Raw genomic sequence first — 72,089 nt, forward strand, 5'->3', positions numbered from 1 at the left:
TTACCGCTCTCCCATTTCTAAGAGTTCTTCATGAAAGTGTTGAACACCTTTAATCCAAGGGAAGTGCGAGCCAGAGCAAAAAAAATGTATGTGACTCAATAGCAATCATACCTAAAATGGAAATTCAGAAAGCAAGATAAAATTCCATGCTGCTGTAGTTGGAGTTGTTTTAATGAGACCATGTAGACTTGCTTTGATCTACAGAAGATAGAGTCTCACTTGACCTGATAATTTTGCTGAGTCTGACCCTCAGGTGCAAGAAGCTGATGTTGTAGCAATGAAATGGAAATTGTTCCCACTTGCAGTACTATCCACATTTACTAGGTTGAGCTCAAAAAGTCGTAAATGCATTGCAGATGGAATAACCTGCAACTTTTTGAACTCGCTCCACCATTTCTTATTTCCTTTCCTCTGTTTCTCTTTTAAAATCAAAAACCCCCATTGGGATAGGATTCTCTTGGCAATAGTTCTTTCCAATAGTTTTTTTCCCTGACGTCTTATGGGGAACATTGAACAGGTAGGGGTTATGCCCTTGGAGGTGTATAGAACGAATACTAGAAGTTTAAAAGGCTCATAATGAAATATGCTGTGTAATATTCTGAAGTGGTTTGACAGGGTAGGTCGGGAAAGGAGTTTTTGGTCTACTTGGAATTTAAGGGCTATGGTAAATAGGCAGGCATATGGGGTCAAGGTCAAGTTCAATCAGCCATGATTTTATTGAGTGGTGGAGGTGGCTGGAAAGTAACTCTGTTACTGTCTGCTCTTATTTCTCATGCTCTTAAATGCAGGTTGCTTATGAATGTGAACATGACAGTACAACATACTCCTTAAACCTCCATATAAAATTTATATCTACATGGTTAGCATTAACTTCAAACACCAACAATGTTCTTTCTTTTTGTATAGATGAGTGTCTAACATATGCAGAAACCAAAGTGTTAGGAATTTCTCCCAGGTAGTGAATCAGCTTGCCAATGTAGAGCCCATCCTTTCCCTCAAGAGACAAAGCTAGCTTACAGAAACCTTAACCACAGAAACAAGGGATGTTGCAGGAATTAAACAAACTAAAGTCATGCAGCTTATCAGAACAGAGAATGGGAAAGACTCCTAAATTTTGTCCAATCCAAAATTTTATTTCTAACATATGATGGTCTGGCCATACCTAATGATAAATAAGATTTTGGTCCATCAAACGTCAGCAAACATAGATATATATAACCAGACACTTTGTTCTGATTGAACAGATACTCATTCATCCCTGGATTGAAAGTGGTTAGGATAACATTCTTTAAGACACTTACTTAAATTGATAATGACATGGTAGAATTTAACATAAAGCTTGAAAATAATTAATTTCAATCCAAACCCTGAGTCCTAAGTCCAAACAAAATACGTCATACAGATACGAGACATAAGTGGGTGATAAGGGAAAATGTCAAGTTGCTTGTGAATGGTAAAAGTGTGGCTGTTGATGGGGAATATTTAAACCTTCAAAAGTTAATACATTGTTCACAACAATATATATCTGTTTAAGGCACAAAAAAACAACTTGGGAAACATTCCCACTGAAGTTAATTTCGGTGTATTAAAGCAAAGGAAAAGGCTAATAATATAGCAACAGGACAGGGGACTGGGATACTTTCAGATTTCAACAAAGAAGAACTAAGACCAAATGATTTATATCGGTCATTATGGAAAACACAGTACTCCTCCCAGAAGTTGAGCAAATGGTCAATAAAATCTGACATATTTGTTATTTATTTTCAGGGTGTAACGAACAGAACAGTTCAGAAGCATCCTGGATATGGTATACTTTGATTTTCAGAAAGCATTCAATAAGTTACCACATATAAACAAAATTAGCAGGTATGGGATTATGATAATATAATGGTGAAATGACAGAGGACAAAGGAGAAATAAGCAGATCATTTTCAGGCTAAATGACATCAAATTGGGCAACATCACGGAGGTCAGTTTTGGGCCCCCCGCCCTGTTTTTCATATTCTAAATCAAAGATAAGTGGACAAATTGCAATGTTCCTGTTTTCCTGTGATGCAACAAAGTGATTTGTGAGGAAAAGTGCTGAATTTCAGGAAGATTGAGCAAGCTGTGAATTGGCAAGGACATAGAAGATGGAATATGATGGACAAAATAAGTGTTGATTCTCTTTGGCACATAAAATAGGAAAATACAGCATTTTTAAATATTGAGAGATTGGGTGTACAAAATTTTGAAGTAAATTTATTATCAAAATACATACGCATCACCATGTACAACCTTGAGATTCTTTTTCTTGTGTGTAACTGTAAGAAACAATAGAATTAATGAAAGGTTGCACCCTACAGGATGGACAAACAACTGATGTGCAAAAGACAACCAACTGTACAAACAAACAAACAAACAAACAAACAAACAAACAAATAAATAAATAAATAAATACACAATAAATATCAAGAACATCAAGAGTGCTTGAAAGTGAGTCCATAGGTTGCGGATACAGTTCAGTGACAGTGTGAGTTAAGTTATCCCCTCTGATTCAAGAGCCTGATGGTTGAGGCATAATAACTGTTCCTGAACCTGATGATGTGGGTCCTATACATTCTTCCTGATGCAGCAGTGAGAAGAGTGCATGGGGCCTGGATGGTGCTAGTGGGGGCGGGTGGGGGATGTCCTTGATGATGGATGCTACTTGCCTGCAACAGCGCTCTGTATAGATGTGTTCAATGCTGGGGAGGGCTTTACCCTTGCAGCTCGAACCACATCATCAAGTTTGCCGATGACACGACTGTGGTGGGTCTCATCAGTAAGAACGATGAGTCAGCATACAGAGAGGAGGTGCAGCGGCTAAAGGACGGGTGCAGAGCCAACAACCCGTCTCTGAATGTGAACAAAACAAAAGAGATTGTTGTTGACTTCAGGAGGACATGGAGCGATCACTCTCTGCTGAACATCGGTGACTCCTCCGTAGAGATTGTTAAGAGCACCAAATTTCTTTGTGTTCACCTGGTGGAGAATCTCACCAGTTTTGTGTCCCTCAACACCAGCTCCATAGTAAAGAAAACCCAGCAGCATCTCTACTTTCTGCGAAGGCTGAAAAAAGTCCATCTCCCACCCGCCATCTCACCACATTCTACAGAGGTTGTATTGAGAGCATCCTGATCAGCTGCATCACTGCCTGGTTTGGAAATTGCACCATCTCGGATTGCAAGACCCTGCAGTGGATGGTGAGGTCAGCTGAGAACATCATCGGGGTTTCTCTTCACAACATTAGGGATATTTACACCACACGCTGCATTTGTAAAGCAAACAGCATCATGAAGGACCCCATGCAGCCCTCATACAAACCCTTCTCCCTCCTGCCATCTGGCAAAAGGCACCGAAGTATTCGGACTCTCACGACCAGACTATGTAACAGTTTCTTCCCCAAAGTCATCAGACTCCTCAATACCCAGAGCCTGGATACCTGACACCAACCTACTGCCCTCTACTGTGCATATTCTCTTGTTTATTATTTATTGTAATGCCTGCACTGTTTTGTGCACTTTATGCAGTTGGTCTAGTGTAGTTTTGTGTTGTTTTTCACATAGTTCAGTGTAGTTTTTGTATTGTTCATGTAGCACCATGTTCCTGAAAAATGTTATTTCGTTTTTACTGTGTACTGTACCAGCAGTTATGGTCAAAATGACAATAAAAAGTGACTTGACTTGACTGGGCTGTATCCATTACTTTATGTAGGTTTCTCCATTCAAAACATTGGTGTTTCCATACTAGGCCATTATGCAACCACTTATTTATCGTGTTTGTCAAAATTTTAGATGACATGCTGAAACTTGGCAAACATTGAAGAAAGTAAAGGTACTTGCTGTGCTTTCTTCATAATGGCACCTACATGCTGGATGCAAGACTAGCCTCTCCACCTCTGATCCTCCAAAGAGGACTGGCTCCTGGATCTCTGGTTTCTTCCTAATGAACTCAATAATCAGCTCCTAGGTGTTACTGACGTTGAGGGATATGTTGTTGTCGTGGTACCACTTAGCCAAATTTTCATTCTCCCTAGTATATGCTGATTTGTCCCCACCTTTGATTCAGCCAAAAACAGTGGTGTCATCAGCAAACTTAAATATGACATTGGAGCTGGTCAGTGGGCCTTGCATTTCCTTGTACAGAAATCAGCAAATATTATTATTGAAGTTAAATAGGGCCCTGGTGAAATCAACAACTGATAATTTTGTACATGTTTGGTCTACCTACCTAGGGAAGGATGAAATTGAAAAGAAGAAGTAGATTGAATGTTCAGCCGGCTGAATCCTAGATCAAGATGGGGGCGGTGGTGCTTAAATAGACTGGGCCTACCTTTTTGAGTTTAAGAGAATGAGAGATGATCTTTAGAAATATACAAAATTCTTACACGGCTTAACAGGATAGATGCCAAGATGTTGATCCTGTGACTGGGGTTTGGATTACTCGTGCTTTCAGTTTGTTCTTATGCTTTGACTGACACAGAGGATTAATTCACTTAGCTCTTGGAGAATTATATATTAAAGATATGGATGTTCGATGCTTCTAGACAAAATGGGAACTCGTTAGCCGTGACAATGACAATCATCATAGCTCATAGTTTTCCAGCTGACACCTAAAATATTGGGAGAGACAGTCCAAGGCGTAATAAATAGGCAGAATGCTCTGATTTTCTGCTCTGCTTCTGACTACAATTTATACTGAAATTTGCATTTCACACAATAAAACAGAAAATTTTTGCTCTATTTTCAGTACTTTTAGTGCTTCTAATACACACTTGATCTTCAATAATGCATCTATCATTTAGGATTCCTGATGTGTTTTTATTGCTTTTACTTTTATGAAAATGATGAAAAAAGACAACATAAATTATTTAATATAAAGTCAAAGTACAAAGTAAATTTATTATCAAGGTACATACAGTAGATCTTACTATATACTATCTTCAGATTAGCGTTTACAGAAATACAATAGTACTTATGAAAACAATACATGAATAGACAAAGACTGACGAACAACCAATGTTCAAAAGACAATCCGTACAAATAAAATAATACGAAGAACGTGGGTTGTAAAGACTCCTTGAAAGTGAGTCTGAGGTGTTAGAATTAGTTCAGAGTAGTGGTTATTGAAGTTATCCATGTTGTTCAGGAGCCTGATGGCTTGTGTGGTGATAACAACTCGCGAATGCATTGGCGTGGGAGCTATGATCTCTGTAGTTCCTGCCTGATGGTGGTAGTGAGATGCTGGATGTCTTTGATGATGGATGCTGCTTTCTTGTAGCAGCACTTGCTGTAAATGCACTCAGAGGTGGGGAGGGCTTTGCTTGCGATGGACTGTGCTGTATCCAACACTTTCTGCAGCCTTTTCCATTCCTGGACATTGATGCTTCCATACCAGGCGCATAATGAAATGACTCAGGATATTCACCACTGTGCACCTATGGAAATTTGTCAGTGCCTTTGGTGACATGCTGAATCTATACAAACATCTAAGAAAGTAGGGCAATGTCATGTCTTATTTATAATGCTATTTATGTGCTGGTCCCAGGACAGATCCTCTCACATGTTAATGCCAAGGAATTTAAAGCTACTGACCCTGTGCTTTTCTGATCTCCAGATGTGGCTTGGTTCATGGACTTCCAGCTTCTTTCTCATAAGGTTGGTTTGCAGGGCGGTTATGTTGCAACTGTACAGGGTACTGGTGAGGCCGTACCTGGAATATTGTATGCAGTTCTATCTCCTGACTTGAGGAAGGATATACTGGCTTTGGAGACGGAGCAGAGGAGGTTCACCAAGTCGGTTCCAGAGATGAGGGGGGGTAGACTATGAGGAGAGATTGAGTCACCTGGGAATGTACTCGCTAGAATTCAGAAGAATGCGAGGAGATCTTATAGAAATATATAAAATTATGAAAGGGGTAGATAAGATAGAGGTAGGAACATTGTTTCCACTTGTAGGTGAGACTAGAACCAGATGACTTAGCGTCAAGATTCAGCCAGCAACAGCAGTGTTGTCAACAAACTTAAATCCGGCATTGGTGCTGTACTTAGCCACACAATACATAGTCATGGGTATCGTTATCGTCGTGGCTATCCCTCGAGGTCGATGATGATGGACTTCATTCTGAAGAAGTGGCCCACAGAGTGAAGACGCCTGTGCGTGTATTTGTTTAACGTGTACTTGATGTTGCACTCCAAGAAGCACACGATACTTCACAAATCAACCAACTGATTCCAATGGCATGGAAACCACGATGATTGGAGCTGATGGATTTGTTGCAGCCTTCATCCGCCTTCACAGCCGTTGAGTTCGAAGTAACTTTGTCCGCCTGTTCCACTGTTGAGGTCTTGGTTGGGTTGTTCTTCGTCAGGGACCTCACCCTCGACCTTACCGCCATGGGTGACCTTACCAGGAGCATAACTCCAGACGGCATCGCTCTCAGGATCTCAGGACCACACAAGCTTCTCCACCACGACAAGGTGACAATCCACGGAGAATTCATGGGTGTCATAGGTATCATGTATGCACCTTCATTGTCCAGAGCTGAGTGAAGAGCATCTGTTGTTGACTTGTTGTGATGGTAGGCAAATCTGAGTGGATCCTGGTTTCTCCTCAGGCAGGAGTAGATATGCTTTATAACCAACCTCTCAAAGTGCTTCATCTCAATGGATGTAAGTGCTACTAGATGATAGTTATTGAAGGAAGTTACCACATTCTTCTCAGGCATTGGAAGGATTAATGCCTGCTTAAAGCAGATGTGTATCTCAGACTGTTGAAGTGAGAAATCGGGTATATGTTGTTGACTTGTTGTGATGGTAGGCAAATCTGAGTGGATCCTGGTTTCTCCTCAGGCAGGAGTAGATATGCTTTATAACCAACCTCTCAAAGTGCTTCATCTCAATGGATGTAAGTGCTACTAGAAGATAGTTATTGAAGGAAGTTACCACATTCTTCTCAGGCATTGGAAGGATTAATGCCTGCTTAAAGCAGATGTGTATCTCAGACTGTTGAAGTGAGAAATCGGGTATAAATGCAAGCTCAGTAGATAATGTAAAGAGATATGGACAAGCAAAAAGATGAAAGCTGGCAGTTGTTGCGTAATGTGCTAAAATGTAAGCTTATTCATTCCAGAAGAAGAATAATGAAACAGATTTCTTCAAAATGATAGAAACTATTGAATGTTGCGGTATGGAAAGATCTTGGTTGACTGGTTAATGAGATAGAAGATTTTAATGTACATGTACATCAGCACTTCTCCTTAGGAAGTACCTCAGGATTGAGATCAGATTGCTTCCACTCTAATTTTGTTATGAGTTCTGAGATAGCTAATGAAGCTAATATGGAAACCACAGTGTCCGATACAAATGGAGGAAAGTAGTACAACACCCTAAATTGGAAAGGAGTTAATGTTGTCCTGTTCTTGCTATGTGCAGACATAGACTGTTTTATTTGCTCAGGAAGCATGATTGGTGTTAAATATTGTGAAATCCTTAAGGAACATCGCCGTTCCTGACTAATCCTGACCAATTTAAAAATGGAAGATGAATTTGCCCGTGGCTGCCTTGATAAAAGTGATGGACCACACAGTCCTCATAGAGATAAAGTTGCATCTTTATACTGCGGCCACCACTCATTGTGTTGTATGGCATTACTCAGGGAATTACTCAGAATAGATCCAGCAGCAAAGCTAGGTCTGCATGAGGAGGCACGGACTATCATCATCAGCAGAAGAAAAGTTCACAACCACAATCTGTAACCTCAGAGCTTGCCCTATCCTTCAGTCATTTTTAATTAACATTCAAGGCAGGGGTCACCCTGGTTCAGTGAAGAGTGCCGAAGGGCATTCTGGAAGTGTGGCTAAGAATGTGACACAATACTGCACTATATGAATGCTAAACAACTAAAACATGTAATAGATCTTACAGCTGATGGATCGAATTGAAGCTCTGTAGTGATGAGGTGAGTGAAATGATTTCTCTTGACATCAAGACCCCCACCAAGTGTCATCATTAACAGAAGCTCATCTAGGCTATCGCATAAATACTGTAGCTACTGGAATAGGTCAGAAGATGGGTATGTTGTGGCAAATGATTCACTACCTGACAACTCTCAGCACAAGCCAAGTATGTGATGGACCGAATACTCTCCACTTGATCAAGTAAACGGGTCTACAACAACAGTCAATACCATTCAAGATAAAGAAGCCTACTTGATTCAGATAGTATACATTGATAATAAATATACTTTGAACATTGAACTTTGAAGCAATATGTAAGAACATTATCACTAATTCACAATGGCTTCAGAATCTACTGTATAGTTTCATTGTTCTGGGAGCTTTTTGGCCAGCAGTATTGTGAAGCCTTCATCCCAACAAGCACAGTGGTTCAATGAGGAGTTTAGCATTACCTTAACAGGAGCAAGCTGGAATGGACAACAAAAGTTGACTTTGTAACCATTGTCCAAATCCTGAAATATGAATAGAGAGAAAAGTATGGATAAAGAATGGAAATTAAAGGAGATGACTTCAATGTTACATCAAGCATATTTCTGAAAATGAGGGGGAAGACTGAGACAAAAAGTTCAAAATAAAGTTTAAGGTTTTAAAAGAAGTGGCATTCCATACAAGTATTTTAGCTTTCAGTGCTGAAGAGGTTAAATAATAGCCATTAACATTTCCCACATTCTGAAAAGTGAGCCAGTGCCTGTGATGATGAGGTTTTTCACTGAGTTGAGTTAATTGGGTAATTTACTGTATAGGAACATTCAACAAATTCATAAACATAGGAATGGGAGCCAAAATGGTGCTGTTATGAAATTGGCAATACAGACGAAGAATTCTGAAGACTCATATTTAACTCCTCATCTATTTCCCTCCTGTGCCAATAACCCATAAATAAGTGTGTGTCATTAGCTTTGCTGTCGTTTTGACTGCACGTTCTGAGCAGAAAGTCATTGACAGCAAATCAAACAAAATACAGCAAGTCAACAAGTCAAGAAGTCAATTTGATAGTACTGCCACTATCTCCCAATATATTTCTAATTTAGCTATTAAAATGTTTTGCAATATGTAATTGGAAACAAGTTATGATATGTTTCTTAAACAGCTATCAGAAAGAAGGGCCACTCAATCAGCACTGCACTTTTGTGTATATAGTTTACATAATTAGTATTTTTTTAAAAGGACACCCCAAGCTGAATATCCAAGATGGTTGAAGTTTGCAATCCAGTCTGTGTTCAATCTGCTCTTAGTTCAGCAATATATGGAGACAATCTACTTCTTAGATACTATATATAATCCATGTTTTTTTTGTGTTGAAAGATCAATGGTTAACATTTCTCTGCCAGGCGGTTTTAATGTCGATATTCTGTCATATGTTACACATCACAGCAATTTAAAATGAGAGCTATCATCAACCACAAAGGTGAATGAGATTTCCTACAATTATACTGGAAGATACAATCAATCTCAACCAGGCTGCCTAATTTACTGTGGGGTGGGAGACTTTTCATTTCCCAAAAAAATTAATAGCTCATCATTTCTCATTTCTTGGAGGTGCTTGATAGTTTTACTGTTATGGGGAAATCTCTGGGTTAACATTACGTTTTGATAAGATGTATGCTAAGTAAGTTCTTAACCTCTAACAAGTCTATTCCAGCATATACAGGCTTTCTCACGTGAAACAAAAGGACTTTAAACAAGCCACATGTAGTTTGTTTTGAGGTCTTGACAATATTTATTGAGAACTTTCCATATTCACTTTTGTAAACCTGACAGCAATTAATCAAGTTGTCTTTTGCACATTGGTTGTTTCTCAGTCTTTGTGTATATTTTTTTTCATCAATTCTACTGTATTTCTTTATTTTCCTGTAAATGCGTGTAAGAAAATAAATCTCATGGTAGTATATGGTAACGAATATATATTTTGATAATAAGTTTTACCTTGACTTTACTTTGACTTTATAGACAATAGATAATAGACAATAGGTGCAGGAGTAGGCCATTCGGCCCTTCAAGCTAGCACCATTATTCACTGTGATCATGACTGATCATCCACAATCAGTACCCTGTTCCTGCCTTCTCACCATATCCCTTGACTCCACTATCTTTAAGAGCTCTATCTAACTCTTTCTTGAAAGCATCCAGAGAATTGGCCTTCACTGCTTTCTGAGGCAGAGCATTCCACAGATCCACAACTCTCTGGGTGAAAAAGTTTTTCCTCAACTCCGTTCTAAATGGCCTACCCCTTATTCTTAAACTATGGCCTCTGGCTCTGGACTCCCCCAACATCGGGAACATGTTTCCTGCCTCTAACGTGTCCAATCCCTTAATAATCTTATATGTTTCAATCAGATCCCCTCTCATCCTTCTAAATTCCAGTGTATACAAGCCCAGTTACCCCAATCTTTCAACATATGACAGTCCCACCATCCCGGGAATTAACCTCGTGAACCTATGCTGCACTCCCTCAATAGCAAGAATGTCCTTCCTCAAATTTGGAGAACAAAACTGCACAAGATACTCCAGGTGTGGTCTCACCAGGGCCCTGTATAACTGCAGAAGGACCTCTTTGCTCCTACACTCAACTCCCCTTGTTATGAAGCCCAACATGCCATTAGCTTTCTTCACTGCCTGCTGTACCTGCATGCTTACTTTAATTGCCTGATGAACAAGGACACCAATATCCCGTTGTACTTCCCCTTTTCCTAACTTGACACCATTCAGATGGTAATCTGCCTTCCTGTTCTTGCCACCAAAGTGGACAACCTCACATTTATCCGCATTAAACTGTATCTGCCATGCATCTGCCCACTCACCCAACCTGTCCAAGTCACCCTGCATTCTCATAACATCCTCCTTACATTTCACACTGTCAACCAGCTTTGTGACATCTGCAAATTTGCTAATGTTACTTTTAATCCCTTCATCTAAATCATTAATGTATATTGTAAATAGCTGCGGCCCCAACGCCAAGCATTGCGGTACCCTACTAGTCACTGCCTGCCATTCTGACTTTGACATGACACAATCCTGAAAGGGATGACAGCTTCAAATTACAATGATTGTTCATAGCAAATATCACTTATACCATACTTCTTATTCAACATTGATTTTTATTATAAAAAACAACATTTTCTGTATGATGCATGCTGTGTTGAAAGTAGCCTTTGCAAGAGTATGTCAGCAATGCATTTTTAATCCTTTCCATTGAAGTTAGGGGAATAGAATATCAGATACGGTGGAAAATTAACAGCTAATTCATGAATTTTGTAACGTGGGAAAAATACACACTCAGGACAACCAATACACTTTTGGGTCTTTAATTCCTTTATCTGTTTCAGATGTTTTAATTCAGAAAGAGGGTATCAAAATGAAAACAACAAAATGAATTTCAAAAAAACAGTTTTTGCTGTTACAATCTCAGCTTAATTTTAGTCCACACACTTGTGTATCAACTAGTTACATATGCAGTATGAAAATAAATAAAATAAAATATATAAAACCAATACTGTAGTGGCAATTCTAAAAATATAAAATACAAATGATATTAGAATCCCACCAACTCCGTACCATATACACAACATCAAAAATATGATTAAATACATCTCATCTTAACTAAGAGGTATACTCACTTACACACACACATGCTTAACTTCCAAACACGTATAGGCTAGACCCTATAACGAATTCTCCTCGCTCACACTACGTGAATAGAGATAAACATATTCACATTACTCTGTTACATTCACATTCCATCATAAAACAATAAAGAAAAAACAAAAATAAACTTTTACGAAAAATTTTCAATATATTGCCTTGTAGTTAAATTACTAGAAAGACTAACCTACTAGGCCAATAAGGAACTTTGCACAGCCACACTATCCAGCGCCAATACCTTACTCGTGAAAATCTAAAGCACCCACATGTAAAACATGTCAAATTACCAATATTCTAGATTTACAAACAAATATAAATGAATTTATTCACAAACAAGAGAAAATCTGCAGATGCTAGAAATCCAAGCCACACACGCAAAATTTTAGAAGAACTCAACAGGCCAGGCAGCATCTATGGAAAAGAGTACAGTCGCCATTTTGGGCTGAGACCCTTCAGCAGAACTCACCAAATATCATTCAGCTTTCCTCACCATATGACCAGTAGTCAACGTTCATTCTAGAACATTGTAACTCTTCTTTCTATTCCAGTTGTGCATAATGAAGACACAGGCAGCTATTTTAGCATTGCCAGGGTGAACACACAAGTCCACTTTAACAATAATATAATATTTAACAGTCACTTGGTGACCTTAATGTTAAAAGAAATGGTTAACTGTTCCTTATTCTATCCTTATTCCCGGTCACAAACATATGATCTTGCATATCTTCATGCTTTCCACAGGTTAGGTATAGCTTCCGTCCATTCTAGTTCTGTATGCTCTGATGTTGTCAATGAGTGGTGTGCATCATTTGCACACCCTATCACAGGTGAGGCAGGTGAGAGGCCTCGACTTGGCCCCCACATGTTCACATTGTAGACAGTTGAGGTCTATTAAGGATTCAGGGCTGTGTGTTCTGTCTCCATCCTGAGCAACCACTAGCAAAATATTTGCATTGGGTGGTGGGGATATTACATATTTTATTTAGAAAGCCATTGAGAACATCCTTGAAGTGTTCCTCTCTTATTCTGGAAATCTCTTTAAGTAACAAAATGAAAGTAGTGCTTTTGTTTTGGGTGTCTGCTATCAGGAAAAAGGATAATATAGATTACCCAATGAAATCGGTTAAAAACTTTCAACTAATATGATAAGGTAGACTGTTACTTAAGTGATAATTTTCAGCCACTGGGAATATTTCTCAAGAATAGGGAAACCTGGTGAAGTTTATTCTTTATTCTCTTTCAGTTGATTGCATAGCTAATCCTCTATTTTCCTACCACTAAGTTGAAGAACTTTAGTTTTCTTGTCCATAATAGAACATTAAGTACTTAGAATATAGAGTCATAGAGTTATAGAAAAGTACAGTGCAGAAACAGACTCTTTTGCCCATCTAGTCTGTGCTGAACCAGTTAATCTGCTACTCCTGCACTAGGACAATAACCTTCCATACATCTACTATCTATGCACCTGCCTAAACTTCTCTTAAGTTTTGAAATCCGGCTGGTATGCACTACTTGCACTGGCAGCTCATTCCACATTCTTATGACCCTCTGAGTGAAGATGTTCCCCCTCATGTTCCCCTTAAATATGTCACCTTTAACTTTTAACCCATGACCTAGAGTTGTCATTTCACTCAACCTTAACGGAAAAAGCCTGCTTGCATTTATCCTATCTATACCTCTCATAACTTCATACACCCCTATCAAATCTTTCCTCAGTCTTCGATGTTCCAAGGAATAACAACCTAACCAATTCAATCTTCCCTCATAACTCAAGTCTTCAAGTCCCGGCAATATCCTTTTAAATTTTCTCTGTGCTTTTTCAGCATTATATTTTTCCTGTAGGTGGGAAACCAAAACTGGACACAATCCTCCAAATTGGGCCTCACCAATGTCATATATAACTTCAACATAACATCCCATCTCCTGTACTCAATACTTTGATTTATGAAGGCCAATGTGCCAAAAACATTCTTTATGACCCTATTATCTGTGATGTCACTTTCAAATAATAATAAACCTGTATTCCCAGATCCCTTTGTTCTATCACACTCCTCAGTGCCCTACCATTCACTGCATAAGACATACCTAAGTTGGTCCAACTGAAGTGTACCACCTTGCACTTGTCTGCATTAAATTCCATCTGCCATTTTTCAGCCCATTTTACTAGCTGGTTCCAGATTTTGTTGTAAGACATGATAGTGTTCCTCACTGTTCACTGTCCACTACACCCTTAATCTTGGTGTCATCCACAAATGTGCAAATCTAGTTTATCACATTAACCACATTGATATAGATGACAAACAAAGATGGACACAGCACCGATCCCTGTGGCTGTCCACTAGTTACAGTTCTCCAGTCAGAGAGGCAACCTTCTCCTACCAACTCCCTAGCTTCTCCCTCAAATCTATTCCAATTTACTACCTCATCATGAATGTTGAGTGATTGAACTTTCTTGACTAACCTTCCATGCAGGACAATATTAGCTATCTTCTAATCCTCTGGCACCTCATCTGTCACTAACGATGATTTAAATATTTCTGCTAGGTCCCTGTAATTTCTGCACTAGCCTCCCACAGGGGCTAAGGGAACTTTTTGTCAGGCCCTTGGGTTTATCCATCTTAACTTGCCTTAAAACAGCAAACACCTCCTCCTCTGTAGTCTGCACAGGGTTTATGAAGTCAATGCTGCTTTGCTGCACTTCTATAGACTCTGTGCTCACCTTCTGAGTAAATACAAATGCAAAAAATCCTTTTAAGATCTCCCCCATCTCTCTCGTATCCACACATGGATTAGCATTCTGATTTTTCAGAGTACCAATTTTGTACCTTGCACTCCTTTTGTTCTTAACTTATCTGTAGAATCCCTTAGGATTCTCCTTCATCTTGTCTTCTGGGGCAACCTCATGCCTTCCTTTAGCCCTCCTGATTTCTTTCTTAAGTTTTCTCTTGCATTGTTTATACCCCATAAGCACCTCATTTGTAACTCACTGCCTACACCTGCTATGCATCTCCTTTTTTGTTCTTAAGCAGGGCCTCAATATCTCTCGAAACCTCATTACACCTGTTATCTTTACCTTTTATTCTGACAGACACATACAAGCTTTGTACTCTCAAAACTTCAGGTTTGAAGGTCTCCCACTTAACAAACATACCTTTGCCAGAAAACAGCCTGTTCCAATCCATACTTGCTAGGTCCTTTTCGAAACCATCATAATTGGCCTTTCTCCAATTTAGAATTTCATCCATGGACCAGACCTATCTTTTTCACAGTTACTTGGAAACTAGTGGCATCATGATCACTGGATGCAAAGTGTTCCCCTACAAAATATTTTGTCACCTGCCCTGTCTCATTCCCTGATAGCAGATCAGGTATTCAGCACTCTTTCATTGGGACTTCTATGTACTGATTAAGGAAACTTTCCCGCTGCTCAAAATATCAAAACATCAAACTGCTGTGAGTCGGTGCCTTAGGTACTCAATTGGCAAACCTGTGTGAGCAACATCTTCTCACACTTCATTCATATTGAAAACAACATTTAGTGAATAAACTCAGTTTTTGGATCCCTCTCTCAGATATTTAGATCTCTCTCCATTCTCCTGCAGGTTGTTAGTTTTTCCACCAAGCTACGTCCCTGGTTGGTAAGTTGATGGAGAAGATCCTGAGAGGCAGGATTTATGAACATTTGGAGAGGCATAATATGATTAGGAATAGTCAGCATGCCTTACGAGCCTGATTGAATTTTTTGAGGATGTGACTAAACACATTGATGAAGGTAGAGCAGTAGATGTAGTGTATATAGATTTCAGTAAGGCATTTGACAAGGTACTCCGTGCAAGGCTTATTGAGAAAGTAAGGAGGCATGGGATCCAAGGGGACATTGCTTTGTGGATCCAGAACTGGCTTGCCCACAGAAGGCAAAGAGTGGTTGTAGGTGGGTCATATTCTGCATGGAGGTCGGTGACCAGTGGTGTGCCTCAGGAATCTGTTCTGGGACCCCTACTCTTCTTGATTTTTATAAATCACCTGGATGAGGAAGTGGCGGGATGGGTTAATAAATTTGCTGATGACACAAAGGCTGGGAGTGTTGTGGATACTGTAGAGGGCTGTCAGAGGTTACAGCAGGACATTGATAGAATGCAAAAATGGGCTGAGAAGTGGCAGATGGAGCTCAACCCAGATAAGTGTGTGAGGTGGTTCATTTTGGTCGGTCAAATATGATGGCAGAATATAGCATTAATGATAAGACTCTTGGCAGTGTGGAGGATCAGAGGGATCTTGGGGTCTGAGTCCATAGGACATTCAAAGCTGCTGCGCAGGTTGACTCTGTGGTTAAGAAAGCATACGGTGCATTGGCCTTCATCAGTCGTGGGATTGAGTTTAGGAGCCGAGAGGTAATGTTGCAGCTACATAGGACCCTGGTCAGACTCCACTTGGAGGACTGTGCACAGTCCTGGTCGCCTCACTACAAGAAGGATGTAGAAACCATAGAAAGTGTGCAGAAGTCATTTACAAAGATCTTGCCTGGATTGGGGAGCATGTCTTATGAGAATAGATTGAGTGAACTTGGCTTTTTTTCCTTGGACTTACAGAGGATGAGAGGTGACCAGATAAAGGTATATAAGATGATGAGAGGCATTGATCATGTGGATAGTCAGAGGCTTTTTCCCAGGGCTGAAATGGCTAGCACGAGAGGGCACAGTTTTAAGGTGCTTGGAAGTAGGTACAGAGGAGGTGTCAGTTTTTTACGCAGAGAGTGGTGAGTGCATGGAATAGGCTGCCTGCGATGGTGATGGAGGTGGATATGATAGGGTCTTTTAAGAGACTGCTGGACAGGTATAGGAGCTCAGAATAATAGAGGGATATTGGTAACCCTAGGTAATTCTAAGGTAAGGACAGTTTCGACATAGTTTTGTGTGCTGAAGGCCTGTATTGTGCTGTAGGTTTTCTGTTTCTGTGTTTCTATGTTTCATCTTTCATTACCCTCTCTCCTGCCACCACATGCACCATATTCACCCACGTGGTTCTGACAATCTCACTTCCTTAAGTAAATAGTCCTAACAGTAGTCATAAGGAATGAATGCATCATCCCTTTCCAGCAAAAAATAAATAGTTTACTTGACGTTAGAATCAGTATCACTTTGTACAAGGAAAGAACTAACATGGAACTCCCTCTGGAACAAGCTTTCTCTTTTATACAAGCTGACCTCAGAATGGGTTATTAGCATGAACTGGAACAAAGGCACTACCCTCCAAACTTTCCATTGGGATTGGGGATGAGCTTCCACAACCTATTAAGTCGTCCCAATGGAGTGCACCTCAAATAGCCTCTGACAACCAAGTCTGGATCCTGGTCTTCATGTGTGGCTTATTTACTAAGCTCGGTGGAACCATTTCTACCGACATGACAGGGGACAAAGGCAGGTTACAGGCACCTTAAAACCAACTGCCTCGGGTGGATGAGGCTCATCAGCAGTGAGTGGTAGCTCATCTAGGAGAAGGAAAAGTCTGATCCTAAAGTTCCATTGCCTCGTGGCTATATTTACTCATGGGGAAGGCTTTGGGAGTAAGCCCTGAGGAAAATTTTGGAGCTTGACTCCCTTATGCAGTCCCATGTTGAGTTCAACACTGACAGGCAACTCCAGTGATGCCACTGGTGCCAAACTGTATCAGTCTCTGCCTTTGCTTTGAATTCATCAGCTGTATAGGGCGGGGGAGTCCATGGGCATCTGCTTGCTCTCCACATCATACTATCCTGGCTTGTGTATTACGTAGACAACATCCATGGTCAACCTCAACCAACAGAGGGTCTCTCTGCCTGTGGCACTCATCACACTGTAGTTCCTGTGAGGAAGTACAGTTAAAGCTGTCAAATAATTCTCTGATACGAGCCCTCCTCAAATATTCCGACAGTCTGATCTCCTGTTGGATCTTTCAATTGCAGATGTTTGAAAAACAGATGAAGACCTCATAGATATTTCCACAATGGAATACACTTGGATTATTGTCTCTGTCCTCACACCGTCTTCTCGTTGGGAGGTCAGTCATTTGCCTTTATTACACTGGAGAGAAATAGGGGAGAGTTTATTCCCAACAAATCACTGCACCCTCTCTGAATGGTCACTCTTGTTATTAATCAATAAAATAATCCTATATTGAAGGCTAAAAATAAAGTTGGTGTTTTGCTCTTCTCCTGAATTACATTTTTAAACTAGCAAGTGCATAAATAATTAACAAGGTTCTGGCAACTGTTAAATGACACAAAGCACTGTGCAAGCATAGAGATAACTTTCTACAGTATAATTTTAATTCACAGTGAAAACTAATACCATAAATTGCACCAGACTATGTGTAATTAGAGTGTCACGATGGCAAGCAGGTTTTATATAAAAAATGGATCATCAGTATAGAAAATTTAGTATACTGTAATGAAAGGAAATGTAGATAGTAATTTCATCCTGCAGGTCAGTAAAGAAGCAAACTGTTTTAAACACAGCTTGCAATTTAAAAATGCTGTAATGATCCTCTGTATGCCATTCTTAGTCTGAGTAATATGCCATTATTTTTCTCTGCAACTTGCTGGTATAATTAGTTTCTCACTTTATTTTCCATTTATCATCTCCAGTTTATTAACTCCATTCGTGGTTCTTCTCGGAATTTGGAATTATGCAGAGTATCATGTTTATGCTGGCACGTTCAGAAATTCCAATTAGTCCTTCTCCCCTGTTCTGTTCTGGTAACCCTGCAAACCTCTGCTTCTGAGGCACATTTCCAATCACACATTGTATCTCTATCCACTATCTTTTCAGACAGTGCATTTCAAAACAGAAGAAAAAATTACTGATGAAGATTATTTTCATTTCCTCCGTGATGTGTTTGTTCTAATTATTGACCCTCCTGTAAGTGAAAGGCTTTCCCTTATTTACTCAACAACACTTTCCATGATTTTGAGGGTCCATGTCAAATTATCCCTTATCTTTTTCACTGTGAGGAGAAGAACTCCAGCTGCTTTAATCTCCTCCTGCTACCTTTAAATTCTGTTAGCAACCATCTCTGAGACTTTGACATTCATTCTTAATTGTCTATTTTGAGCAGGACTGTATGTTGTAGCTTATTATAATATTGTTGTACTTTATGCTTTTACAATGTCAAGAATCTCGTAAGTTTTTGACAGTTCTATCAACAAGCTCAGCAAGCTTCGAAAACTGGTGTCTGATTCTGCAGACTGAAGCATCCTTAGCCTGTGACCAGCTATCCTGGATTATTTCTCTGTCACTTTTTGCTTCTTGATTTCCATTTTCATCATCTACGTAGGAAGCATGCTTTGTGGTCGGTGACCCAACCTAGTTGGGTTTTAGTGATCCCTTTTACATTAGGTTCACTTCAATCATATTCTCCTAAATGCTGTACATTCACATGGACAAACTAATTAACATGTACTTAAGGTGCATATGATTTGCAGCCTACCCAGTGGAGACTTGACAGATTGCCCCTTACCCCAGCAGCTATATTTGATCAGCTATGCACCAGAGATTCAGGAATAGACTAGCAACAGTACAATATATAGTTGCTATGAGGGCCAAGGCTTTGCACACAAAGGGGTCACAGTTACAGCTACCAATTACAGCATTGCTCTGAGTACCTATTTTAATGCATACATAATTAATTAATTTATTTTATTTAGAGGTACAGCACGGTAACAGGCGCTTGTGGACCAATGACACCCATGTTACCAATTAACCTACGTTTTGGAATATGAGCGGCAATCAGAACACCTGTAACAAACCCATACAGTCACAGAACGAACATGCAAACTCCTTACAGAGAGCGATACAATTGAACCAGGTTGATGGCACTGTGATATCCTTGTGGGCAGGTTTGCTAAAGCTGTTGGGAAGGGTTTAAACTAATTTGGCAGAGGGATGGAAACCAGAGTGGTAGGGCTGAGGATGGGACATTTTGTATACAACTAGATGCAGTGTGTCGAGAGACTGTGAAGAAATACAGCAGATGATAGGGCAAAATTGCAGTCAGTGGGATGAGTTGCCGTGCAACATGGGGACAAAATCTAAAAGGGTGATGAATACAGGACTGAAGGTGTTATATTTGAATGTACGCCATATACGGAATTTGGTAGATGATCTTGTAGCGCAGTTAGAGATTGGTAGAGATGATGTTTTGGGCTTCACTGAGCCGTGGCTGAAGGAAGATCATAGTTGGGAGCTTAACATCCAAGGATTTACATTGTATTGATAAGACAGGCTGGTATGCAGAGGAGGTAGGGCGGATCTGTTGGTTTATGTCCTTAGAAAGAGATGACATAAGATCAAAATGTGTAGAATCCTTGTGGGTAGAGTTAAGAAACTTCAAGGGTAAAAAGATCCTGATGGGAGTTATATACAGGCCTCCAAACAGTAGCCAGGATGTGGTCCACAAGTTACAACAGGAGGTAGAAAATGCATGTGAAAGGGCAATGTTGTGCGACTCATGGGAGATTTCAATATGCAGGTAGATTGGGAAAATTAGTTTGCTGCTAGATTCCATAAGAGAGAATTTGTAGAGTGCCTATGAGATGTCTTTTTGGAGCAGTTTGTGCTTGAACTCACTAGAGGAATGGTAATTCTAGATTGGGATTTATGTAATGACCCAGGTTTGATTAGGGAGGTTAATATAAAAGAACCCTCAGGAAGCAATGATCACAATATGATTGAATTCACACCACAGCTTGAGAAGAAGAGGGTAAAATCAGATGGAGCAGTATTACAGTGGAGAAATGGGAATTGCAGAGGCCTGAGAGAGGAACTGGCCAACATTAATTTGAAGGGGACACTAGCAAGGATGACAACTGAACAGCAATAGCTGGATTTCATCAAAATGTCACTGGCAACCTATATGATCAAAGGTGACTTGCAGTCAATTCACAAAATTACTTCTTCTTTTAAATATGCTTCTGGTATTAAACTGTGTTTGATTGGAGCCTGTCATTTACATCTTGATGATATGTTTTTTTGGGCAGACTTAGTGATCTGGTGCTTTTTCTGTCTCCAGGGGACCATGGTATGGTTGAGAGTGAGATTAAAACAAAGTGTGTGACCTAATGGCAGAGTGCAAATCCATGATCAGCTCCATGACTCGCCGTTCTCACAGATGAAAGTATTGAGGAAGATGAGAGCGGAAGGTGATCGGGTGTTCAGTGCCATCTGCCTGTGTTTAACCAGTCTCGCTCTCCCTCTCGTTTTCTGGCTGCTGGAGGAAAATGCAGAGTCCTGAGTCTTGGGAAGGTTTGGACTCCTTGATTCCATGTGTTTTTAGAGGACTCTGCAGTTCCTGTTACAATATGTGTTTTTGGTTTCTGTTTACACATGCTTTATTTCTATTTTGAGCAATTTTGATTGGAGTGCTTCAATGAGGACTGGCTCTACAGCCTGCAGCCAATGAATGGCACAGCAGTAACCTGAACTGAACTGAACTAAGCTAAACATTCCTACACTGATTCAAATACTCTGCTGTTTGATATTTAACATTCTCTGTGTTATTTGCTTCTTTTTGCTGTTTGTGCAATTTGTTCTTTTTTTCACACATTCGCATGTTTGATGTTCTCTTTGAATTGGCTCCATGGTGTTTCTTTGTTTTGTGGTTGCCTGCAGGAAGACAAATCTTTGGGTTGTATACTGCATACCTACTTTGATAATAAATATACTTTGAATCTTTTAATCTTTGAGTTTCTGGGAGCAATTTGGAAGGCAAAGTAAAGACACATCCTAAAGATCAAGAAGTATCCTAAGGAGAGGAAGAGGCAATCTAAGTCAAAGACAGCAGAAAAGCAAGGGAGAGGGCATATAATATAGCCAAAATTAATGGGAAGATAGAGGTTTGGGAAGCTTTTAAAAACCAACAGAAGGCAACTTAAAAAGTCATAAAGAAAGAAAAGATGAAATATGAAGCTAAACTAGCCAATAATATTAATGAGGATACAAGAAGTTTTCTCAGATATATAAAGGGTAAAGGAGATTAAAGAGAATATCAGGACACTAGAGAGGTAATAATGGGGGACAAAGAAATGGCAGTTAGACTTAATATGTATTTTGCATCAGTCTTCACTGTAGAAGACACTAGCAGAATGCCAGAAATGTGAGTGAGTCAGGAGCAGAAATGAGTGTCATTGATATTACCAAGGAGAAGGTGCTTGGGAAGCTGAAAAGTCTGAAAGTAGATAAGTCATCTGGACCAGATGGACTACACCCCAGGGTTCTGAAACAGATAGCTAAGAGATTATGGAAGGATTAGTAATGATCTTTCAACAAGTTTTACATTCTGGAATGGTTCCAGAGGACTGGAAAATTGCAAATGTCATTCCGCTCTTTAAGAAGGGAAGGAGTCAGAATAAAAGAAATTTTCTATGATTAAGGATGAGGCTTTGGTGTACTTGGAGGCACATGATAAAATAGTCAGCACGATTTCCTTAAGGGGAAACATATGTTGGGATTCTTTGAGGAAATAACAGGCAGAAGAACAAAGGAGAGTCACTGGATGTAATAGGCTAGTCCACTTTAAGTATTCCCAAGGCTGATAAGGGGCACCGTGGTGGCATAGTTGTCAGCACAACACTATTACAACTCAGGGCTTTTTGGAGTTCAGAGTTCAATTCTGGCACCGTTCCGTAGGGAGTCTCTGTATGCCCTCCCTGTGGAATGCATGGGTTTTTCTCCAGGCTCTCCGGTTTCCTCCCACAGTCTAAGGACGGACCAGGTAGGTTAATCGGTCATTGTAAATTGTACTGTGACTAGGTTAGGGTTAATCCGGTCCGTTGGGTTTGCTGGTGCTGGGTGTCTCAAAGGACCACAGGGCCTCCTCCGCATTATATAGCTAATGAAATAAAAGTAAATAAATAAATATGACCAAGTCCTGTTTCTGTATAAAAGCCAGTGGAATTTGCAGGCCCTGCATGCCCAAATATGGGTCATCAACACATGTATGGGACACGACTTATGACTATTACAAACTTCCCCAAATAAATAATTCATAAGGATTAAACAGACAGTTAATATCCAGCTGCAGTTAGGTTGGTCATTAAATTCTTTCATATCGTATTGAGGCAAAATAATATCTAGGCTTAAGTAACCTTATAATCATGTAACAACTACAGCACGGAAACAGGCCATCTCGGTCCTTCTAGTCCGTGCCGAGTAGTACTGAAGTACTGAAATATTCTTGAGATTATCGAACAGTGAACAGTGAATGGCTCCAAATCTTCCTGTCCATGGATAATCATGTGTATTCTAGCTGAGTTGGTCCACTTATCCAAATGCAATTGTGAAAAAATATTTCCACTTGGAAAATTCTTAGACATGAACTCCAGCTTTTGGATCAGATTTGACTGAACACTGAACTTCCCTTAGCAAGACTGTCTATTTATAGAATGTAATATCACACAGTTTAATTATGCCTCTGTTGGAAACTGGTCATCACGATTCATTCCTGGTCTCTTTTATCCTTCTGCAGGAAACCACTGGCATTCATAATCCTCCAGGACCTCACTGCAATCTCAGTTTCTAGTCTAGTCTATATAGCTGTCTGAGGCCTAAACTCTGAAATTCTGGCCTTCAATCTCTTCACTTCTCTGTATTCTTGCTTCACTAAAATTCTACCTCTTTTTTAACCAGGCTATTCACCAAGCTATTACTCAACTGAAACAAGCTCTTTGTGTGCAGCCAAACAATAAAATATACTTGGTAATATTTCTATGAAGTGTCCTGGAAGAGTTCACCATCTTAAAATGTATGACATGGAATGATGCATTCACAACTGATCATCCATTGTTGCTATTTCTACAGATAAAATGATCATGCTTAGAAGAAGAAACATTCAGTCAATTGTCAGAACAGAAACATGTAACAGAACATAAAACAGTAAAGCACATTAACAGAGTCTTTGCCCACAAATCATCCATGTGCCTTTTCTCGCTGCCTAATTATGTGCCTGACTATATATGCTCTTAAGTGTTGCCATTATATCCACTTCCACCATTTCACTTGCATATCATTGTGTGTGAAGAAAACTTGTAGGCCTTTGAACATTTCCCCTCTCCGCTTAAAGCTATGCCTTCTAGAATATGGCATTCCATCTTGGGGAAAATAAAGTATGCTAGCTAATATTGCATACTCTGTAATACTTTAATATTAAAGTAGTAAAACACATTTTATGTTAAGGCATACACTGCACATATATTCACATTTTGCACCAGAGCTACCTCTGTCAAAATTCTGTCGTAATGACTTGAATTAAAATAAAAATAGAATAGGCACAAGATCCTCAGTTGTTCAGGCAGCATCCATGGAAATGTAACATTTTATCATTGGAGACTTTTCAACAGAGCTGAGTAAAATGAGAAAACCAGCATTGATAGATGCTCCAGGGTTTAGATATTTCAAAAGGGATAGGGAGGGAAGTATAAGAGGTGAGAGAGTGGCATTGTTAATAAGGGATACCATCATAACTGAAAAAGGGATGACATTGTGGAGGGATAGTCTACTGCTCAGTCAGTGTGGGTAGAAAACAGCAACAGGAAGAGATCAGTCACTCAATTTGGAGTATTTTATAGACCACCTAACAGCAACGGAGACACTGAGAAGCAGTTCAGGAAGCAGAGTTTAGAAATGCGCAAAAATAACAGGAGTGTTGTCATGGGTAACTTCAGTTTCTCTGATATTTATTGGCACATCCTTAGTGCAAAAGGTTGTTAGGTGTGTCCAGGAAGGATTCTGGACAGAATATGTGGACAGACGAACTACAGGAGAGGCCATGCTGTATCTAGTACTAGATAATGAACCTGGTCAGGTGACAGATCTCTCAGTGGGTGAGCATTTCAGAGACAGTGACTACAACTCCTTGACCTTATTCATAGCCTTGGACAGTTGGACAGAGTGAGAAGCAGATGGTATGGAAAATAACTTAATTGAGGAAGGGTGAATTATGATGCTGTGAGTCAGGAGCTTGGGAGTGTAAATTGGGAACATAAATACTCAGGGAAATGCACGACAGAAATGTGGAAGTTATTTAGGGAGCACTTGCATGGGGCTCTGGATACGTTTGTCCCACTGAGGCAGGGAAAGGATGGTAGGGTGAAGAAAATATGTTTGACAAGAGATGTGCAACATCTAACCAAGAGGAAGGAAGAAGCATACTTAAGATTTAGGAAGCAAGGATCAGACAAGGCTCTGAAAAGTATAAGGTAGCCAGGAAGAAGCTTAATAAGAGACTTAGGGGTGCTAGAAGGGAGTATAAGAAAGCCTTGGGTAGTAGATTTAAGGACAACCCCAAGGCATACTACACAAATGTAAAGAACATGAGGAAGACTAAAGTGAAGGTACGACTGATCAGGGATAAAAGAGGAAGCATAATTGGAACTGGAGGAGGTAGGGAATGTCCTGAGTGAATATTTTGCTTCAGTATTCACCAATGAGAACGACCTCAAGAATTGTGAGGACAGCGTAAAACAAGCAGATATGTTGGAACATGTTGACGTAAAGAATGAGGGTGTGTTGGAACTTTTGAGAAACTTTATGATGGTAAGCCTCCATGGCTGATTGGGATATATTATGGGAAGCAAGAGAAAATATTGCTGCACCTCTGGCAATGACCTTTGCTTTCTCACTGGGCACAGGAGTAGTACCTGAAAATTGGAGGGTGCCAGGAAGGCTAATAGGAATAATCCCAGGAATTATATACCAGTGATGGGCAAACTTTTGAAGAGCATTCTTGGAGACTGGATTTATGAACACTTGGGGAGCATAGTCTGATTAGGGATAGCCAACATGGCTTTGGAAGGGGCAGGTTATGCCTCACGAGGCTAATCGATTTCTTCAAGGAAGTGACAAAACAAATTGATTAAGGTAGAGGATGTGGTTTAGATGGATTTTAACAAGGCATTTGAAAAGGTTCACTAAGGTAGGATCATTCAGAAACTCAGGGGGCATGGGATCCAAGGAAACTTGGCTGCATGGATATAGAGGAAGGCAGAGGGTGGTCGCAGATCGTGAGTATTCTGCCTGGAGGTCTGTGATCAGTGTTCTTTATGATTTTTATAAATGACTTCTACGAGAAAGTGGAAGTGAAGGTTGCATGGGGTAGGATGAAAGATGACTTCATAAAATGATAAGAGGCATAGATAGAGTGGACAGCAGTGACTTTTTCCTGGGGCAAAGATTACTAATGCAAAAGGGCATAATTTTAAGGTGATTGGAGAAAAGTACAGTATAAAGGGAATGTCTGAGGTTTGTTTTTTAAAAAGAGTGGTGGGTGGATGGAATGCACTGCCAATGGTGGTGATAGAGACAGATATATTAGCGACATTTAAGAAAGTCTTAGATAGACACATTTATGAAAGAAAAATGGAAGGTTTTGTGGGAGGGAAGCATGAGATTGTTCTCAGAGTACATTAAAAAGTCGACACAACTTTGTGGGGTGAAGGGCCTGTTCTGTGTTCTAAGCATATTTTGCTGAGAAGAGGAGGGCTGGAGTGAATAAACAGAATGCTTTGTGATAAGGGAAAGAACAATACCCTGCCAGTGCCATTTTATTGAGGGTGCTCAATGCTTAATTGATCTGTCTGGATGGGTGTAAATAGATGAGGATAAATGTAGACAAAAGAGCATCTAAATAAATCAAACAAACAACACTGGAACTGTGCAGTACAAAGCACAGCTGGTAGCCTGAGATAACAGCAGGCTGGAAATACTCAGCAGGTCAGGTTAACATTTGTGGAGAAAGAAATTCTGTGTTAATGTTAATGATGACAAACCAGAAATGGCTAGTTCTAGTAGAATCAGGAACATTTGTTTAGCTGAAATTATTCAATATTGTGTCTCAAAGTTTGAGAAAGAAGTTGAGGGCTTGTTCCTTGAGCTTATGTTAGGTTTTGCTGGCATGGTGTGGATCTCAAAGCCTGAGATCTAAGTGAATAGGTGGATGAAAAATTAAGGAGGCAAATGACTAGGAGCGCAGGGCTCCCCCTGTGAATGAAGTGGAACAGCAAAGTGGTTATCCAGGCTGGAGGAGACCACATCATGAGAATTAAATACTGTACAATTAAGTAGGAAATGTGGAAGAGAATCATTGCTTCATCTGGAGGACTACTTGGCCCCTGTATTGGAAGAGCTGGAAAGGCAAGTGTTGCACTTTAGCAATATTTCTCTTACTTTTCCAGTTCTAAGGAAAGGTCATCATCCTGAAATGTTAATTCTTTTTCTGTCCATACTTACTGTCTTACAACTGAGTATCTCCAACAATTTTTATTCACTTTTTCCAGCATCTGCAGTTTTCCTGTCATTGAATTAAGTTGTTCTATTAATTACAGCCATATGTGAGCAACAAATACATCATAATCTATTCCTGTGACATTTGATAAAGTTTGATGTGTAGGAAGAAAAGAATTACCCAAGATATTCCATCATATGTCACAAGGATAAGCTATTATGTCTTTTTTCACATAGAGACATGAATAATAGATAACTTAATTCAAATGATTATGGACAAACATCCAATGCATTAATTTGTAGACAGCTGGGACAGAAATTTGGTGTGGCTTTTCAGGTGCATAATTTATGCCATATTTCCAGTGTGTACCTGAATTGGGAAGCCCAAAATTTAACTTAAGTTGTCTCTTGCACTGTCTGAGGTGTGCTGGTCGACCTGCCAGAGACTCTTACCACTTTGCTGTGGTCCAGGTTACCCTGTAGAACACTACTACTCCTCTGGATCCATACCTGGCTCAGTATGAAGGTATTACCGGTTTCTTTAATGGCTTGCAGCCGTCCCATTAACGTTCAGCTGTTATTTTGCTATATATACAAACAAAAAAGTTAGAAATTAGATTTTTTAAAGAAATTTATGAGAAGGATCATGGAAGTCACATGGGATTTTCTGATCAATATTAGGAAAAGGTTCTTGTTAGTACTAGCTAGCTAAATGAATGTCTAACACTAAAGATGTGACTACTGGAGTGACAAGTTTAGTAGTGACTTGTATATTTTCACAGATCGGGCTTGAATGCATGCTTGCTAAATATATTGTCATTATATATTTTTTTTAACTTAACAACACCACATGGAAAAGTCTCTTCTGGTCCAACGAGCTGCACTGCCCAGAAACCACCTATTCAACACTAGCCCAATCACAGGACACTTTACAATTTACCATGTGCAATTAACCTACTAACTGGTATGTCTCTGGACAGTGGGAGGAAACTGGAGCACCAGGAGAAATCCATGTGCTTCACAAACAGAACGTACAACAACTCCTTACAGATGGTACTGGAATTGAACTCAGAACTCCTGAATAGACAATAGACAATAGGTGCAGGAGTAGGCCATTTGTCCCTTTGAGCCAGCACTGCCATTCACTGTGATCATGGCTGATCATCCACTATCAGTATCCAGTTCCTGCCTTATCCCCATAACCTTTGATTCCACTATCTTTAAGAGCTCTATCCATCTCTTTCTTGAAAGCATCCAGAGACTTGGCCTCCACAGCCTTCTGGGGCAGAGCATTCCATATATCCACCACTCTCTGGGTGAAAAAGTTTTTCCTCAACTCCATTCTAAATGGCGTACCCCTAATTCTTAAACTGTGGCCTCTGGTTCTGGACTCACCCATCAGCGGGGACATGCTTCCCACCTGCAGCGTGTCCAATCCCTTAATAATCTTATATGTTTCAATAAGATCCCCTCTTAGCCTTCTGACTTCCAGAGTATACAAGCCCAGTTGCTCCAATCTTTCGACATATGACAGTCCCGCCATCCCAGGAATAAACCTTGTAAGCTGTAATAGTATTGTGCCAACAGCTACACTACCATGGTGTCCATGTTAATTTTACAATGGCAAATTAGGCCTTTAATATGGCAGCTCCCATTTAGATTACCTATACAGTGGAGATCAAGTAAACACTGAAATTTTAAAAAATCCCGATTATAATCACACTAATCCTTTCCTTTTTTTAAACCTGACATGCCTATAAAATATTATTCAGGAATGAAACAGACTATTAATTATTAATGAAACTGCAGCTAACATTCCAGATATAGGGTGTCAACTCTTCGACAGTCCATTTCTCCCCATATTTTCTCCACCAATTTTTCCTTTTGCTCCAGATTCCAGCATCTGCAATGTTTTGTGTCACTAATTTTGTCATGGTCCAGTCCATGAAGTCCGTGTTCCAGATCACGGTCCGGTCCATGATTCACTGTTCTGGGGTTTCTGGTTTTCCCCGGTTTCTGGTTTTCCCCAGTTTCTGTTGTGGGCACATGATTCTCGTTTTGGGGCTGAGACATAAATACCTCTGCAAACCAGGGATTCCCTGTTGGACTGTCCTGTTCCCCTCCTTGTCTTTCTCCTCTTGCCTGACTCTCTGCCTGCTCACCTAGCCTGGACACCCCACCTGTATCGCTGAAGTTTTACCACCGGAGCAAGACCGGAGCCTTGTAAGGAACTGTCTTTTGTTGTGTGGAATTGTCTTTCTGTGTCCACGCCTTCGCTAGGTAGGTCTGGCAGTCTGCCGCTACCTAGTGTTGAGATCTGTCTCTCCATGTTCAGCGTTCTGTGTATGAGTCCAGGCCCTACGTCCTGTTCCCAAGGAGAGATCCTGGCTCTGTGTTATGTGTATGAGTCCTGGCCCTATGTCCTGTTCCCAAGGAAGGGTCCCGGCTCTGTGTTCCATGCTCCCATCTCTTCTAGTCCAAGGTTCCATGCTCCTGAAGGCCTTCGTCCAGTCCGTGTACTTAGTCCAGTCCTATTGAAGTCTTGTCTATGTGCCTTTAACTGTCCTTCTGTCTCGCAATACCCAGAAGTTCCTCACTCAAGCCATGTTAAGTCCTGTAGCCTCGTCTTGTCCTCGCCTAGTTCTGGAGTCCGAGCCCGAGTCAAGTCCCAGGTTCTGGGTCCTTGACCAATCCATACCCAAGCCTCAAGACCCCAAGCCTGTCTCCAAGCCTCAAGCCTCAAGAACCCAAGCCTGTCTCCAAGCCTCAAGCCTCAAGACCCCAAGCTTGTACTCCTGTTGCTTGTACTTCAGTGTCTGTGTCTTGCATTTGGGTCCATTCCCAACGTCCCCATTGTGACAAATTTCCCTTTAGCAGTGTAACATTTCCACTTACACAAGTACTTGACAGAAAATTGCTTTGATCATAACGCAAGGATTTGATTTGGGCAAGCAGTGCATTAATACATACATCGAGCTTGGGTTAATAAATTAGAATCATGCACAGATGTGACGGTTGGTAGTTTAAAACTAGAGCCTGCAGATTAATGAATCAAAAATGTTTTCTCACTGAGTCACTATTTTTGTGACAGCATTACAAATTTCCATCTTATATAAGGACGATGTTAAAATAGAATCAGAACCTGAATTACTCTGCTTTGGTTCCGGTAAAGATCACAAGAAAATATAATGGATCTAAAATTAACCAGATCCATCGAGCACAAAACACTATTGGGGAAATGAACAGCTTTAAAAAAGCTTGGAGTTTAAAGAAGCGGAAGCTGGAAGGACTGGTAAAACTGAAGTACATGTGGATGAGACTATAAAGAACAGAGGAGGGAGGGAAGGAGACATTTGGGTTGGTAGAAAAGGTCAGGGTATTCATAGGTGTCTATAGAGTCATGAGGAGGTACAATATGGAAAGAGACAAGAATTATAGTTCACTGATCCCACACTAATCATCAACCATATATTTATGTAAATTATACGTTAATCCCATTTTAAACCCCACCCCCATGCACTGCTGCTCAGTGACATACTAGGGACAATTTACAATGGTGAATTAACCTACCATCCCATACCACTTTGAGATGTAGAAGGAAGCTGGAGCTCTTGGAGGAAACCCTCATGGTCTCGGGAAGAATGAGTAAACTCCACGCGGACAGAAATCAAACTCAGAATTGGATCCAGCTGTCTAGTGCTGCAAGATGGCAGCATTAGTAACTGCACCACCCTTAAATCCAATTGTGAGAGATCGATGAAACAAGAAATTTGGTAAGAAAAAACATGGCATGGCTTCAGCAAATGTTTAACCATTAGGTTTCAGAAGGCCCAAAAATTCAACTGGTCAGAGCTGAAGTAAAGCTATAGGCACATATGAGGCATAGAGCCTCATTGCAACATTCCAATTATAAATCCCCTGCAGTCTCATTTCACAGTGCCACCCCCACACCAACTCAATTCACCCAGTATAAACACACACAGACATATGCACCTGTGATCAAAGTGAGCAGGTTATTTAATATTAATAAGGCCATTAAAGTTTCTTTTATAAAATCTAATATCGCACTACCCAAATCTGTCTTACTTTATTTAGAACATAGAACATAGAATAGTACAGCACAGTACAGGCCCTTCGGCCCACAATGTTGTGCCGACCCTCAAACCCTGCCTCCCATATAAGCCCCCACCTTAAATTCCTCCATTTGCCTGTCTAGTAGTCTCTTAAACTTCACTAGTGTATCTGCCTCCACCACTGACTCAGGCAGTGCATTCCAAGCACCAACCACTCTCTGAGTAAAAAACCTTCCTCTAATATCCCCCTTGAACTTCCCACCCCTTACCTTAAAGCCATGTCCTCTTGTATTGAGCAGTGGTGCCCTGGGGAAGAGGCGCTGGCTATCCACTCTATTTATTCCTCTTATTATCTTGTATACCTCTATCATGTCTCCTCTCATCTTCCTTCTCTCCAAAGAGTAAAGCCCTAGCTCCCTTAATCTCTGATCATAATGCATACTTTCTAAACCAGGCAGCATCCTGGTAAATCTCCTTTGTACCCTTTCCAATGCTTCCACATCCTCCCTATAGTGAGGTGACCAGAACTGGACACAGTACTCCAAGTTGGCCTAACCAGAGTTTTATAGAGCTGCATCATTACCTCACCACTCTTAAACTCTATCCCTTGACTTATGAAATCTAACACCCCATAAGCTTTCTTAACTATCCTATCCACCTGTAAGGCAACTTTCAGGGATCTGTGGACATGTACCCCGAGATCCCTCTGCTCCTCCACACTACCAAGTTTCCTGCCATTTACTTTGTACTCTGCCTTGGAGTTTGTCCTTCCAAAGTGTACCACCTCACACTTCTCTGGGTTGAACTCCATCTGCCACTTCTCAGCCCACTTCTGCATCCTATCAATGTCTCTCTGCAATCTTTGACAATCTTCTACACTATCTACAACACCACCAACCTTTGTGTCATCTGCAAACTTGCCAACCCACCCTTCTACCCCCACATTCAGGTCATTAATAAAAATCACGAAAAATAGAGGTCCCAGAACAGATCTTTGTGGGACACCACTAGTCACATCCTCCAATCTGAATGTACTCCCTCCACCACCACCCTCTGCCTTCTGCAGGCAAGTCAATTCTGAATCCATCTGGCCAAACTTCCCTGGATCCCATGCCTTCTAACTTTCTGAATAAGCCTACCGTGTGGAACCTTGTCAAATGCCTTACTAAAATCCATATAGATCACATCCACTGCACTACCCTCATCTATATGCCTGGTCACCTCCTGAAAGATTTAATTTAAATATCTCCTAATATTTAAGAAGATTTCTAAGATTAATAAAAAGTAAAATATCAGTGGATCGTCAAAATATATTCCTGATGCATTTATGTGTATCTTTTACTACGAGGGGTGATTGATAAGTTTGTGGCCTAATGTAGAAGGAGTCAATTATAGAAAACCCAGCACATTCATTTTTCCTACATTTACACACTTAGTCCAGCGGTCATAGAGCATACGGATCCCTTCTTTGTAGAAGTTGGCGTCTTGGACCTCCAGATGTGGTCCACAGCAGGGGTAATTGATAAGTTCATGGCCTAAAGCACAGGTAGAAGGAGTAGACGAGAAACTTCAAACTTTCTGCATTTTCACTCAAAGAGTTGAACTGCACATGCATGTAACGAGAGCTACATAACTCATCGCCTTCTACCTTAAGCCACAAACTTATCAATCGCCCTGCTGTGGACTACCTGGAGGTCCAAGACGCTCTCATCACATGGATGTGCAGTTCAACTCTTTGAGTGATAATGCAGAAAGTTTGAAGTTAATAACTCATCTTCTTCTACCTTAGGCCACAAACTTATCAATCACTCTTGCTGTGGACCTCTTCTACGAAGAAGGGATCTGTATGCTCCATGACCACTAGACTAAGTGTGTACATGTAGGAGGGGCGATGTTGAAAAATAAATGTGCTAAGTTTTCTAAAATTGACTCCTTCTACTTTAGGCCGCAAACTTATCAATCACCCCTCGTATATACAGAATTATGAGAATGTGCTATGTATTTCACATCAAATGAATATCTAGGTTTAATGAGACTCCAGATGTTGGAAAAATAATGACAATCAGAAGAACTTTTAAAAACTTGTTGAAGTGTCACAAAAATTAATTTTCAGTCTTATCATCTCCTGGATGATTGGTTAAAATAAAGTTACTTTTAAATAAAGTCATAATCATCTTGTTCTTCAGCCACCTTTTTCAGTAAATCTTCAATACCATATTGTTTTTTCACATTGTGAAGTAAGTAATGTTTCTGGTGAAAAAGACAAATAAATTCTATTGAGAATAACAACTTTTGTTGATGATAATATGGAAACCTCATCTTCAAAAATCACTGAAAATACATACTCCATATAATAAAATGGTTGTGTTTATCTCTTCACTTCCAGACTAAAGGAATCAAACAACTTTTTTACATCAATGCAGTTTATCTCCCTATGTAAAGACACGTTAATGGAACACATATGCAGAGACTCGTGTTTGCTGTCTAAAGCAATGAAGCAATCGAGTTGTTACTCATTTAATAAGGTGCCAAGGATGACTCCTTTCATTAATCTTGCATCAACCTGGACTGCGGTAATTAGCATACAATTTTGTCTTGGTTAACAACCTCCTCGTAATTTTATCTTTGATTGGTCTATGTTGGTTATCACTTCCTTTTGCAACCAAAGCACACAACTTAGATATACATATGGAATCAAACTGAAGAAACATTCAATTTACATGATGCGTGATATGTAAACAGAAGCAGAAAATTTTCAATTATAAATGCACAAGATCAACAGGAAGGAAAATATCAGCTAACTTACAAACATGCTCCGCAAAACCATAACACTTGGAACATCATAATTCATCGTCTATGTTGATCACTACATACATCTGCTGTGCCAGATGGGAACCCCACAGTAATCTATTCTCTTTGTCCACTAAACCTGGTTCAGGAGGTCACGCAGACAGTTGAAAAGCCCCCGTGTATACATGATTTGACTTTGAAATTGAACCTCACAGGAGCAGGCTCTTTAGTCAACAACATCCATGCTGAACAGAATGTCAAATTAAACAAAATCTCTTCTGCCTGTACTCAATCCTCTATTCCCAGCATAATCACATGTCTAACAGCCTTTTAACTGCCACCATCGTATCTGCCTCTACCTCGACTTCTAGCACGCCATTCCAGACATTCCTGCTGTCTGTGGAAAAAAAGAGTCAGTCAGGTCTATTAATGCATCAAATACATTTTGCCGGAAATTTGGCCTTGGTTATTGTCTCCAAATGCACAATATCAAAAATTCTGGAAATACTTTTATGGAAACATTTTCTATGTTTCTATGTTTCTAAAAAGGAATCCTCCAGTTTGCCTGTTTACTGATGCTGTTTAACCTGCTAAGTGTTTCCAGTATTTTCTATTTTTATTTCATTATATTTCATTTCACACGTACATTACACTTCACACATGAATTTGTGTACAGTGTTTCCATTGTTCTCTCCATGGGGAGTCAATTTGGTGTAAACAAACTGCACAACATGTGTTCAGAGGCCCAAAAAGAAGGATGAAATCCAATTATCAGCAGTTCTACCAGACTGGGAGATTAACAACATGGAGACACAAGACACTGCAGATGCTGAAATCTGGAATAACAAAAACATCTGCTGGAGGAACTCATTGGATAAGGCAGCATCTATGGGAGGAAAGGAATCTGAGACATTTCAGGGCAAAACCACTGCATCAGAATCCTTTCTGTCCGCAAATGTTGTACGATCCGTGGATTTCCTCCAGCAGCTTAGCAACGTGGGGAGACTTCCAATCAGAAAGTTTCACCTAGATTCATAAAAATGGAAGCATCATCTCAGTGAATAGCATATACAAACTCTAATAGCAAAAATGGTAAAGTTGCTTCAAGATGTCCTCGTCACGATGTTCTGCCGCGGAGTCTGGACACACACAGGTGAGCTGCTGAATGGGATCAGCAATCATGCTCATGTTCCAACCAATCAGTTATTATATTTAACTCCCTTCCTCTCATTTCAGTCTTTTGAGTCTTCACCTAGGCATAGAGACAGCAATGCTCCTTACTTACTCAGTCCACATTCCGGCAAAGAAGATTAGAATTTAGATTGATGTTGCAAAGGAGTGGTGTTACTTTAGTATTAAGTTAATGCTACCAAGCAGCAGTAACGGCATTCGATGTTAGCTTGAGAGTTTCAGTTAGCGTCCCTGTCAGCCAAGCATTTATTGTTTTTCCTTTTGTACTGTGCGGTTCTTATTAAAACTCAGTGAACTGCTCATCCTGCTGCCGTGTCTCTCCTTCGGCACCTGGGCCATCACCGAACACTGTGTCAGTTCTCTCAAATCAAACTCAGTGTAAAAACACAAATCAATATTTAGAGCTGACATATCGAAAAAATAAGGAGCTGGAGATTCTATGTTGCCATATCCCAATGCAGTTAATTTTCAAATTAAGAACAATTGTTAAATCATGGACTGAAAAGTTTCATTTAATTTTATTTACACTGCATGCTGATCACACTAATGTAGATAAATGCTTGGAAATGCACCAAGCATCTAGCAGCATGTAGTGTAGTTCTGGTTATGACTTTTGTACTTTTGATTTACATGTCTGGCCTGACAGAAGGTAAGGCCTAGTCTTGCAGGACACATGAGCTGTGCATTGATGTGACGGGAAGGAGAGCTTCATGGAATGGATCCTGAGATGATCAGCTTCAGAAAGAATTATTTGAAGTTCAAATGAAACATAGTCCTTCAGTGACAGTCTCTTGTTCCCTATATTCCAACATTCTGTTGGTCGCAGCATCAAACTCCATCAACTGTTTGAGCAAACTTATTTTTTATTCTTTCTTACTTCTCTTCTAATATGTGTATATTTGTACATCTGTGCACTTGTAATGCTACTGTGACACTCTTAATTTCCTTTGGGATCAATAAAATATCTATCTATCTAACTAACTAACTCAGATCCACAATTGCAATCCTGACATCTCCAGTATTTGATCACATTCCTAAGCAACCTGACTTTCCCTCCAGCAGGCTCCAACCAATGTTCTGATCTATCACTAAGACCCCTCACATGTCAGGGTACTAGAATGAAAGAGATTCTCTGTCATCTCTCTCACTCCAGGACTCTGACACATGTCCTAGTTACATTCGTGGCAACATTTTTGTACTGTCAGGCTGCGGAGTATAATGCCACACAGAAACAGTGGGAGTCACTAAAAAGTCAAATTTCTTGCAGCTTTTAACATTTAGCCATGCAGTTGTTTTTCTTAAACAACAGGAATTCTGCAGACGCTGGAAATTCAAGCAACACACATCAAAGTTGCTGGTGAACGCAGCAGGCCAGGCAGCATCTGTAGGAGGAGGTGCAGTCGACGTTTCAGGCTGAGACCCTTCGTCAGGAATAGGCGTTAGACCCTTCGTCAGGACGAAGGGTCTCGGCCTGAAACGTCGACTGCACCTCTTCCTACAGATGCTGCCTGGTCTGCTGCGTTCACCAGCAACTTTGATGTGTGTTGCAGTTGTTTTTCTTCTTTTCTTTGAAAACAAAAATGCACAACATCCATACTTCTCCAGCTGGTGGAAAATTGTGTCTATTTTCCAATGGCTGCACCAATGTTCTTGAGAGCATGCTCCCAGATTACTGACAAGAACTCAAATGGCAGATGACACTGGCAGGAAGTTGCTAGGGAGATCTCTGGAAGGACACAAGTTCTGGATAGGAGAGACTGCACTTTTCCAAAACATACCTATGTTCAATCTGCCTGTTACAGTAGGCTGGTGGAGATAAAGATGAGGTTTGGTCTTGTGGAATGAGGACTGACAATTACTTCCCTAATGTGGATATGACCACAAAACTGGTACAAGGCATCAGTTCTTATGCTATTGAGATTTGGAAACCTGAGAACAAAGATGACTTTGCCTTCCACTGTGAGGGATGTGCAGATTAATGCTTGTGGTTTTATGAGGTGTAAGTATGAAATCATAATCAACATAGACATTGGTTTTTGAGATGTGTAGCTATCATAGAACATATAGAATAGTACAGCTCAGTACAGGCCCTTTGGCCCACAATGTTTTGCTGACCCTTAAACCCTCCCTCCCATATAACCCCCCCACCTTAAATTCCTCCATATACCTGTCTAGTAGTCTCTTAAATTTCACAAGTGTATCTGCCTCCACCACTGACTCAGGCAGTGCATTCCAAGCACCAACCACTCTCTGAGTTAAAAACCTTCCTCTAATATCCCCCTTGAACTTCCCACCCCTTACCTTAAAGCCATGTCCTCTTGTATTGAGCAGTGGTGCCCTGGGGAAGAGACGCTGGCTATCCATTCTATCTATTCCTCTTAATATCTTGTACACCTCTATCATGTCTCCTCTCATCCTCATTCTCGCCAAAGAGTAAAGCCCTAGCTCCCTTAATCTCTGATCATAATGTATACTGTCTAAACCAGGCAGCATCCTGGTAAATCTCCTCTGTACCCTTTCCAATGCTTCCATATCCTTCCTATAGTGAGGCAAGCAGAACTGGACACAGTACTCCAAGTGTGGCCTAACCAGAGTTTTATAGAGCTGCATCATTACATTGCGACTCTTAAACTCTATCCCTCGACTTCTGAAAGCTAACACCCCATAAGCTTTCTTAACTACCCTATCTACGTGTGAGGCAACTTGCAGAGATCTGTGGACATGTACCCCCAGATCCCTCTGCTCCTCCACACTACCAAATATCCTACCATTTACTTTGTACTCTGCCTTGGAGTTTATCCTTCCAAAGTGTACCACCTCACACTTCTCCGGGTTGAACTCCATCTGCCACTTCTCAGCCCACTTCTTCATCCTATCAATGTCTCTGTGCAATCTTCGACAATCCTCTACACTATCTACAACACCACCAACCTTTGCGTCATCTGCAATCTTGCCAAACCACCCTTCTACCCCAACATCCAGGTCGTTAATAAAAATCACAAAAAGTAGAGGTCCCAGAACAGATCCTTCTAGGACACCACTAGCTTCCCATAAAGGCTGGGTGGATAAGTCCTGACTCCAGACACCTACAATGATGTGGTCTCTATTGTACCTGAGGTTCCTGCAAAGTGCCTTGTGAACAGTTACCTTTCTCTGGATCTAGACCAAAGGTAATTTCTGGTTGGGACCTGAAGGTACAAGGAATCTGTCTTCAGAGTGAATCACGTGTAAAGTAGATTCGTAGCAGTGTTGGCAAAGGGAGAGATCTTGAGATCCAAGTCAACAAATCTAAGTCACTGTGCGAATTGATAGGGTTTTAGGAGCGTGTATGGTGTGCTGTCTGAGTTGGGAGATTGAGTTCAAGAGCCGCAAAGTTATGTTTCAGCTCTGGTCACCTCAGGAAGGATGTGGAAGCTTTAGAAAGGGTGAAAAGAAGATTTACCAAGGTGTTGCCTGGCTTAGAGAACATATCTTATGTGAAAAGTGGAGCGAACTAGAGCTTTTGTCATTGGAGAGATGGAGGATCAAAAGTGACTTGATAGAGGTTTATAAAAATATGAGAGTGGATTACTGGTGACTTTTTTTTCCCAAGTTGGTAATGGCCAATTTCTGAAGACATCTGTTTAATGTGAATGGATGAAAGTTCAGGAGAGACATCAGAGAGATTATACAGAGTGGTGTGTGCTTGGAATGCACTGCTAGTGGTGGTGAAAGAGACTGATACAATGACTGATTGGTTGCCCATCATATCTGTCAATGACAGATTTGTGCACTTCTACTGTTGTGCACTTTTAGTGATATAAACTACATGAAGAAACCTGTGTGGGAGAGTTTTTAAAGTGGAAGAGATGTTCCATTCTGTCGACCTCAGAAGTCTTTGCAAGCTGGGAAAGGCAAGTCCTTACCAAATGGCCCCACGGCTACCCTCAACTGATTTAGCCCATCTGTTGAAGTGCTATAGTATGGCCATTGTCACATGCAAACACCTAGTTGGAGCCCAGGTGAGAGCTGAGTATCTGGTGGGGAGCCATAGTAGCATAGCGGTTAGTGCGCCACTATTATAGCTTGCGGCATTGGAGTTCAGAGTTCAATTCCGGCACTGTTATAAGAAGTTTTGTGTGTTTTCCCCATGACTGCACATGTTTTCTCCAGGTGCTCTAGTTTCCTCCACAGTACAATGATGTATCGTTCGTAGGTAAATTGATCATTGTAAATTGTCCTGTGATAAGGCTAGTATTGAATAAGTGGACCTGTTCTGTACTATATTTCTAAATAAATAACTAACTAAATAAAACAAAGGTGAGTGACACACACAAAATTTCCCACTTCAATTTTTCTCAGGGCTGAAATAGCTAACACGAGAGGGCACAGTTTTAAGGTGCTTGGAAGCTGGTACAGAGCAGATGTCAGGGCTAAGGTTTCTATGCAGAGAGCGGTGAGTACATGGAATGGGCTGCCGGCAGTGGTGGTGGAGGCAGATACGATAGGGTCTTTTAAGAGACTCTTGGATAGGTACATGGAGCATAGAAAAATAGAGGGCTCTGAGTAAGCCTTTGTAATTTCTAAAGTAAGTGCATGTTTGGCACTGCTTTGTGGGCCGAAGTGCCTGTATTGCGCTGTAGGTTTTCTATGTTTCAATTCTACCAAAGATCCCACCCCTCCATGGACACCCATACACCTCAACAGGAATATTTAAAAGACGTTCAGGCACATGGATAAATGAATAATGGAGTGTTATCATCTGTATAGGAGGGAAAGGTTAAAAGGTACCAAACTTTTTCTTATGACCTGGAGTGCTACCATTAACCAAGGGGTCTGTGGACCCCAATTTGGGAACCCCTGAGTTAGACAGGTTGTGAAATAGATTTACATAGATCAGCACAACATCGTGATCCAAAGGGCCCATACTGTGCTGTACTGTTCTAAGTGAGCAGCAAGTGTGTGAATTAGGTCTGGTGTAACTAGTGCAGTTTCTGAACCTTCATAGTCAGTGAAACCTGGTTCCTTTGCAAATGAAGTGTGATTTTTGTTTTTAGATCCTTGAGGTTGAAAATATTACTGGTGACGAATTTGGAATGTTACACTACTGTTGAGTCATGGTGACTGGTGCTGAAACACCAAGAAACAAGAGCAAGGTTATTTCACTCTGTTTTGGTGCAGTTTTCACATTTTTAACATTTTGCTTTTGGCACTGTGTAGATAAAATGTTAGGTTAGACTTTTCCAAGATTGAGCAAATGAAAAACTAAATCTACTGAACTTGTGCTATCAAGGACCCCCTTCGCAGATATTAAAGGGAGACTTGCACAAGTTTGAGAATTTCTTGCCAAAGGTAAGTGATAACACTGAATTAATGTAAATAAAACAATTGGGTGGAAGGATTATAGGATTTAATCCATCCTGCTGCGCCCCCAATCACAGACCTTCCAATATGGATCTTCCTCCTTTCCCTCCTCCTTACTCTATGATTTCGCCAACTCTCCATTACCTTTTGTTACCTGTTCTACCATTGATCAATTATCTGATCTTAACATAATTCAGCCTTAGATCCAAGCTGCTGGAGCTACTATTTATACGCAGCACCTTCAACAACATAGGATCAAATCCAGAGAGCGCTAAGGCTGCACCCAAATTTGCATGCGTGCTCCATGCTGTACCCCATGTTATAATTACTAGTCTGATATTTAGTTATTTACCAAAAAGATAGGAACAACATACTGGGAATACCCCATCTTGTTTCCTAGTTTTTTTTTGGTTGCTCAAATGACTGATAGATGATTTACCAAAAAGAAGATATAGATCTTCTCCTCTAGTAGGGAAAAAATCCATCCAGTTTCTTTAAATGCACAAGGAATAAATTCAGCAGGCACTGGATGGATTTTTTCTCTACTAGAGGAGAAGATCGATATGACAGCAGACAATTTGGAGATTTGAGTTTCCACAAATAACTTTGCAAGTTATGTAAAGTCCTGTGAGATCAACAATCTGGGATGTTAAGCCCTTTCTCTCTCTAGAGATGTTGCCTGACCTGCTAAGTATTTCCAGCATTTCTGAATTTCAGTAGCTGTGGAATGTTACTTTTTGTACTTGCACTCATTCCTCTCCAAGTGAGATTCAGATCTCTCCTGTCTTCCATCTCTCATTTCTTTCCTTTTCCACCCACTACTGAGGAACGTTCTTAGTCCTATGCCACATTTACCGAACATCATCCTTAACCTACCTAAAATCATATGGTTCCTCCCATTCCCTCCCCTTGACTTCTATTGCCTTTGCTTCCTGCCCATTTCTTTTCACCTTATTTCTCTCTCACAGACTGCCCCTCTTACTTTTTTACTCCTTATCTTCTTTCACCATCATTTCCTCCACTGACCCTCCAATCTTCTTATATTGTATTTTTTCCTCAACTTCTTGTTTGTGTCCCTTCTTCCGTCTTTCTACTCTGCTCTATTTTTCCTTCTACTCTCCTCTCCATTTTTCCAGTCTCTTTCCTGTTTTTATTCTCATTTCATTTCACTCTTCAGTTATTTCTCACATTCTAAATTCAACTCTACCTCCTAAATCCACTTTGTCCTTGTGTCTTTTTTCCCTCTTTCGCTTTTCTATTCTTGTATATGCTTAATGAACCCTCCACTGTCTAAACCTGTCTATCTATGAATGACTATCTTCATCTTGATCCCTGGTGTAGAAAGACTCTGCATTTGATGACATCACCCAAGCATTTGAGACTATTTTTATCAACACAATAATAATGGGAAAAAAGCTCATCCAGAAATTTTAGATAAAAGGTATTAAGAGAATATTTGGACCATGCATTACATTTAACAAAATTATATTACCTGCTGATCTCTATTTTCATACTGTTTTTTTTCTGAAAGAGCAGGATTTTTAATGTTATTTTTATAATCCATTTCTCCTGCTCATATGCTTTTTTTTGTAATAGCTGTTCATTTTTTCCAGTATGAAGCCACCATATTCCTGGCATTTAACAGCTCCAAACATTACCATGTATTTCTCACACAGCAGCATCTGTGACCTGACAAGTCTGGTGGAAAGAAAAACATTTTTTTTAATAGAGAGAGGCATTAGCTTCAACATTGAGATGTTAAGAACATCTCGGTGGTGAAACATTGCTGCATCTCTTCATGGGTGTATTCTGAAAAATGAGGTGACATGATTAATAGTTCAAGGAGCTGTTTTATGTTTTGCATTCTGTCTGAACTGTGTATTACTGAGCTTTATAGAGTAAAAATGGGAAAAGCCTCAGCAAGATTAAACATTAACAGCTCGTGGAAATTAAAATGAAGGATCTTGAAGATTTCGAAATGAGGTTCCGATTTCTTTAAAGCATCTGTAATAAAAATGCAAGTGTAACATAAAATTCATTACTAAATTCAGATGATGTGAGAAAACAACTTTGGGATTCAGCAGAAGTTAAGGAGGAGAGTTAAAAAAGATCAGCCAGGATTGAATGGCGGAGCTGACTTGATGAGCCAGATGGCCTAATTCTGTTCCTATATGTTACGGTCATATGATCTTAAATCTCGACCTTGCGCTCCTTGATAAACCAAGGAGATTTACCAGGATGCTGCCTGAATTAGAGGGTATGAGATATAAAGAGAGGTTGGTTTGTTTTCTCAGGAACATTGATAGTTCATAAAATTATGAGAGGCATAGGTAGTGTAGAGAATCAGAACCATTTCCCTGATGTAGAAATTTTAAAAAAATACTGGAGGACATGGATTTAAGGTGATGGGGAAAAGTTAAAAGGAGATGTGCAGGTCAAGTTTGCTTGCAGGAGAGATTGGGCGCCTGGAATGATGTAGTGCTGTTTCAGAGGCCTTCAGACAGTCACACAGACATGTGGGGAATAATCAAGCAGAAGAGTTTAATTTGGCGATGTATTCCACATCCCATTATGACCATCCTGTTATACGTTCCATATTCTATATGTCAATACTGAGAGTAAGCACCTGATGGCAGGACCAGCAACTCCAGGCCCAAAAATAGCTGAAATATTTCCAATATGTGAACAATTATGTACTTGCCTTGGGTAATGGGGGCTAAAGAGATTATCACCTATTTTACCACACTGTCATATTCAGACCCAATCAGAAGTATGTTCATTTGCCACATCAGCCATCTCCTGCCTCATCTGCAGAATAAACACATTTCCCCATTTGCCAGTTTTAATTTCTCTATTACTCTCCTTGTGTATCTGAAGAGTGGGCCATAGCAATTGTTACCCAGAAATGGGTTTGGTAATACTGGTGCAGTAGGAGACATTATCTTTAATTCCTCACAACTGGAAGTGCTAGGAGAAGACACACATACATAGCAAAGCAATCTGCGCAGGGTATTCAGGAGACAATTTTCCTACTGAAAATCAGCCACATTGTGAGAAATTAGTGTGGACAATCTCACTGAAACATGTCACCTGCATCAACCAACATCAGACCGGGGATAAAATCATTTGTGTCATTGTTATTATCCATGGTTTTTTTCTGCAGTGCGGGGGTTGGGGATGTGTTGCTATTGTCACTGTTTTTTTCTGCAAGTGAGGGTGTTAGGGATTGCATTGTTCCTTTTTTTTCTGAAGGGGAATTGTCGGAGATTGTTATTGTTATTGTCTTTTCTGTACTGAGGGGGTTCAAAGGTTAATTTATTATCAAAGTGTTTATGCAGTATACGACTCTAAGGTCATCTTCTGCAGATAGCCATGAAGCAAAGAAAACCATGGAAGTCATTCAAAGAAGAAGATCAAAATCGCCCCAGCAGAATTGCGCAAACAGCAACATAAACTATCCCTCCATGCAGAAAAACAAATAGTGCAAATGGCAAGCACATCAAATCCTAAACCTCCACACAAAGAAACTAATAAACTGCGCCAAATGGCGACAAGAAAGAACAGAATATAAAAACAAAAAACTGAAAGGGTTCACAGTCCAATCCATAAATCAAAGAACCTCGGTAACATCGTCCAGCAGCATTGAGGGAGAGAGACACTTCTCGAATGGAGAGGCCTTCCCTCGGGAGCAATGGGTGATAGGTCACCATGCATGGACACCTTATCCGGCAGCAGCGAGAGAGGAATCTGTCACAGTAACGAGCACGAGGCAGGTACTCTGTGCTGAACGGCCGTTTGCCTCAATGTTTCAATCTTCCTTGAAACATTAATCAGTGAGAATGGAGTCAATCATGGACTCGCGCACTGTCCCTAAGCTTGTTCACCTTGAGACCACTTGCCTCCTAGAATTTTCTTGGAGTCAGCAAAGTGCTAGATCACTCAATTGATCTCTATATGGTAAGTCGCAGGCTCTAACAGTTCCAGAAACATATTTAAGATAAAAAAAAAGATGTAGAAGAAGTGAATTAATTAGTTTCATGGACAATCTGGAAGATTTTGCCTGAGGAAATATTGTTCGCAGGTGCCATCTTGACCAGATCTTTGAATATTTTGCCTTTTGCTGAGGCAGTGAGAGGTGGACACAGAATCCATAGAGGGGAAGTAGGTTTCCTTTACCTGCTGAGCCATGTCCACAACTCTCTGTATTTTCTTATAGTTACAGGCAGAGCAGTTGCCCTTGGAAACCTCAATGCAGCTGGATAGGGTGCTTTCTATCGTGCAACAATAAAAATTGGTGAAGGTCAGAGGGGACGTAGTTCATCGTGGAAGTTTAATTGTCATTCAACCATGCATGGACACCCATGAATAAAGCCAAACAAAACTGTGTTACTTCAGGGCCAAGGTGCACCACACAGTAACAACAGTCATACACTGCACAAAGACAGCAAGCATGTGTAAGATATCAGTAAAATGCAGCCACACAAAAATATAGTCAAAGACCCCTGACTCTATGAATGTTGCAGAAATTTGCAGTCAAACACAATACGGTGAACACGGGGGCAGCAGCGACACCACCTTGGATGTTCTACCACACTGCCCCCCGTTGAGCACACTGACTCTGACACCATTCTCCTGGGTAGCTGCAGAGAGGTGACACTGCAGCGTGAGGCCGAGTCCTCGTCACAACTGAGGCCACACTGCTTTCCCTCCGTCTGCCAATAAATCACTGAATTGGTCTTGTTGCATTCTTCATTAACAATGTCCATCAGGGTCTTGCTATCACAAGAAAAGTGACTAACACAATCACTCGCTGTTAGACTGCACACCTCCTTCACGCACTGATGGCCTCTGCAGCTCTTTCACACAAGCACCAGCACGATCTACGCCAAGTAGTCCAGCTCCTTCAGTTTCTCTGCCAATGAGCAACTTGCTGATAGGGTAGACCTGCAGTACTTTAGATTCTTAATATCCAGCAGAGTCTTGAGATCGTAAAAAAATCCATTTAAAAAGGGCAATAACAACCTTGGCTGACCCCGTAGAAGCTGCTGCATTTGAACGCGCTGCCACCTTACTGCATGTACATGCCAAATTTCTTCAGCCTCCAGAGGAATTAGAGGCAGTGGTGAACCTTCTTGGATGTGTCATCAATGTGGTTGGATGAGGACAGTCTATTGACGATGTTCATTCATAGGGACCTGAAGCTCCCAACCTTCTCAGCGTCAACATCATTAATGTAGATAAGAATATGTACAATGCCCCCTTTCTTAAGTCAATCAGCAAATCTTTTGTTCTGCTGATATTGAGGAAATGTTCAAAGTTCAAAGTAAATTTATTATCAAATACATGCTGTATATCCACCATATCATCATCAGGTGCCATGTCCTGTTTGAGCTTTGACTGCCATGGCCCACACACTCCTGTTTTGGGTCAAGTGGATCAATTCATTGTTATTTATTTCCAGTTCTCTGGCTGCTGTCTCCATCATCATTTGTCCGACAGAGTGATCAGCAGCACTGGGGCTCCACAGGGGACTGTCTTGTCTCCCTTTCTCTTCACCATTTACACCTCAGACTTCAACTACTGCACAGAGTCTTGTCATCTTCAGAAGTTTTCTGATGACTCTGCCATAGCTGGATGCATCAGCAAGTGAGATGAGGCTGAGTACAGGTCTACGGTAGGAAACTTTGTCACATGGTGTGAGCAGAATTATCTGCAGCTTAATGTGAAAAAGACTAAGGAGCTGGTGGTAGACCTGAGGAGAGCTAAGGTACCGGTGACCCCTGTTTCCATCCAGGGGGTCAGTGTGGACATGGTGGAGGATTACAAATACCTGGGGATACGAATTAACAATAAACTGGACTGGTCAAAGAACACTGAGGCTGTCTACAAGAAGGAACTGGACTCTCTGACGGTGGTGTCTGAAAAGAGGATGCTGTCCAAGTTGCATGCTATCTTGGACAATGTCTCCCATCCACTACATAATGTACTGGGTGGGCACAGGAGTACATTCAGCCAGAGACCTATTCCACCGAGATGCAACACTGAGTGTCATAGGAAGCCATTCCTGCCTGTGGCCATCAAACTTTACAACTCCTCCCTTGGAGGGTGAGACACCCTGAGCCAATAGGCTAGTCCTGGACTTATTTCCTGGCATAATTTACATATTACAATTTAATTATTTATGGTTTTATTACTATTTAATTATTTATGGTGCAACTGTAACAAAAACCAACTTCCCCCGGGATCAATAAAGTATGTCTATGACTATGACTTTGCCTTCCTTTTGCTTTCTTCCCTTCAATCTTTCCCATAATTATCATGCATTCTAACTCCTCTTTCGTAATCACGTCCAATGAAGTTACGTTGCCTTTTCATGATCTCATACATTATTTCTCTTTTTATGTTTGCTCTGTTCATGACATCCTTGTTAGATATTCATTTCATCCATGATATTCTTTGCATCCTCCTCAAAAACCACATCTCTGCTGCTTCAATTTGTTTCCTTATGTTACTAGATATTGTCCAACATTCTGATCCATACAATATAACTGGATAACCAAAACATTTCAGTACTCTGTGACGGGTTGGCATGCCTAGTTTAGTAATGGTCAGTATACTCTTCATTCTCATAAAGGTGTCTTTTGCCGTCCCTATTCTTCTTTTGATGTCCATGTCGCACCTGCCATCTGATGTCACCCAGCTTCCTAAGTCGCAAAGGTTCTGTACTTGTTTTATGTCTTCCCCAGTTATTTTCAGCTTGCAGGTAGGATTCTCCTTCTTTTTGGATATCACCATACATTCTGTCTTTTTGCAATTGATAGATTGTAAGGGATAAAATTGGTCCTCTTGAAGATCAGAGTGGTCAGCTATGTGCGGAATCAAAGGAAATGGGGGAGATCTTAAATAGGTTTTTTGCATCTGTATTTACTAAGGAAACTGGCATGAAGTCTATGGAATTAAGGGAATCAAGTAGTGAGATCATGGAAACTGTACAGGTTGAAAAGGAGGAGGTGCTTGCTGTCTAGAGGAAAATTGAAGTGGATAAATCTCCGAGACCTGACGGGGTGTTCCCTCGGACCTTGAAGGAGACTAGTGTTGAAATTGCAGGGCCCTGGCAGAAATATTTAAAATGTCGCTGTCTACAGGTGAGGTGCCGGAGGATTGGAGAGTGGCTCATGTTGTTCCGTTGTTTAAAAAAGGATCGAAAAGTAATACAGGAAATTATAGGCCAGTAAGTTTAACGTTGGTAGTAGTTAAGTTATTGGAGGGAGTACTAAGAGACAGAATCTACAAGCATTTGGATAGACGGGGACTTATTAGGGAGAGTCAACATGGCTTTGTGCGTGGTAGGTCATGTTTGACTAATCTATTGGAGTTTTTTGAGGAGGTTATCAGGAAAGTGGATGAAGGGAAGGCAGTGGATATTGTCTACATAGACTTCAGTAAGGCCTTTGACAAGGTCCCGCATGGGAGGTTAGTTAGGAAAATTCAGTTGCTAGGTATACATGGAGAGGTGGCAAATTGGATTAGACATTGGCTCAATGGAAGAAGCCAAAGAGTGGTGGTAGAGAATTGCTTCTCCGAGTGGAGGCCTGTGACTAGTGGTGTGCCACAGGGATCAGTGCTGGGTCCATTGTTATTTGTTATCTATATCAATGATCTGGATGATAATGTGGTAAATTGGATCAGCAAATTTGCTGATGATACAAAGATTGAGGGTGTAGTAGACAGTGAGGAAGGTTTTCAGAGCCTGCAGAGGGACTTGGACCAGCTGGAAAAATGGGCTGAAAAATGGCAGATGGAGTTTAATACAGACAAGTGTGAGGTATTGCACATTGGAAGGACAAACCAAGGTAGAACATACAGGGTTAATGGTAAGGCACTGAGGAGTGCAGTGGAACAGAGGGATCTGGGAATACAGATAAAAAATTCCCTACAAGTGGCATCACAGGTAGATAGGGTCGTAAAGAGAGCTTTTGGTACATTGGCCTTTATTAATCAAAGTATTGAGTATAAGAACTGGAATGTTATGATGAGGTTGTATAAGGCATTGGTGAGGCCGAATCTGGAGTATTGTGTTCAGTTTTGGTCATCAAATTACAGGAAGGATATAAATAAGGTTGCAAGAGTGCAGAGAAGGTTTACAAGGATGTTGCCGGGACTTGAGAAACTCAGTTACAGAGAAAGGTTGAATAGGTTAGGACTTTATTCCCTGGAGCGTAGAAGAATGAGGGGAGATTTGTTAGAGGTATATAAAATTATGTTGGGTATAGATAGAGTGAATGCAAGCAGGCTTTTTCCACTGAGGCAAGGGGAGGAAAAAAAACAGAGGACATGGGTTAAGGGTGAGGGGGGGAAAAGTTTAAAGGGAACATTAGGTGGGGGCTTCTTCACACAGAGAGTGGTGGAAGTATGGAATGAGCTGCCAGACGAGGTGGTAAATGCGGGTTCTTATTTAACACTTAAGAATAAATTGGACAGATACATGGATGGGAGGTGTATGGAGGGATATGGTCCGTGTGCAGGTCAGTGGGACTATGCAGAAAATGGTTCGGCACAGCCAAGAAGGGCCAAAAGGCCTGTTTCTGTGCTGTAGTTTCTATGGTTTCTATGGTTTCTAACCCAGTTTTGCACTTTCTTCAATAACTATATCAATTAAGTTTTTTATCCACAATATACTACCCTAAAATAATTTTCTGGTGGGCATACACAGTAAATACAAGAAACAGAATAAAATCGATGAGGCTGCACCCAACAGGATGGACAAACAACCAATATGCAAAGTACATCAAACCGTGGGTTACAGAAGAGAAAAAAATAAACAAGCAATACATTTTGGGAACATGCGATGAAGAGAACTTGAAAGTGAGTCTATAGGTTATGGGAACAGTTCAGTGTTGGGGTAAGTGAAGTTATCTTCACTTACGGGAGGAGGCGGAAGGAGAAGATGGCGGTGCGACACAGCGCGCGCAGCTTTCCGATGAAATGATATCATATCTGCGAAGTAGGATGCCGTGCACAATTCTGATTTGATGGAGACAGATGTGAGAAGCAGAGGAGCATCTGGAGAAAACTTTTGAAATGCCCGGTTTGCTGCTGCTGCTACTGTGCAATCGAGAATCTCCAGAGGGAAGGCCCCAAAATCCCTGGCTTTGCCTGCTGCTGGCGACCGAGGCAAGGATCGAAGCGTTCGGCAGAGATGGTGCTCTGTACTCGGTGTCGGAGGGCTGATCGGAGGCTCGAAGTTTTTGGATGACTCAGAGTCGGACAGTAGTCGCTCATGGCAGGGAGAGTTTTCTTCTTTCTCCTGTCTGCGTGAGATGTGGGACTTTCGAGAGACTTTGAACGTTTTTTTTACCGCGACCATGGCATGTTCTTCATCAAGTTATGGTATTGTTGCACTGTTGTAACTATATGTTATAATTATGTGGTTTTTGTTAGCTTTTCAGTCTTGGTCTGTCCTGTGTTTCTGTGATATCACACCGGAGGAATATTATATCATTTCTTAATGCATGCATTACTAAATGACAATAAAAGAAGACTGCGTGTCCTCATAGTCTGATAATCTAATCCAAACTTTTCATCTCTGGTTCAAGAGCCTGATGGTTGAAGGATAATAACTGTTCCTGAACCTGGTAGGTGGATCCTGTGGCTCCTTCTTCCTGATGGTCACAGCGAGAAAAGACGATGCCCTGCGTGGTGGAGTTCCTTGATGATGGATGCTGCTTTTCTGCAACAGCACTCCATGTAGATGTGCTCATTGGGTGAGGGTATTACCCATGATGTACTGGACTGTATCACTACTTTTTGTATGAGTTTCCATTCAAGAGCACTGATGAAAAGGCTGTTGTCATGACACCAAATCACTTGGCTTTCTGTCTCTTTCCTGTAATCTGACTCATCGTTATTTGAGATGTGGCCCACTGCAAACCTGTAGATGGAGTTAGAGCCAAATCTGGCAACAGAATGGTATCGTCAGTGAACTTTACTGTGTACACAGACAAGAGTAGGGTGCTGACAATACATCCTGTGGGAAAGCAGTGCTGAGAATCCTGGGAAGCTACCTTCTCAAGACCACAACATCAAGCCTAGACCCATCTGAGATTAAGCAGCAAAGGGCTTGTGTATTTCCAGGACAGTAACAAACAAATATGGTGTGAAATTGTGTGGTACACTTTAACGGGGATGTCGCATTGACAGCCTATGGATGATCTTACGGCTTTGGACATAGGGCAATGCCCATCTTATGGCTGAGCTCTCTTCCTGAATTTTTTTGTAAGGCAGAAATGAACAAAAGCAGGATCACACAATTGTTGCATTCTCCCATGCATCCACCAGTAATATTGAGCCCTAGTTACTCTTAGTCATCTTTATTAGGCCTACCATTTTATCCTCATGCTTGATACCAGACACCCGAATATAGACAGACTATTCCAACCAGCTTAGAGCTACCTAATCTGTTCCCTCCCTCAAATGCTTTCTGCCCGATGTATAGAAGAGTCTACAATTCTCATATTGGTCACATTAACTACTTCAGGCTACAAAAATGGGGCAGGAGTAAATCAGCTTGAGTTCAGCGGAGGTGCCGCAGAGGTAATATAGCAACTCATCAGGTGTGATAATGCTTATTAATTCCACAATCCTTACCTTCAGAAGGATAAAGGCAGCGGATTCATAGAAGTAAACATTCAAAGTTCTCCATCACACACCAATTGATTTCCAAATAATCTTTTCATTGTTATTTTGGCAATGTCCTGAAACTCCCTATTTCTACAGGATTGTGGAAAATATTTCTCGATTTGTTCTGCAATGGTCTAAGATGACCACTTACCACCATCTTCTCAACAGCAAGCTTGGTCTATAAAGATGGGCCTTGCAAATGTAATAAATAAATAAGAAAAATGACCGCAGACATCAACTTTGATGAAACATTAACATGACTTCAGTAATCATCAAAGGGGATTTGTTCACTAGACTACACAATCATTTGTACACCTATTTCTAGGAATGCATAACAAGATTCAGTAAAGGCAACCGATGGGTTGTATTGCTTTTTTGGTGCCTGCTATAATTTTTTGAATCAGAATCAGGTTTATTATCACCAGCATGTGTCATGAAATTTGTTAACTTAGCAGCAGCAGTTGAATGCAATACATAATATAGGAAAAAAATAATAAATAAGTAAATCAGTTATTGTATACGTATATTGAACAGATTAAAAAATTGTGCAAAAAACAAATAATATATATTAAAAAAGTTAAGTAGGTTTCAAGGGTTCAATGTCCATTTAGGAATCAGATGGCAGAGGGGAAGAAACTGTTCCTGAATCACTAAGTGTGTGCCTTCAGGCTTCTGTATCTCCTACCTGATGGTAACAGTGAGAAAAGGACATGCCTTGGGTGCTGGAGGTCCTTAATAATGAACACTGCCTTTCTGGGACGTCACTCCTTGAAGATGTCCTAAGTACTTTGTAGGCTAATACCCAAGATGGAGCCAGTAAAGTTACAACCCTCTGCAGTTTCTTTTGGTCCTGGGCAGTAGCCACCCCCCCCCCCCCCCACCCACACCAGACAGTAATGCAGCCTATCAGGATGCTCTCCACGGTATATCTATAGAAGTTTTTGAGTGTATTTGTTGCTTCAAACTCCTAATAAAGTATAGCCACTGTCTTGCCTTCTTTATAACTACATCGATATGTTGGGACCAGGTTAGATCCTCAGAGATCTTGACACCCAGGAATTTGAAGCTGCTCACTCTATCTACTTCTGATCCCCCTATGAGGATTGGTACGTGTTCCTTTATTTTACCCTTCCTGAAGTCCACAATCAGCTCTTTCGTCTTTCTGACATTGAGTGCCAGGTTGTTGCTGCTGCACCATTCCACTAGTTGCCGTATCCCACTCATGTACGCTTATCCACACCTCCTGACACTCCTCTCATTCCACAGCGTTTAGCCTGATGTACATAAACATTTCTCTTCTACCAATCGTGATATTCCCAGAAGTCAGGAACACTGGCGTTGTGAGTAATTGTGCAGGCGAGCTTAGAATGAGAAACTCACACATAATTCATATTTCAATTTAATCTCAGTCATAAAGAAATTTTAATCCAATTAAAGCTGCATTTTATCTGAAATCCTAACTCAGGCTTTCTGTTAATTCAGAAGACATTTGCTTCTGTTAAAAAATGAAGTGACAAACTTTAAGCTCAACTTGAGGACAACATGAATGTTGGTGTGCAGAAGCAACAGCTAATCAATTCAGAGCTAATGGTTCAGAGCAAAATCTTGCAAACCTGCTGCATCCAGTTGTATTGAACTATTTTTGGGAGAGAGGTGCTCATTAAATATGCTATAAATATGCTGGTACAAAGGTTCAGCCTGGCTTGGTGTGGAGTTCATGTACCTGAGTCAAAAAAATCAGTGATTTAATGTATATGGTTAGCTTAATATTTTAGCATAGGATTAAAGGAGTCTTCATCAGTTAGACGTTCCAGATTTTGCTGCCTCAGATGGTTATGAAGAATCCTATGGCATTAAATGAGGAAGATCTGTATGCTTCCCTCTTGGCCTGACCCATCCTTTATTCTCATTAGTCACCATTGAAGGTTAGTTTCCTATTGTCAACTCCAATTTTGTTATTGGGACCCAGTTATTGTGTTTTCTTACACTGCCATTGTTGCTTCCAAATGTGCTTCAATGGTTCTGAAGTACTTTAGGATATCCTGAGCTAATAAAAACTATATAAATGTAAATTTTCCTTTTATGAAATGCATTTATGTGCAGGAAACAAAGCATTGCTAGAACAGCAAATAATAATGCCAGTCATGGTATGTGCATCTTAAGTAAAAATAACTTGCTAATATAATTTATTTTAATGCAATTTTAGGCCAGTAGCAGTAATAGTAGTTATGTGATATCTTTGATGTACTGTCATGATGTACTATTTTGTTTGGTTTAAACAAATCTATTACTGTTCTTGTAATTGAAACATTATGATAGATGTTATTATCTTCTTCAATGAAATTTACATTTCGTTTCATAAGTTAGTTTAGCTTATGTAAACTATAATATAATGTACTTTTTCATGATTCATGTTGTTATAAAACATAGTTTTAAAAAATACAGTGTATAGTTCACAGCAGCAGATTACGATCTGTTTTTCATGTACCAGGAGAGAGTGATGTTTTCAAATATCTGTCAGAACACCAGAACACTAACTTCCAGCCACCTTCAAGCATTTAATGCCGGGAAACTAACAGTAACCATACTATTACAGAATGAAAAACTGTTCAAGATTACCAGACATGGGCTTCTTAAATGGCCTCAGTAGAGGTGCTAAAGCTTTCCACCACTCCATGGTGAAACCATTGGTACTTCAACTCACAGCACTAAGCGAATAGTTGAACAGAAGACATCATGAGTATTTAAAGAAGTTCATTTTGTGGACTTCACTTCTTTTATTTTCTCCTTGATGTTCTGCACCCCTTCCTAATAAACCTGAACTGCTCTCTATATTGTTTCTCTTCCAGTTCAGTGACTTCACACATACATGATATTTCCTCAGATACCCTTTTTACACTGCCTTTGTTGACACAGTTTTCAGCTACCTATAATTAATGCCATGAAGCTAACTTTTCTCAGTACATAAAGATCCCAACATTAATAGATTAGTTATTGATATGTTAAGTGATTTGGTTTGCAAGCTTCCTTGAACTAAGCAACTTAGTCAGCATTGTCTGTTTTGAAACAAACTCAATTAAATAATCCATTGTCTTATATTGCATCTATTGAGCATCAATAAACCAGGTACAGTTACTTTCTACAGACAGAGTGTTTGCAATATACAGAGCTTGTTTGCAAAGCTGTTCTATGGAGAGTACCTAGTTTTAACTTCAATCCTATAACTTTTTTCCATTTATATTTTTGGAGCTGAAGCCTGGCTCTCATTTTATGACCAGAGCTAAACAAAGCATATAGTTGGAAGTTTACTTGCATTTATTTGTGATCTCACAGGTGGCAGCTGCTGTGTTTAGAAAGTGAGCTTATCAGAACATGAGATCCCCTCGGATTAGAAAGTGAATATCTATTGCAGAAATAAATAGGGATTATCTTTAAAAACGCAAACACAAGGAAATCTGCAGACGCTGGAAGTTCAAGCAACACACATCAAAGTTGCCGGTGGAACTTCCTCGAAGGACAAAGGGTCTTGGCCCGAAACGTCGACTGTACCTCTTCCTAGAGATGCTGCCTGGCCTGCTGCGTTCACCAGCAACTTTGATGTATGTTGCTAGTGATTGTCTTTCCTGAGGGATGACCTTATAGATGTAAAGTTATGAAAGACATAGGTAAGGTGAATAGTCACATTGCTTATCACAGGGTAGGGGAGTCGAAAGTTATAGAGCATATGTTTAAGGTGAGGGGAGAAAACTAAATGGGATCAGAAGGGTAAATTTTTGGGCTGAAAGGCTTTTTTCCATCTTTATAATTTGTTGACCTGGATTACCTACAACAGGCAACTAAAGACATTGAAAAGTCTGTATCCACAAAATCCTCCCAATTCAAGGGTAAGCAAGTTAATGTTAACATCTTCTCCCAGGCTAGCATCCCCATTACTAAGGTCCTACTTACTCCCAGTTGTCTCCATTCGGCAGACCACATTGCTTGTCTGCTGACATCAAACTCCCAAGGTAATTCCAAGCTCTGCTTTCCAAATTCCTTTACAAAATGCAACATCCTCACTAGCTCCAGGGAATTTCTGGCCCCTGATCACTCAAAGTGAAGGAGTAGCAGTCAGAGTTACATTTGAGACCAAGTGTGAAAAGTACACAGAATGTCACGTAAGCGGTGCAAGGAAAACCCAACTCATCCATCACTTCCTGCCCTATCTGTGGAGGAGCCAGCAGGTGTCAGATTGATCTCACTGGCCAGCTCAGAACCCACAATATCAGAATGGATGCACGCCATCCTCAATCCTGAGGGACTGATGAAGAAGCCTTGTTGTCCAAACAACGTGTTTTATCGGAAATGCTTAAGTGTTTGGCCTGAATGTTGCCTGGAATTGGTAGTGATTTTGTTTTGCAGAGTAAGAGAGAGAGAGAGGGAGACAGACAGATAGACAGACAGATGTCATAATACTCTTATCCGCTGTTTACATGTTTAGTGGAGCTAGTTGACTTGTAATATCATTGAATGTTAAAGAAGCACAGTCATGTCCAGACACTTTTCAGTACAAGTATTACCTGCTACTTTGTCAAGGTCTAATGGGTGCTTCATTTGCTGTCAGTAACAAGTGGAATTGAGCACTATGTGGTCATTGTGAACATGTCCAGTTCTCACCTTATGATGGAAGGAAGGTCATTAATGTAGCACCTGAAGAGAGTTAGGCATCTCACTCAGTGATGTCACTGGGGCTGGGTTGATTGCCTTTCAACATCAGAATGATCTATCTTCTCCTGCAGGACATGACACCACCTATTAGCAAGTTTTCACTTAATGTCCATTGGTGTTTACCAGGGGTCCTTAATACCATTTTTGTCCAAATGCTGCCTTGAAGTTAGTCACACTTTACTCATGTATTTAAAGGATCCATCTTTGTGTTTATCAAATGTCGCACACCATAACCTTGAACTTAACAGAACAAGCCGCAGGAGCTTTGGTTACGACTATGGGATACAATACAATCATGAGAATGCAAGACTATAGGAATACAGCTGTAGGAACCTGAAAGTAAGGTGAATGCAGGGTGGGATTTATGAAGAGTGTGACAAGTGATGACTGGATCTGCTTTGGTGGTTTGCGCTAGTGCTAATGTATTGGTCCACTTACCGCAGCATTTCGTATCAGTGGGAAGGATATAACAGTGGAGTGTTTGGAAGCTTGGGTAGTTTATTGGGGCCTCACTGACAAGGCAGTCATATCCAGCACCACGGATCAAACAGAGTGAGAGATGTGCTGTAGTGAGAGGGATCTACACATACCCAGTATTTTAATCCTTGCTATTCTGTCCTAATAATTTAGCTCTAAGTAAATAATTGTAGTTTGTGTCTTTCTGACTTACTGGTGTGAAGCCTATGATTTTCACTGGGCACTCTACCCATGAAGTAAGAAAATAGCTAACAGAGTAAAGGAAAATCTCTAGATGTTAATGTTGAAGACAGCGAGGCATTACCAATTTTTGCTGTTCCTGTCTGGAAGAAGCTGGATGCAAACATATTAGCCACTGGTATAACAGCCTAATCACTGTTCTACAGCTGAAGTTTGATCTATATTACATGGCAGATCACCATGTGGACCTCTTCAGGGAACCACGCCTCCACAGTCATTGCTCAAAGGAGAAATGAAGATGCTGGACTATAGCAGGAAAGCCATGCTGACCAGAGATCTTCTGGGTTGTGGTCTGATCCTCCTTCCTGTTTTGGTGCAAGGGAGTGGGTCAATCAAAGCACGCACTTCTAAAGTGTAAATCCCCTGAACAGTTGCCACAGTGAAAATCAGCAATATTGATTGGTAGCATCCAAATCAGTCTTCCACTGGTCTGGATGTTACTACCAACCATACCTGTTGTTATCAGAATCAGGTTTATTATGTGTCGTGAAATTTGTTAACTTAGCTCCAGTAGTTCAATGCAAACAGGATAATATAGAAAGGAAAATGAAATAAATAAGTAAGCAAGTCAACTATCATAACTATATATTTGTATATTGAATATATTGAAATATGGCTAAAACAGAAATAATATATTTTTTAAAAGTGAGGTAGTGTTCATGGGTTCAATGTCCATTTAGGAATGGAATGGTAGAGGGAAAGAAGCTGTTCCTGAATTGCTGAGTGAGTGCCTTTAGGCTTCTGTACCTCCTTATTGACAGAAACAATGAGAAAAGGGTGTGCCCTGGGTGATGGGAGTCCTTAATAATGGACGTCGCCTTCCTGAGACACTGTTCCATGATGATTTCTTGGATACACGGAGGCTCGTACCCAAGATGGAGCTGACTAATTTTATGACTTTCTGTACCTTCTTTTGGTCTTATTCAGTAGTATCCCACCCCTGCAGTGCCAGGCAGTGATGCAGCCTTTAAGAATGCAATCCATGGTACCTCTCTAGAAGTTTTTGAGTGTTTTAGCTGACAAACCAAATCTCTTCAAACTTCAAATGAAATATAGCCACTGTCTTGCCTTCTCTATAGCTGCATTGATACGTTGGGACCAGGTTAGATCCTCAGAGATCTTGAAACCCAGGAACCTGAAATTGCTCACCTTCTCCCCTTCTGACCCCCTATAAGGATTGGTTCATATTCCTTTATCTTAACTTTCCCGAAGACCACAATCAGCTCTTTCGTCTTACCAACATTGAGTGCAAGGTTGTTCCTGTGACACCATTCAACTAGCTGGTATATCACACTCCTATACGCCCTCTCGTCTCCATCTGAGGTTCTACCAGTCTATTAGTCATCATTCCTGCAGGCTTACCCCTGTGAAGACTGGAAGGTCAATTTTATTTGTGCAGGTGGCTTCAGAGTTGAATGATAAAGATGCACAAAATCACAGGGCTTCAAACAAATAAATGGCGTGAGGTGGGTGGATGGAACCAGCACTGTAAGGGAAACTTCTCTGGAAACCTTGGACAAAATGGCAGGGTTGACCCCAGCTTTAGCAAGTCTAAACATTCCTGATGCCTCAGGCATTCAGAAATATTTAAAAGATTATTAAAAATGAAAGGCATAATAATAACACTTCTATTATTTATGAATCCACCAACATCAATGCTGGAAATCCCAGCCAGGTGTGTCTCTGCTGCTGACTCCATGAGGAGATGTAAAGCTAAGAATTGGATGTTGCAATGAAGCCTGTAGGCTGGGACCTACGTGATCCAATGAGATCTCTGAGTACCATGTTTGGAAAAGAGCTGTTTTTGTTTACCATCAAAATCCAGGTCTTTAAGGATCCTTTTAAATAGGAAAGTATAAGGGAGGTGACTTGCTGCTAATAGGACTTTGTGTGTGTGATTAGCATGCATTGCTTGCTGAAATTTTATGCTTCAGTTTGACAGTGTTGGTATTAAATCAGTGCTCTTGAAGAATGGTATCCTCAGCTCCCTTCTCTGTGTGAAGCCAGCATATTCTCATCATGCATGCTATCTGCACCAGACCCCCGATAATCCCTACCGAACTTGCAGAGTAACACAAGTCATGTTAAAATGCAAGTTCTCTATTTGCAGAGCTGTGTGTCAGACATGGCCATAAGCAGCACTGGGGCTCCACAGGGGTCTGTATTGGCTCCCTTCCTATTTATCCTGTATACCTTAGATTTTAGATACAACACTAAGTCATGGCATCTGCAGTTCTCTGATGACTCAGCAATAGTTGGATGTATAAAGGGAGAATGGGAGGATGAATACGTAGCCCTAGTGGGGCACTTTGTTAAACAGCGCAAGCTGAATCATCTGTGGCTCAACATTAGTAAGACAAAGGAGATGGTGATGGACTTTAGAAAGACTCAGCCTTCACAGTTCCTTCTTACTATTGATAGTGAGGATGTAGATGTGGAGAGGACCTACAAGTATGTGGGGGTGCACCTGGATGATAGACTTGAGTGGAGCACCAACAGGCTGTGGATAGGAAGGGCCAGAGTCACCTCTACTTCCTGAGGACACTGGGGTCCTTTGGAGTATGCAGGCCTTTCCTCTACATGTTCTACCAGTCTGTTGTCACCAGTAAAATCTTCTATGCAGTGGTATGCTGGGGCAATGGCATCAACACAGGTGATTCCCACAGGCTCAATAAACTGATTATGCAGGAGTTAAACTGGAAACATTGGAGGCTGCACATTTCTCACCCTCTGCGTGCCACCTTGGCTGCACAGAGGAGCATTTTTAGTAATAGACTAAGACAACCACACTGCTCCAAAGTGCACTATATGAGCTCTTTTTTACCCTTGACCATTGGGCTCTATAATGAGTCAAGCTAAGCTGGGAAAGTGATGACCCCCTTCTGTTAGACTGTTTGAGGTAACTTATTTTTTAATTCTTTCTACAGCTCTTCTAATATTTATATCTGTGCACTTGTAAATCTACTTCACACTGTAATTTCCTTTGGATAAATAAAGTACTATCTATCTATTAAAAGTAGGCACCCCTCTCATAAAAAAATAATTAATACCACATATCTCAGCTTCTTAATTTGGTAATAAGATGACTTTGATATCATTAAATTACCGTATGGTAGTGGGAGAAAATGAAGAAAAACCTGAAGGTGCTGGAAATCTAAAATAAAAGCAGAAAATGCCAGAACTACTCAATGGATCAAGTCACATCTGTGGGAAGAGAAAAAGAGTTAAAATTTTGGGTTGAAGAAGAATGCTGATGAAAGGATGATTTTCAGCCTATACCTCACAGAAGCTGAACAACCCCTCACACCCTTCACTGGATCACATCTGCCCTGAGTCCCTCAGATAGTCACTAATGTTTTTTTTCACGGGAGGTTGTACTTCCACAGTCTACAACCTCTCAGTTCCCTACAGCAATCAGTCCACCTCTATCTCCTTCAGCCCCCTCTTGACTCACAGCTTTCTCTTGTATCATGATAGTTAGAGAGGCTATCAATATGCAGGTAGTATGGAAAATCTCATTGGTAATGGATCCAAAGAGAGGGAGTTAGTTGAATGCCTAAAAGATGGCTTTTTGTAGCAGCTTGTGTTCAAAAGATCACAAGACAAAGGAGCAGAAGTAGGCCATTCGGCCCATTGAGTCTGCTCCGCCACTCCACCATGAGCTAAACTATTCTTCCATTTATTTCCAGTTTCTGGCTTTTCCCCCATATCCCTTGATGCCCTGACTAATTAGATAACTATCCATCTCCTCCTTAAACGGTCTCAATGATTGGGCCTCCACAGCTGTATGTGGCAACGAATTCCAATAATTCAAGACTCTCTGCTTAAAAAAAATTTCTCCTCATCTCTGTTCTAATTCTAGGACTGTGGCCTTTTGTCCTGGACTCACCCACCAAGGGAAACAGCCGTTCCACACCTACTCTGTCCAACACTTTCAAAATTTGAAATGTTTCTATGAGATCCCCTCTCATTCTTCTATACTCTAATGAATACAGTCCAAGAGCTGACAAACGCTCCTCATATGTTAGCCCTTGCATTCCAGGAATCAGCCTTGTAAATCTTCTCTGAACTCTCTCCAACATCTGAACATCCCTTCTAAGAACTGCACACAGTATTCCAAATGAGGTCTCACCAGTGCCCCATAGAGCTTCATCAACACCTTCTTACTCTTATACACTATTCCTCTTGAAATGAATGCCAACTTAGCATTCGCTTTCCTTACTGCCGATCCAACCTGGTGATTAACCTTTAGGGTATCCTGCACAAGGACCCCCAAGTCTCTTTGCACTTCTGATTTTTGAATTTTCTCCCCATCTAAATAATAATCTGCCTGATTATTTCTTCTTCCAAAATGTAAAACTGTACATTTCTCAACGTTGTATCTCATCTGCCATTTCTTTGCCCACTCTCCTAAACTGATCAAGTCTCTCTGCAACCTTTCCACTTCTTCAACACTTCCTGCTCCTCCACCTATCTTGGTGTAATCCACAAATTTAGCCACAAAACCATTTAATCCATAATCTAAATCATCGATATACATTGTAAAAAGAAGCGGCCCCAACACCGACCCCTGCGGAACACCACTAGTAACCAGCAACCAATCAGAATAGGATCCCTTTATTCCCACTCTTTGCTTTCTGCCTATCAGCCAATGCTCCACCCATTCCAATATCTTTCCTGTAATTCCATGGGCTCTCATCTTATTAAGCAGCCTCTTATGCAGCACCTTATCGAAGGCCTTTTGAAAATCCAAATACACACATCCAGAGCCTCTCCCTTATCAATCTCATTTGAGATTACCTCAAAAAATTCCAATAGGTTGGTGAGGCAGGATCTTCTCTTCGATAGTAAGGGGGTCAGATAGGCGATTCTGTGGACGTAGTCCAGAGACCCGGATGGTAGTTTGCCTCCCTGGTGCCAGGGTCCGGGATATTTCTGATCGTGTCCAAGATATCCTGAAGTGGGAGGGTGAGGAGCCAGAGGTCGTGGTACATATAGGTACCAATGACATAGGTAGGAAAAGGGATGAGGTCCTGAAAGGAGAATATAGGGAGCAAGGAAGGGAGTTGAGAAAAAGGACCGCAAAGGTAGTAATCTCAGGATTACTGCCTGTGCCACGCGATAGTGAGAGTAGGAATGTGATGAGGTGGAGGATTAATGCGTGGCTGAGGGATTGGAGCAGGGGGCAGGGATTCAAGTTTTTGGATCATTGGGACCTCTTTTGGCGCAGGCGTGACCTGTACAAAAAGGACGGGTTACACTTGAATCCTAGGGGGACCAATATCCTGGCAGGGAGATTAGCAGGGGCTACTGAGGTGACTTTAAACTAGAATGGTTGGGGGGTGGGAATCAAATTAAAGAGGCTAGGCGTGAGGAGGTTAGTTCACAACAGAGGGATGGGAACCAGTGCAGAGAGACAGAGGGGTGTAAAGTGAGCGTAGAAGCAAAAAGTACAAAGGAGAAAAGTAAAAGTGGCAGGCCGACAAATCCAGGGCAAGCATTAAAAAGGGCCATTTTTCAACATAATTGTACAAGGGCTAAGAGAGTTGTAAAAGAGTGCCTGAAGGCTTTATGTGTCAATGCAAGGAGCATTCGTAATAAGGTGGATGAATTGAAAGTGCAGATTGTTATTAATGATTATGATATAGTTGGGATCACAGAGACATGGCTCCAGGGTGACCAGGGATGGGAGCTCAACGTTCAGGGATATTCAATATTCAGGAGGGATAGACATGAAGGAAGGGGAGGTGGGGTGGCGTTACTGGTTAAAGAAGAGATTAACGCAATAGAAAGGAAGGACATAAGCCGGGAAGATGTGGAATCGATATGGGTAGAGCTGCGTAACACTAAGGGGCAGAAGACGCTGGTGGGAGTTGTGTACAGGCCACCTAATAGTAGTAGTGGGGTCGGAGATGGTATTAAACAGGAAATTAGAAATGTGTGCAATAAAGGAACAGCAGTTATAATGGGTGACTTCAATCTACATGTAGACTGGGTGAACCAAATTGGTAAAGGTGCTGAGGAAGAGGATTTCTTGGAATGTATGCGGGATGGTTTTTTGAACCAACATGTCGAGGAACCAACTAGAGAGCAGGCTATTCTGGACTGGGTTTTGAGCAATGAGGAAGGGTTAATTAGCGATCTTGTCGTGAGAGGCCCCTTGGGTAAGAGTGACCATAATATGGTGGAATTCTTCATTAATATAGAGAGTGACATAGTTAATTCAGAAACAAAGGTTCTGAACTTAAAGAGGGGTAACTTTGAAGGTATGAGACGGGAATTAGCTAAGATAGACTGGCAAATGACACTTAAAGGATTGACGGTGGATATGCAATGGCAAGCATTTAAAGGTTGCATGGATGAACTACAACAATTGTTCATCCCAGTTTGGCAAAAGAATAAATCAAGGAAGGTAGTGCACCCGTGGCTGACAAGAGAAATTAGGGATAGTATCAATTCCAAAGAAGTAGCATACAAATTAGCCAGAGAAAGTGGCTCACCTGAGGACAGGGAGAAATTCAGAGTTCAGCAGAGGAGGACAAAGGGCTTAATTAGGAAGGGGAAAAAAGATTATGAGAGAAAACTGGCAGGGAACATAAAAACGGACTGTAAAAGCTTTAATAGATATGTAAAAAGGAAAAGACTGGTAAAGACAAATGTAGGTTCCCTACAGACAGAAACAGGTGAATTGATTATGGGGAGCAAGGACATGGCAGACCAATTGAATAATTACTTTGGTTCTGTCTTCACTAAGGAGGACATAAATAATCTTCCAGAAATAGTAAGGGACAGAGGGTCCAGTGAGATGGAGGAACTGAGTGAAAGACATGTTAGGAGGGAAGTGGTGTTAGGTAAATTGAAGGGATTGAAGGCAGATAAATCCCCAGGGCCAGATGGTCTGCATCCTAGAGTGCTTAAGGAAGTAGCCCAAGAAATAGTGGATGCATTAGTGATAATTTTTCAAAACTCGTTAGATTCTGGACTAGTTCCTGAGGATTGGAGGGTGGCTAATGTAACCCCAATTTTTAAAAAAGGAGGGAGAGAGAAACCGGGGAATTATAGACCGGTTAGCCTAACGTCGGTGGTGGGGAAACTGCTGGAGTCAGTTATCGAGGATGTGATAACAGCACATTTGGAAAGCGGTGAAATGATCGGACAAAGTCAGCATGGATTTGTGAAAGGAAAATCATGTCTGACGAATCTCATAGAATTTTTTGAGGATGTAACTAGTAGAGTGGATAGGGGAGAACCAGTGGATGTGGTATATTTGGATTTTCAAAAGGCTTTTGACAAGGTCCCACACAGGAGATTAGTGTGCAAACTTAAAGCACACGGTATTGGGGGTAAGGTATTGGTGTGGGTGGAGAATTGGTTAGCAGACAGGAAGCAAAGAGTGGGAATAAACGGGACCTTTTCAGAATGGCAGGCGGTGACTAGTGGGGTACCGCAAGGCTCAGTGCTGGGACCCCAGTTGTTTACAATATATATTAATGACTTGGATGAGGGAATTAAATGCAGCATCTCCAAGTTTGCGGATGACACGAAGCTGGGTGGCAGTGTTAGCAGTGAGGAGGATGCTAAGAGGATGCAGGGTGACTTGGATAGGTTGGGTGAGTGGGCAAATTCATGGCAGATGCAATTTAATGTGGATAAATGTGAAGTTATCCACTTTGGTGGCAAAAATAGGAAAACAGATTATTATCTGAATGGTGGCCGATTAGGAAAAGGGGAGATGCAACGAGACCTGAGTGTCATTATGCACCAGTCATTGAAAGTGGGCATGCAGGTACAGCAGGCGGTGAAAAAGGCGAATGGTATGCTGGCATTTATAGCGAGAGGATTCGAGTACAGGAGCAGGGAGGTACTACTGCAGTTGTACAAGGCCTTGGTGAGACCACACCTGGAGTATTGTGTGCAGTTTTGGTCCCCTAATCTGAGGAAAGACATCTTTGCCATAGAGGGAGTACAAAGAAGGTTCACCAGATTGATTCCTGGGATGGCAGGACTTTCATATGAAGAAAGACTGGATGAACTGGGCTTGTACTCGTTGGAATTTAGAAGATTGAGGGGGGATCTGATTGAAACGTATAAGATCCTAAAGGGATTGGACAGGCTAGATGCAGGAAGATTGTTCCCGATGTTGGGGAAGTCCAGAACGAGGGGTCACAGTTTGAGGATAGAGGGGAAGCCTTTTAGGACCGAGATTAGGAAAAACTTCTTCATACAGAGAGTGGTGAATCTGTGGAATTCTCTGCCACAGCAAACTGTTGAGGCCAGTTCATTGGCTATGTTTAAGAGGGAGTTAGATATGGCCCTTGTGGCTACGGGGGTCAGGGGGTATGGAGGGAAGGCTGGGGCGGGGTTCTGAGTTGGATGATCAGCCATGATCATAATAAATGGCGGTGCAGGCTCGAAGGGCCAAATGGCCTACTCCTGCACCTATTTTCTATGTTTCTATGTTTCTATGAAACCATGCTGGCTTGGGCCTACCTTGCCATGCACCTCGAGGTATTTCATAACCTTGTCCTTGAGGATTGAATCTAATAACTTTCCAAGTACTGATGTCAGACTAATAGGTCTGTAATTTTCTTTTTGCTGCGTCCCTCCTTTCTTAAAAAGCGAAACTACATTTGCGACCTTCCAGACCTCCAGAACTATGCCAGAGTCTATTGATTCCTGGTAGATCATTTCCAATGCCCCCACAATCTCCAAAGCCACCTCCTTCAGAATCCATGGGTGCACCTCATCCGGTCCGGGAGACTTATCTATTCTTAGTCCATCTAGCTTCCCAAGCACTGTCTCTCTAGTAATCTTGACTGTACCTAATTCTATTCCCTGAGACCTCTGGCTATCAGGTATGTTACTAATGTCTTCCACTGTGAAGACTGATGCAAAATACTCATTTAGTTCCTCTGCCATCTCTTTGTTACCCATTATAATTTCTCCAGCATCATTTTCAATCAATCCTATATCTACCCGTGTCACTCTTTTACTCTTCATATATTTTTTAAAAACTCTTAGTATCCTCTTTAATGTTAATTGCCAACTTCCTTTCATAATTCATCTTTTCTTTCCTAATGACTTTCTTAGTTTCCTTCTGTGTTTTTAAAAGTCTTCCTGTCCTCAGTTTTCCCACTAATTTTTGCTTCCTTGTATGCCGTCTCTTTTGCTTTTATTTTAGACTTAACCTCTCTCGTTAGCCACTTCTGTGCCATTTTTCTATTCATGATTTTCTTTTACTCTTGGAATATATTTTTCCTGCACTTTCCTTATTTCTTGTAGGAATTTCATCCAATTCTGCTCTACCGTCCCTCCATCTAGTTTACTTTTCCAATCTACTTGGGCTAGTTCCACTCTCAGACCACTGTAATTTCCCTTGTTCCACTGAAATATCGATACACCTAATACCAGCTTCTCCTTTTCAAATTTGAAACTGAACTCAATCATATTATGATCACTACTTCCAAGGGGTTCCATTACCTCCAGCTCCCTAATCGCCTCAGGTTCATTACTCAGCACCCAATCCAAAACATCTGATCCCCTGGTGGGCTTATGGACAAGCTGCTCCAAAAAGCCATCCTGTAGGCATTTTACAAACTCCCTCTCCTGAGATCCAGTACCTTCCTGACTTTCCCAATCCACTTTCATATTAAAATCCCCCATAATTATCTTGACATTTTCCTTCTGACACACTTTTTCTATTTCCAGCTGTAACTTGTAGTTCACATCCCGGCTGCTGTTTGGAGGCCTGTATATAACTACTATTAGTGTCTTTTTACCTTTGCCATTTCTTAACTCAACCCATAAGGAGTCTACCTCTTCTGATCCTGTGTCCCTTCTTTCTAGTGATTTGATATCATTACTTACCATCAGAGTCACGCCACCCCCTTTACCTACCTTCCTAACTTTCCTATACACTGTGTATCCTTGGACATTCAGCTCCCAATCACATCCATCATTTAGCCATGACTCGGTGATGGCCACAATGTCATATCTTTTAACCTGTAGCTGTATAACAAGGTCATCCACTTTATTTCTAATGCTACGTTCACTTAAGTACAATACATTTAGATTAGTATCTGTTACCGATTTTGTTATATTTCTATCGCACAGCAAATTATCCTGTCTATTCACCTGCCTGACCTTCTTGCCATCTTTACTGCACAGTATCTTTGACTTATTTCTATTTTCCTCTTCCTTGACCCTAACATCCTGGTTTCCTTCCTCCTGCCAACTTAGTTTAAACCCTCCCTAGCAGCTATATTAAACAATCCCGCTAGGATATTAGCACCCTTTGTGTTCAGGTGTAACCCATCATTTTTGTATAAATCACACCTCCCCCAAAATAGTTCACAATGATCCAAGAATTTGAAGCACCAGTTACTTAGCCACACATTCATCTGCTTAAGTCTGCTATTCTTACCTTCATTAGCGCGTGGCTCAGGCAGTAATCCTGAGATTATTACTCTGGAGGTCCGGCTTTTCAATTTTATTCCTAGCTCCCAGTAATCTTCCTTCAGGACCTCCTCTCTTTTTCTGTCTATGTCATTGGTACCAACATGTACCAAGACTTCTGGCTGCTTGCCTTCTCTCCTCAGAATACTCTGGACTAGATCTGAGACATCCCGTACCCTGGCACCAGGGAGGCAACACACCATCCAGGTATCCTTGTCTGGCTCGCAATCTCTTGTCTGTTCCCCTCACTATGGAATCCCTTATAACTACTGTATTTCTCCTTGCTCTCTTGATCACGGCACTGGGCAGAGTGCCAGAGTCCCGTTCGCTGTGGTCTTCCTCTGTCAGGTCAACCTCTCCAACAGTATCTAAAACGATATATCGATTTCTGAGGGGGACTGTCACAGAGGTGCTGTCCACTATCTCTCTATAGGTATTATCAATCACCTCCTCACTTTCCCTAATTAGCTGAAGATCATCAAATTACAGCTCCAGATCCCTAACAATGTTTGAGCCCACTGGGGAAAACGTAATTCTGTCTTGGGCATTGTGTAATGAATCAGATTTGATTAGGGAGCTTAAGGTAGGCAATGAACATAATATGATAGAATTAACCCTAAGTTGAGAGAGAGAAGCTAAAGTCAAATGTATCAGTATTACAGTGGATTAAAGGGAATTACAGAGGCATGAGAGAAGAACTGGCCAAGTTGATTGTTAGGGGACACCAGCAGGAGTGACAGCAGAATAGCAATGGTTGATGTTTCTGGAAGCAATGCGGAAGGCGGAGGATAGACATTTCCCAAAACAGAAGAAGTATTCTAAAGGCAGGATGGTGCTATTGTGGCTGACAAGGGAAGTCAAAGACAGCATAAAAGCAAACTAGAGGCCACATGATAGAGAAAAATTAGTGAGAAGGTAGAGGATTGGGAAGCTTTTAAAAACCAACAGAAGCCAACTAAAAAAGCCACAAGGAAAGAAAAGGTGAAATATGAAAGTAAGAAAGCCAATAATATAACAGAGGATACAAGAGATTTTCTCAGGTATATAAAGAGTAAAAGAGAGATGAAAGTGAATATTGGACTTTTGGGAAATGATGCAGGAGAAGCAGTAATGGGGGACAAAGGAATGGCAGATGAACTTGAGTAATTTGTGTCTTTTTTCACTGTGGAGGAATCTAGCAGTTTGAAAGAAATTCTAGAGTGTCAGGGAGCTTAACTGAGTGTAATTTCTATTACTACAGTGTAGGTCTGAAGGTAGATGTCACCTAGACCAAATGGACTATACCCAGGCTTCGGAAAGAAGTTGCTGAAGAGATTGTGGAGGCATTAGTATTCATCTTTCAAGAACCGATAAATGCTTTCAGTGTAATCAAGAAATTGGTACTTTTTTACATTCTACTTGGTCTTGTTTTAAAATTCAACCCTTTTGGATAAATTTAAGAGTCTTATTGGAACAAATTACTGGAACTCAACTTCCACATAACCCTGTATTATTTCTATTAGGTGATATTGAAGGGATAAAGCCGAAACTTTAATTAAATAAATATCAGAAAGAATTTATAAAAATTGCATTGGCAGTAGCTAAGAAGACTATAGCAGTTACTTGGAAATCTGATTCGTGTTTAAGTATGAATCGTTGGAATAATGAAATGGCTAGTTCTGTTCCACTTGAAAAAATTACTTATAATTTAAGAGATAAATATGTAACATTTTTGAATATTTGGCACCCTTATTTACGAAAGGTAGGATGGCATATTTAAGTGCTCCGATAAAGATCTTGGTCCCTTGGGGAAAGTAACAAATAAGTATACCAAATTTATTTTGAACTCCATGGAGCATGTGGAAACCTTCCAACACCCAGGCGGTTCTCCTTTGTTTTCTTCTTCTTTTTTAGGTAGGACTATATATGGGGGGGGGAGGGTTAAGGGGAGGGGGGAGGGTAGACACTATCTTTTCATGTATTCATTTTGAAAATTCAATAAAAATTATATTTTTTAAAAAAGAATCATTAGATTCTGGAATTGGTCCAGAGGACTGGAAAGGTGCAAATGTCACTTTAGTCTTTAAGAAGGGAGGAAGGAAGAAGATAGAAAATTATAGATCATTCAACCTGACTTCTGTTGTTGGGAAGATATTGGTGTCTATTATTAAGGATGAGGTGCTAGGTGGCACATGATAGTGTAGATCAGAGTCAGCATAGTTTTCTTAAGGGAAAATCTTGTCTGACAAATCTGTTGGAATTCTTTGTGAAATAACAATTAGGATAGACAAAGGAAAGATATATCTCCACCAAAGGAGGTGTAAGTCACTCTTTTCATCTTCTAGCCTTCAGGTCACCCATGGGCAAGGTTTAGCACGTGCTTAGCTCACCAGTCAGGGTTACATGAAGTCATGGGAGCAGGTGGTGGATAGTTGTAGGGGCAGCTGGTGCATATCACAAGTCCTGGTTATGTAACCACTGATACCAGGTGGACAATTTCTGAAGAGTATTGATAATAGCTGCGGTCACTCATCTTGTACAGGCACTGCCCAGAAGAAGCCAATGGCAAACCACTTCTGTAGAAAAGTTTGGCAAGAACAATCAAGGTCATTGACCATGATTGCCCATGTCATATGACATGGCACATAATGATGACAATGGACATAGGATAGCTCTGGGCCTGTACTCACTGGAGTTTGGAAGAATGAGGGAGGCTTTCATTGAAACTTATCTAATACAGAAAGGCCCAGATAGAGTGCAAAGGATGTTTATTATAGTGCGGGATTCTTGGATTAGAGCGCACAGACTCAGAATAAAGTGAATCTATTTAGAACAGAGATGAGGAGGAATTCTTCAGCTAGAGGGTGGTGGATCTGTGGAATTCATTACTTTGGAGGTCAAATCAAAGCGGTTATTGATAGGTTCTTGATTAATCAGGGCGTCAAAAGTTATGGGAAGAAGGCGGAAGAATGGGGTTGATTAATTAATTATCCTCCTGTGCCTCACTGGTACATTGAACATAAACCATGCCATTTCTTTGTTTGTCTGTTTAATGAGGCCAAGTTGCTAGCTTGACACTCAACCCAGCATGGATGGAAAGCGTGTAAGGAACTGACCGGATTGAAACTGGAGACCACTCGCCCCGAAGTCTGGTGCAGATGCTACTACCCCACCAGACAGCTTAGAATTGGGGTTAAGAGGGATAATAAATCAGCCATTATGGCATGGTGGAGCAGACATGATGGGCCGAATGGTTAATCCTCCTCCTACGTCTTATGATCTTATGGTATTGACTCTATTCTTTTTCCACTTGATCATTTCTTTCAGTTTGCCAAACTCAGAAAATAATTTCATACTTACCAAATGATTTTTGATTTTCTATGTCATCTTGTTAGCTGAGACTGGTTTCTTAAAATATCTCACAATGACAGCAAACACTCACAGGAATCCATCAGCTGAATTTCCTTCTCACTGAAACAACACCAAGAAGCAGCAACAAATGATATTGTGGGCTGCTTCTTTAATGATACAATGAAGGCGCGCAAGTAAATAGATACAAAGATTCCTCTTTCTATCTGATGAAGTTATGAAGGGAATTCAGAAACAGCTTTGACCAAATTCCTCCTCTGACAGATTCACGTTGTGCCTTTCCACCACAGCACCCTCATACCTGTCTCATACTTGCATCATGGATAGACTGGATTGCACAACCTCTCCTAATTTCCATTTATAATATTAGCTTTGCGATGCGCAACTAAACTTTCTGATGAATATGAATACCTCTTAATATATTTTGTTAAGAATGTGAGGTGAACAGGAATTGTGGGGCAGAAGCTGCTGTCAGGTAAAAATTCATGAAGAGTGTAAGTATCTGACCCTTAGCAATTTTTAACTTTATGCTAATTGACATCTTCTTGAAAGTAGTAAAGAGTGAAAGTAGATACTGGCAGAGTAAATATTTGCATAATGTCAGTTAAAGAATTTCCACAATAACTCATATGAAACACTAATGGAGTGTATTTTAAGTTTTGTACAACCTGATTAAATTATATAATGCTAGATGTTTTAAAGGAACGTGTTTGAGTTACTAGCTACAGCATACTCTTATCAGAGCTGTCATGTTTGTTCCTTGCTTTCTATTACAGCAAATATAAAATAATAAATTTGCAGTGTGAAACAGGAAAAACGGACACATGCTCAATGCATTGTTGATCACATCATTTTAACCTTATCAACAAATAAAGATGTTGACAATATTGACCTTTAAGATGAAAAGCATGGACATGGCTTTCTGTAATTTCAATAAAGCAGTATTTGTGAGATAAGATATCAGTGCTAAACACAAATTAACTCCAAATGTCGATAATAGTCCTTGGTGCCCACTGATGCATAGTAACACCAGATGTCCCTGCAGTACGCTGGCCTCATTTGGTAATGGAATTTGTTTTGTTTAATGGACAAAAGTTTTGATTATGCATTTATTTTGTTCTGTTGTCAATTCAGGTCTCAGTCAAACTTGCAACAAATTAGTGAGATTCTGAATGTACAGCCACAGAGTTTCTGCTCAACTGCGAGAGCAGGACTGTGAAAAGGGGACTTAATTCCATAGGGATGGGCTTCACCTGAATCAAGTTGAAAGCACTGCTTTAGAAAATTGAATCATAATGGCTTTTAGTGAGGCCTTAAATCAGGCATTTCCAATCTGGGGAGCAGGGACCCCTTGCTTAAAAAACCCTGCCCGAACTGAAATAGATGGAAAGGAGGTTCAGGTGAAGGAAAATTAAGGAAGCTGAGTAGAAAAAAAAACCTTGTGATAGTATTTACAGCCACTAGTTGCCAGATCGTTGGTTTTGCCTGTGTGCTAATTAATGTTTCCCAGCCGCTTAGGACTGTGTGCTCTAAGTTTTGCTCCAGTACTGAGAATCACCTGTGAAACTCAGTCTCTTCATGTCAAGATCAGTTTTCTAAGTTCTACTCCAGTTCCGAGGTTTACCTGTGAAACCCAGCCTCTCCGCGTCAAGATAAGTCTTCTAAAGTTTTACTTCAGTACCGAGGTTTGCCTGTGTAACTCCGTCTCTCTGTGCTAAGAAGAGTTTTGTCTGCCCTTTCCCTTTCTACGCTCCGTGTCAAGATAATTCTGCCTGTCTCCTGCCTTCCTGCTCTCCATCCTGTTGGCCGTTCACATCTGCATCCTAACTAAATCTCCATGCCTGTGTCCTGCACT

Source organism: Mobula hypostoma, chromosome 1 (assembly GCF_963921235.1).
Source record: "Mobula hypostoma chromosome 1, sMobHyp1.1, whole genome shotgun sequence".
NCBI classification, from domain to species: Eukaryota; Metazoa; Chordata; class Chondrichthyes; order Myliobatiformes; family Myliobatidae; genus Mobula; species Mobula hypostoma.